At 36.8% G+C, this 72,089-nt stretch overlaps 1 protein-coding gene and 4 long non-coding RNA genes across 7 annotated transcripts; 3 read left to right on the forward strand and 2 right to left on the reverse strand.

Annotated features, from left to right (window-relative positions):
• Positions 1-896: 896 nt before the first annotated feature.
• On the forward strand, positions 897-3,450 carry LOC127966319 (uncharacterized). Its single transcript, XR_008155585.1, has 4 exons — positions 897-1,143; positions 1,880-1,979; positions 2,145-2,305; positions 2,693-3,450. It is a non-coding gene; the product is annotated as an uncharacterized LOC127966319 (long non-coding RNA).
• Positions 3,451-5,041: 1,591 nt separating this feature from the next.
• LOC127966316 (uncharacterized) lies at positions 5,042-8,963 on the reverse strand. Of its 3 annotated transcripts, none has more exons than XR_008155581.1 (6): positions 8,716-8,963; positions 7,875-7,974; positions 6,760-7,709; positions 6,557-6,641; positions 5,945-6,071; positions 5,042-5,824 (listed from the first exon to the last, which is right to left on the reverse strand). It is a non-coding gene; the product is annotated as an uncharacterized LOC127966316 (long non-coding RNA). The 3 variants fall into 3 exon arrangements; XR_008155583.1 differs by having other exon boundaries at positions 5,050-5,824; positions 6,760-6,910; positions 8,716-8,954; XR_008155582.1 differs by having other exon boundaries at positions 5,429-5,824; positions 6,760-6,875; positions 8,716-8,952.
• A 41,349-nt stretch (positions 8,964-50,312) lies between these two features.
• On the forward strand, positions 50,313-52,732 carry LOC127966320 (uncharacterized). Its single transcript, XR_008155586.1, has 3 exons — positions 50,313-50,556; positions 51,282-51,381; positions 52,378-52,732. It is a non-coding gene; the product is annotated as an uncharacterized LOC127966320 (long non-coding RNA).
• Positions 52,733-54,800: 2,068 nt separating this feature from the next.
• Positions 54,801-57,486, reverse strand: LOC127966317 (uncharacterized). The gene is made up of 5 exons (XR_008155584.1): positions 57,307-57,486; positions 56,181-56,296; positions 55,953-56,037; positions 55,322-55,449; positions 54,801-55,201 (listed from the first exon to the last, which is right to left on the reverse strand). It is a non-coding gene; the product is annotated as an uncharacterized LOC127966317 (long non-coding RNA).
• Positions 57,487-60,873: 3,387 nt separating this feature from the next.
• On the forward strand, positions 60,874-70,328 carry LOC127966105 (SLAM family member 7-like). The gene is given in 5 exon segments (XM_052566945.1): positions 60,874-60,951; positions 62,631-62,939; positions 63,306-63,566; positions 68,611-68,724; positions 70,216-70,328. Coding segments are annotated over 5 exon segments (852 nt in total). The 5' UTR covers positions 60,874-60,896.
• Positions 70,329-72,089: the final 1,761 nt, after the last annotated feature.

Here is a 72,089-nt window from a genome sequence, read left to right on the forward strand (position 1 = left end):
TCTGACTCTGAAGAACATGCAGAAGACAGACAGTGGACTCTACACAGCAAGAACAATTGGATCAAAAACAAAGATTTGGTCTCATACAGAGTATCTGTAATAGGTGAGTGTGATTTTGCTTTGTGTGTTCAGCTCATAAAAAATAAAAAATTAACTTAATTATGTTGATGTTTTACACTGTGTGATATTATATAGCACAAGTGGTGAAATTAATCACATTTTCCAATCATGCTTTACACACAGATGATGTAAAGAAATTACATGTGGTAAAATAAAGTTTGGTATTAGTCTAGCCCCTATCAGATTAAAGGCAAAAGCACTGCTGTGATTAAACATACACCAAGACTACAGGCAACTTCTTAATGTACAATCAAATTAATACAAATAGAAACTCTGAATATGATTTAGTTTGATGATGTTTGAGGATTTTTTAAACACAGTTGATCAACTATTCTGATGTATGTTTGTGGAATATATAATCTGTCAGATGCTGTGAAGGCTCCTGTCCTGACTGTGAACTCAAACTGGTCCAGCAGTGACTCCTGTACTGTGAACTTCACATGCAGAGCTCATGAGCTCATGATTAACTCCAGCTATCAGAACAACAGATGCTCTCCACAGGAAGTGACATCACAGATCCACACTCTCACCCTGGACTGCAGCAAGAAATACATCATCTGTAAACATAGCAACCCTGTCAGCTGGAAACAAGACAGAATAAATATTACACAACTCAGGTAAAAGTGGAGGTAAAAGTACCCCCCCCCCCCCACACACACACAAACAGTGCACATTAATTCTCAAATCAAATATCTCATTTTGGTTTAACAAATCCAATCTAACTGCTGTAAAGTGAACTCAGAAAAACTGAACTGTCAACTGTAGTTTTTAACAACCCATTCTCACTCCAAAGGCGTCAAAAACCGAAGCATGGTCAAGCGCCCCTAGCGTCACTTTTATGACGCCAAATGTGCCTCTCGGCGTCGACTATCGAAGCACTACGACCTTCATTGCTTTCAGTGGGAAACTTTTGGCGTCAGAATTCGACACGAGGACATGAGATGTTTATCGCTATGAAATCACGTTCAAGAAGTCTCATTCAGCACACATCGCGCGATACTTGCTATCAGTTCCACAGTTTGGGTGAGTAGTCGTATATACGCTCTTTTAATGCCTTTTATCAAATGTATTCTGTCTTCTTTATTAATCAGATTAGTGCCATATGTTTAATCGCTGTATTATATCGGTCATCCGCGGCTGTCTTTGAGTTTCATTGCGTTTAAATAAATGAACACAGCTGCTAATTAGTGTGATTAAACTCTATCTGTCACGTGACGTGCCATAGACCTTCGATCCGTTTTATATTATTATTAATTTCAGGATCAATGATGTAAGTTGTATTTGTAGTAAAATCATGGTAATCACGACACAATAGTAATAAATGAAATGTGAAGTTAAAACACAGTAAATGGGACATTAGTAACTGTAACTGTAGTTTTACTATGATATATTAATAATCAATACAACAATAAAATAATCACCAAACCAGCTATGTTTGTATCACTGTAATGTTAGTGTTTTTATGTGCTTTTATATGACAGATATCACAGTAATCATGTGTTCTGTACCATGCTTTTAATACCTTTTAATGTGAATCCAAAAAAAAAAAAAAATCAAATTAAAAATAAATAATAAAACATGTATTTTTCCATCTTGCAGTTCATTCATATCAGTTTATATATATATATATATATATATATATATATATATATATATATATATATATATATATAAATATTTTGCTCACAGATCATTATTAACATTCTGTATATAATTCAATTTTATTTTCTCTCCCCTTTTTTATTATTTATATTTTTAGCTGAAAAGACGTAAAGGCAGTCAGCCCAGTGGTGTTTCTGGAGAGGGATTCCTTCAGAAATGGAGAAGACAGAAAGCTGCGGAGGCAGATATTTGCAGCAGTAAGTCTGTGATAGTTTGTCTCTTTTATCAAAAATTCCTGCTGTTATAATTTGTACAGCATTTGTTGTTTCTTAAACTGTTGCACTGTCCAAATACCCACACTTGCCATCTTTTCACTTGACCACTTGATTACTTATTTGAAGTCTTTCCTGTATTTGGCCTAGTGTTCGAGTGAGCATGATGACCACGAGTGTGTGTCGAACTTTTCATGACCTGATGACTGTGTTTCCCAATCCTGATCCTGGAGAACCCCAGCACTGCACGGTTTTGGTGTCTCTCTTATCTGCCTTGGAGTCTTCACTGATGAGCTGATGAGTTGAATCAGGTGTGTTTGATCAGGGAGACATCTCAAATGTGCAGTGTTGGGGTTCTCCAGGACCAGGATTGGGAGCCACTGCCTTATGGGACACTTATGTGTTTAAAGAGATTTTTAATATCTAATTATCAATATTTCACATACTGTACTAAACACATCACAGTCTTAATAATCCAGTTTAACACTTGTATGATATTGTACAAGCCCCAGGACGGTCTCATCTGACACTATCAAAAGAATTCATATGACTATAGCTTGTTATTAATTACTTGCTTTCAATAATGGATTCATTTAACATTTAATTTTACAGCATCTTTACAGAGGCTGCTTTTATGGTCTAAACAAAACACAGTGTAATGTATAAGTTGAATGTAATGTAATATTTCTGTTTTACAGGATTGTTTGAGGATAACACTGCAGTTCTCCATCATGCACAAGGACTCACCTCGTTAACTCTTTATCCCCCACACACACAGATATGGTCCCTGGATCAGTGATTAGACTTTGCAGTGGTTTGATTTTTGCAGAAGATGTAACTTTGTTTTATTTATAAGCTCATAATGAATACATTACAGAACCAGTGATGAAAACAATAGTTAAAAATAGTATTTTTCGTATTGATAAAGCATTTTGTTCTCTTTTTCAAGCTTCATACAGTGAACTTTTTAGACTTTAATTAAGAGTTTTAGTAAAGGAGATATTCATACACAGTCATCCCCTAGCTCCAGTCATGAAGTGAATTCATGATGTTATTGTCAAAGCTAGCAGGTGTTTGTTTTCCTGAACACTTTCTCTGTCTTCCATTGTTCAGACAATCAGTGTTTATTTGATGCTGTGCTGATTGAGTTTTATAGATGATATTGCACACTTGACATGCATGTCTTCATGGTGTTTTTTTGTGAGTTTGAAACATTTACATTGTGTTGTATAACATTTTGGTCAATTTAATTTTTTTAATAAAATTGATCTTTTTCCAGTGTTCTCTGAAAGACATACTGTATTTACTGTTTTGTTTTTTAATAAAAGCATTTTCATTTGCATACTGAAAATAGTTAATGTTTACAACATAACTGCCTTTTTATTCTTTATGGTGGCAAAAACGAGCTTGGTGACAGAGGATGCAGTGTAGTAATTTGGGCATGTTGACTTTAAATGAGTTTGACATATCAATAAATAATGGAAGATCCTTACAAAAATATGCATGTTTATTATGCTTTATGTATTTATTTGTTCATTCATTCATTCATTAATTTATAATTTCTGTTTTTATTCCTAGGGTTCAAATGGTAGAGAATGGTAAATCACAGAAACACAAATGTGAACAATTTTAACTTTAAAACACAATGTAATATACAATGTAAATTTTAGAAGCACGTCATTTGATTAGTAAATATATTTGTCTTTGGTCAAAAAAAAAAAAATACAAATCTTAAAAATGTGTCTTATATTTAATGAGAGGAATCTATCTGTTGGATACAACTGCGACTGCTGGGCATGTGCACATCAATATTGCCCAATTTTTGTCAAGCTGAACAACGGAGGAAGGTGAAGACGTTAATAAAACAGAATCTAATAAGTAGCAAGCTTAATCTATTGTTAACCGAATCTATCCCTTCAGCCGAAAAACGAAAGACATCTGTCATACATGGATAAGGAAGTGTGACGCTGCTGCTCAGCTTAGATGCCATTGGCTATGACTTTTCAGGACAGTCTGTGGTTGGACTATCTTTTAACCCATATTAAACAGCGCATCATGTTAAAAAGTATGTTTTGCTCCTATCATCACATTAGTAATATATTAAGTCAACAATGAAGTGTTGCTATCTTGAGAAAAATGACATCTTTAGCGAGATCCTAATCCTAACCCTAAGCATAACTTCAATGAACTACAAAAACAGCCCCCTAGTGTTGCCTTTGCATAGATAGAACGACGGAGGCTTGTGGGTAATGTAGTTTAAAACTTTTTATTAACAAAACTAAATAAATTATTTATTTTAAGGTAAACTGGATATCTAAATATGTTTATTGTGCAAACCTCTATGATATATTTGAGAGGCAGGCTGAAATGTGGTATTTTACAGTGAGCAATATTTAAAATGCTTTTATGCCAGCTTTCCACTTATTTCTGAAAACTGAGCTCAACATTATTTTATCAGCATAGCATAAGTAATAATCCTGCCCATTTTCTCTTTGATATGTTAATTGGACTCTGATTTACAGCCATTTGAAATGTACAGTTTTGGGCTCTTCCGGGGGGTGCTACTGGGCCCCTGGGGGTAGCAGGGCAGTAAAACCTACATATATGTATTCTCCTCATCATGAACAACAAACTGAGCTGAGCCACATTTATATCTGACAGTTTTCACAGTCCTCTGTTTTCTATTCTATTCATCATGGCTATTATACCTTTTGACAGGACATTGTGAGGCCATCTGATGAAACATGGAAAAATTATAAAGAAATGATTTAATAATGAAAATAATAGATTATTTCTTTGATTTTTGAAGTAAATGGCAAGAAATATAATGGATGAACCTGCAACAACTTGCCATTATCTATTCCCCACTGTAAAGCAGTAATCAAGGACAATGTATACACATTGTGATACTTCACTATTACACAAGGACAAATTCATGCAGTGCTAAGAATATTAATTTATATATATATATATATATATATATATATATATATATATATTAGCATTATATATAACTAATTAGCCGAAATCAGTGTAAAAATGTCCTCCTCACCCCCGTATCTTGCTCCTCATGTGCTGGACATCAGTAATGTGCGTGCTCTTGGTTTTAATGCAGTACAAGATCCACGTTGATCATTCCTGCTACATTCTCAGTTATCCCTCAAGTGTTTGTAACAATAAAGCCCATGGCACCATCTTGTAATGCAGAATAATTAATCTTGTAACTCCCTGTATTTCACAAAAAATGTGCATATTTGTTACTAAAATATAAAAAAATTACTTTCTGGTGTACTGATGTCCCAGATGTTATTAATCCGATCAAAAATGTTCATGTCTTAAATAAAAAAATAATCCCAATAATTAATATGTCGTTTTTCCAAGTCTAAAATAAACACATATGAGCCTACCTAGTAAAATTATGTATTTACCAAGAATCTTCAGAACACAATATTCACCATTTTCATTTTATTGAAGCATAGACTATAAACTTGATAAAGTAGCATCAAGACAAATAAGATTCAATGAAAATAATTATCATCAAAGATACATTAACCTCATATATAAATCAGTTCACACAGATGAGTGATGAAATGTCCTTAAAAGTCACACAGTCCCATCCAGTCAACTGTGATACAGATCATGTGATACATATTAGACATGTGATACTGTTTCAGAAAATAATGATTCCCATCATCACATCTAAACTGGTTTCATCTCCCCATCGTGATCTTCTTCTCTCGTGTCTGGAAACAGTTTGTGGTTGATGTCCAGCACTGATGAGGTGTAGCTTGTTCTCAGCCAGATGATCTCTCAGTCCTAAGATCCCAGACCTGGTCAAAGTGAAACAAACAATGCAGAAGAAGTTGTTTAATGGACAGAGAGCGCAGCTTATGTTCTGTGTGGTTTTAGCAGGGTGAGTAACTATGACCCTTGTAGTACTGTACACTTACCATTCTTCAAGCTGTTTTAAGATCTTTTGAGAAGCTTTTCTCTGAAGACAATTTACCACATCCTCTTCTTTCACTCCTTTCAAGAGCATCACTTGGTCAAAACCCCTCATTTGGCTGATGAGATCATCTGTACAAATAAAAATACTGCAATAAATATGTCATTCTGCAAGAATTAAGAAAAAGCTACAGAAGCAAAGGTCTTGCTCATGAGACATTAGCATGTGTAGTTCTCAGAGACTCTAGAATTCATCTGTTGTTGCAGTAAATGTGTTTTTTTCCTCTAGAATCTTTCTCCAAAGTTCCTGACTTCTCTCACAAATGTGTTTTAGTCTGTGCAGTGTAATGCCTGGCTTCAAACCAATCAACTATCAATTCACAATTAATAACATAACATTTACAAAACAATGAAATAATGTCAATTGGTGTTTATATCAACTAAACCAATTTCATGACACTTGTCTGCTAATAAAACAGGTGGTGTGTTTTTAAAAACATAATATTAAAAATGTCCAGTCACACTTTGCTAACATGCTGTAATTGTAATAGTATAAAACGAAATCAAGGCTGACATGACATAAAATGTTGTATAACATTGCTTCAACACACACATACCAGAGGACTTCTGTTTGTTTGAGCTCAAGATGGCCATCTTCATTCCTCATCCTGAGCAAATCATATCCTTGGTCTTCCTTCTCTTCTGTGAAACAAGATAATCTCTACTTACTCTCTGTGCAATTAATATTGCTCATTAAACATAATTAAGTTAATTTAAAGTAAGATTCAGACCAGAGCATTTTTGGAGTAAACAAATGTACCTGGGAAGAGCTGATCATGGCAAGATTCGCTGAGACTCAGTAATAGCTCTTTTAGGTTTTAGGAAGGTTTGTGAGGGTTGGCTCTTAAAATAGCTGTTGAGCTCGATATTTTAGACCTGAAAAAGAAGAACAGCATTATCTGGAAAAAATCCTGTAAGACAGAAGGAAGGACATATTATTAATTACGTGCAGCTTGTACATTACACCTCTGTAAAGATGCTGTATAATTAAATGTTAAATGAATCCATTATTGAAAGCAAGTAATTAATAACAAGCTATAGTCATATGAATTCTTTGATAGTGTCAGATGAGACAGTCCTGGGGCTTGTACAATATCATACAAGTGTTAAACTGGATTATTAAGACTGTGATGTGTTTAGGGATCATTTTTAAGACTTTGACCCTGTCCAGATACCCACACTTGCAGTCTTGGCCACTTGAGAGTGTGTGTACGTGACAGTGTGTGCACAAGACTGTCCCCGGTCTTAATAATGCCAAAGCACAGCGTCCTTAACACACACTAAACCTCTCCAATACTGCTCTGGAGCACTATACAAAGCTTAGTGTATCCCATCATGCATCATGTTTTGGAATAAATCGTCAGACTTTTTGCCGAGATCTCACAAGAGGTCATGGAAAGCTGTCCAATGTACAGTATGTGAAATATTGATAATTAGATATTAAAAATCTCTTTAAACACATAAGTGTCCCATAAGGCAGTGGCTCCCAATCCTGGTCCTGGAGAACCCCAACACTGCACATTTGAGATGTCTCCCTGATCAAACACACCTGATTCAACTCATCAGCTCATCAGTGAAGACTCCAAGGCAGATAAGAGAGACACCAAAACCGTGCAGTGCTGGGGTTCTCCAGGATCAGGATTGGGAAACACAGTCATCAGGTCATGAAAAGTTCGACACACACTCGTGGTCATCATGCTCACTCGAACACTAGGCCAAATACAGGAAAGACTTCAAATAAGTAATCAAGTGGTCAAGTGAAAAGATGGCAAGTGTGGGTATTTGGACAGTGCAACAGTTTAAGAAACAACAAATGCTGTACAAATTATAACAGCAGGAATTTTTGATAAAAGAGACAAACTATCACAGACTTACTGCTGCAAATATCTGCCTCCGCAGCTTTCTGTCTTCTCCATTTCTGAAGGAATCCCTCTCCAGAAACACCACTGGGCTGACTGCCTTTACGTCTTTTCAGCTAAAAATATAAATAATAAAAAAGGGGAGAGAAAATAAAATTGAATTATATACAGAATGTTAATAATGATCTGTGAGCAAAATATATATATATATATATATATATATATATATATATATATATATATATATATATATATATATATATATAAACTGATATGAATGAACTGCAAGATGGAAAAATACATGTTTTATTATTTATTTTTAATTTGATTTTTTTTTTTTTTGGATTCACATTAAAAGGTATTAAAAGCATGGTACAGAACACATGATTACTGTGATATCTGTCATATAAAAGCACATAAAAACACTAACATTACAGTGATACAAACATAGCTGGTTTGGTGATTATTGTATTGTTGTATTGATTATTAATATATCATAGTAAAACTACAGTTACAGTTACTAATGTCCCATTTACTGTGTTTTAACTTCACATTTCATTTATTACTATTGTGTCGTGATTACCATGATTTTACTACAAATACAACTTACATCATTGATCCTGAAATTAATAATAATATAAAACGGATCGAAGGTCTATGGCACGTCACGTGACAGATAGAGTTTAATCACACTAATTAGCAGCTGTGTTCATTTATTTAAACGCAATGAAACTCAAAGACAGCCGCGGATGACCGATATAATACAGCGATTAAACATATGGCACTAATCTGATTAATAAAGAAAACAGAATACATTTGATAAAAGGCATTAAAAGAGCGTATATACGACTACTCACCCAAACTGTGGAACTGATAGCAAGTATCGCGCGATGTGTGCTGAATGAGACTTCTTGAACGTGATTTCATAGCGATAAACATCTCATGTCCTCGTGTCGAATTCTGACGCCAAAAGTTTCCCACTGAAAGCAATGAAGGTCGTAGTGCTTCCATAGTCGACGCCGAGAGGCACATTTGGCGTCATAAAAGTGACGCTAGGGGCGCTTGACCATGCTTCGGTTTTTGACGCCTTTGGAGTGAGAATGGGTTGTTTTTAATTATAAACTTCTCATTTTCCAGATGAAATCTCAAAGAGTGATTCATCTCGCCTGGGTTTAGGAGTTGGTTCGGTGGCAGTGTGCATTTTGCTTTTATGTGTTTCAGCCGTTGTGTGCTTCAAGTATAAAAAAGGTATGTCCATATTGGCTCACATACATTCTCTATAAAAATGATCATTGTGTTCATCAAGTTGATCAATTAAGTACTTTACTTCATTTGTAAAATAATAAAAAAGAATGATGGTGATATTTCTTCAGTTTTAGTTAACTGTAATAATTTAGAATGGGGTGTTCTTCCAATTTTTATAATTCTTGTCTCTACAAAATATCCTCTGATGAGATCATTTAAACATCCTTAGTACCAACCAGTTATTAACCAACAATAAAAGATCTTTAAGAACACTGTTCATCCTAAAATACAGTACATTACATTTTTTTTTAGATTAGACCTTATTTTTGATCTATATTCACCTCGACACAACTCAACCTGTTCAGGTTTAAATCTCACAATGTTTGTAACAACGATGAGGACAGAAACATATTTGTTCTTTGCTGGTGCCAAAAAATGAAGAATGAACAATCATTTTCTACTTAATCCTGAGAATAAGTATTAAAAGCAAATCAAATAAAACACAAATTTCCAAAAATGTAATAATTATCTTCATTTCTAACAGAAATGGTTTACAACTACTTCTGTTTTCAACTGAGTACATGAGGAAAGCCTCAGATGCCGAAGTACATAATACAAAAGAAACTCAGTTTAGAGCAGTTCGGCATTAACAGTCAGCCAGTATAAAAAAAAATGATATATAATCTGTTCTTACTAAAGCGCATGGGTCAGTATCACCATAGAGTGCCTTTCAACGCTCTGAATACTCACACATTTTTGTCTTAATTTCCCATTCGCTTTATGTCATGTCATAAATAGTAGACACTTAAGTACTATATATTAGTTGAGCTCCCACACATTTTGTTTTAGATAATTATTCAAATTATTTTCTGAAAGTTGCAGGTCCCTTTCCTTAACAGGGTTATTTGTTTGCTTTCAAATTATAAATATGTAAAAGATTTTATGTAAACCCTGTGTTTTTAGAGAAACACATACAACTTGCACATGTATTTTTTTCTTATTGGAGAAAACTGTGATATTTGGATGCATTTTTTGTTTGTTTGCTTGTTATTGCTCCGACACCTAGCTATTGAACACACTGGATTATATAGATATGACTGAATTGTTATATTAAATATTAATTTAAATTATCAAAATGATGGGGTGGACACATGATGCAGAACATACAAAGCATAACAAAATATGACAATGAAACATATATTCAACTTGGAATTGTTGAATTGATTGGAAAAAATAAATCTAATTATAATAAATAATTTAATTACTGTCTCAATCATATAAAGTAGTACAATAGCATTTCATTCAATTATAAAAACAAATTAGCAAACAGTAATTTTGATAAATACAGCAGATTTTATCAATGCAGCATACACAGCTTGTTCATGAGGCCTAAAAAATAGTGTACTGTATGCACATACTAACTTTTACTCCTTGACAGAACAGTATTCAGTAAACTCAATCATATTTACAATTATTTTATAGCAATATTAACTACAAATCAATGCTATATCCACCCTGTCATGTATATGTCCAATCTAAGTGGCAGACAGGGGGGAATTTTGAGCTTCAATTAACATATTAGCTTACAACAAACTGTGACTAGCTAAATAGTTAGTTTAGTTGTTGAAGAGAATTTGGTTTACTCAAATTTACATATTTTGAAAATACTGTATTCTGATCACTTCCGGCATATTTTATGCTGACAGGGTGAACATGCTGAGCTTTGGCAAAGTAAGAAAGCAAATTTATACAAAGAAAATGTTTCCCTTTGAAAAGTCACCAACTTACTCACCTCAGCCACTCGCCACTAAAGAGACAAAAAATCCTGTCCTGATGTTTCTAAAGTGGACAAACTCTTCTTTTTTATTAAATAAAAATATTGTTTTATTACCAAATTATTAATTCACTCAAATTGAGTAATCTCTTATTCAATAAAATATTAATAGGAGAACAACATTTTTAAATTGTACGATTTAACTACTCTAATTCAAATTGATGAGAGGTGTATGGGACTTGGCAAAATAACATGCGTCCTCTTACACAAAACAAAACACAAATCTAGAAAAATGTATCGAAAGAGCCAAGCAATGCTTTAGTATTAACAGAAAAACTTAGCCTAATATAACACACACTATCATAGTCATTTTTAAGTTATCATAGCAAATGAGTAGATGCATATATTAATATATTCTTTATAATTTGAAAAGTTCTGATGTTGATATACTGCTGTACATTGTAAACCTCACAGGTGCTCCGGAGGAGGTAGTAGAAGGTAATACAGTCTATGCTCAAGTTGAGGTAAGCTTCAAACTACTGTTCATCATTAGCTTGCAGACATTATTGATATGTTGTCATGTGGTATAGTTCTATGATAGACATCAAAAACTTTCCTCTACACAAATCAGTGGCTCCCGAAAATGTCAAAACATATATCTGCTGACATGTGGTGATTATTATCACAGCAGAAAACATTTAGACACATTATTATAGACGCTGTAAGCAGCCAAGTCTAATACTTTAAGCTGCTGTGGGATGCTGGATGGTGCTTGTGATGGACGCGCATGCTTGGGTTACTATTAAATGGAATGTCCACACAAGATGTTAATATTGCTCATTGTTGTAGATTTATTTTACCATTACTGGTCTTCATTTCCATATAGGCAAGAATCCAAATGAACAGTCAGTAAATCCACCAGTCCGTCACCTTTACAATGACTTGCATAGCATGGTACAAACAACCTAGCGTAGCGGTCAAAAACGGTGTGCACCTTCCCTCCAGCAACACCTGCTACCTGAAGGAAGGTTCCCACCTATATATTGTGAACAAAGAGTGACCCCTACTGGACGTACCTGTACATAAGACCAAAATGGCTCTTACATACCGGCCCCTAATTGGGATAAATCAACATACCAATTCCCAACACATAACAGAGAGCCATAAACAAATAGAAATATCAAGCATCATACACACACGATGCTTGTAACAAACCCCTTAACCCATAGACTCATGCAAAAAGCAAAGTTTTGCTACAGGCCTATCAATAACACTTGACTTAGTTTGTAAGCGAACCGAGCGCACCAGCCCTTTCTTGTCAGGGAATGTTTCCAAAACTCTTCCAAGTGGCCAGGATCCTCGAGGTGCCGTTGGATCCATAATGGCCACAATGTCTCCAGATTTGAGGCTATTTTTAATCTTGTTCCATTTCTGCCTTTCCTGCAACAACGGTAGGTATTCCCTAACCCATCTCTTCCAAAAGAGGTCTGATATATACTGAACCTGTTTCCACCTTCTTTTTATGTATAAGTCATGAACATCGAACAATCCAGGAGATAAGGATGGTTTTCCCTTTAACAACAGAATATGATTGGGAGTGAGAGCTTCAAGATCCATTGGATCGTCAGACAATTTGGTGATTGGTCGATCATTCAAGATTGCCTCCGCTTCACACAAGACTGTATGGAAACTGTCATCATCAAGCGTCTGCTGTTGAAATACTGCAGTGAGGATCTTCCTCAACATGCGGATGACCCGCTCCCAAACCCCACCATAATGAGATCCAGCTGGAGGGTTGAAACTCCACTTAATGCCCTTCTGACATAACACTCGTTCAGTGTTGCCAACTTAGCGACTTTGTCGCTAGATTTAGCGACTTTTCAGACCCCGTAGCGACTAGCGACAAATCTAACAACTTTTTTTTTGACAGACCTTACTTAGTCTCTGAGACTCTCCGACACTGCCGCACGAGCTCTCTCTCTCTCGCTCTCTCCCAGCGTGCACACACGCCTCTCTCTCTGTGCATCTGTTTTGTTCGGCGAGCAGAGAGGAGCAGCACTTTCAGTTAAAAAATATATTCTGTTGCTTCTAACTCTATTTTACATACAAGTATAGCCGAAATCACAGTACAATCATTATCTTAATCTTATGTGTTTGTGATTTCATTAGACATTGTCATGAATAGGATTTTAGTGCAGAGATTAACATCTTTGAGAGCTGGTTATGTAGTCTTAATGGACCGCGTTTCATTCATTATAATATTAATTCCGTTGTCGGACAACAGAAACATTAAAATATAATAATTAAAAACTTTTATTGAAAATTTTAGCTGCCTTAAAATGCATTACATGAGCACAGAAAGGGCAAGATAATATGACGCACTTATGTCATGAATATGCTAATTAGCGTGTGACGTCATCTAGCGACATTTAGCGACTTTACAGGCAGGGTTTAGCTACTTTCCATTGAAAGAAGTTGGCAACACTGCACTCGTTGAATCTTAGCCTGATTCAATGATAAAAGTGCCTCCCGAAAGTTCCCTCTCTGCTCCTATAAAATTTGTGCCATTATCTGAAAGAAGATGCTCCACTTGCCCTCTTCTACTGATAAATCGGCGCAGAGCATTAATGCAGGCATCTGTGTCAAGAGAATTGGCAAGTTCAAGATGAACGGCTCTACTGGCCAAGCAGGTGAAGATGACACCATAGCGTTTCACTGTACCTCTTCCCTTCTTCACCTCTATTGGTCCAAAATAGTCAACGCCTGTGTTGGTAAACGGCGGATAGTCTGGCATAATCCTCTCCTTAGGCAGATCAGCCATCTTCTGCCCCATCATCCTCCCATTATATTTTTTACAGAAGCAGCATTCTGCTACGACCTTCCTCACAGCTGAGGTTGCACCTGTAATCCAATACCTTCTTCTTAAAGCAGACAACATGTGATTACGCCCACTATGGCCAAGCTGTTGATGTAAATCTTTCAGTATAAGGGTAGCCACATGCTGATCTTTACAGAGGAGTAGCGGATGTTTTGTGTCTTCTGGCAACGAACCCCGTGTCAGCCGCCCTCCAACTCTCAGAAGCCCATTATCCAACCATGGATCCAACTTATAAATGGCACTCTGTTTGCTTACTGTATCCTTTCCAGAAGACAAAGCAGCGATTTCCTCAGAGAATCTTTGCTGTTGGCAATACCAAATTATAGCCATCTCGGCTTCCATAAGATCCTCTGCCGACAAGGTTTGTCCTCCTGTTGTACCTTTAGCTATCCGATTCCCTTGCTCTAGGACATTCTGTTTGTTGGCTTCAGCAGTATCGGACTCTCTCCTCTTGCAAATCCTTCTCAACAACATCCTCTTCAACTTAAGCAACCACGCAACTGATACTCGAAGTCTTCTCCAATCTGAAAAGTAAGCAATCAACCTATTTGTACCCTTCAGTGAGCCTTGAGTATTTACCACATTGACAAAGGCTTCCTTCTTGACCTCTAGGTCCTCAACCCCTACTACAGTGTCCACCATATTTACAGGCCAATCCTCTTCTGGTTTGTACAGAAACTTGGGTCCTTCTATCCATCTGTTGTTCTTGATAAAATCTCCAGCCCTCCTTCCTCTGGATGCATCGTCAGCTGGATTCTCCTTTGTGCCAACATATCGCCACTGTGATGTCTTTGTGGCTTCCCTGATGATGGAAACTCTGTTGGCAACAAAAGTATGAAACCGCTTGTCCTCATTCATGACATACTTGAGTACAGATGTGCTGTCTGTCCAGAAGACTGATTCTTGCAACTGGAGCCTCAGCTCTTTCTTTAGCATCAGATCAACACGGACAGCAAGAACAGCTGCAGTTAGCTCCAAGCGGGGAACAGTGATAGCCTTTAAAGGTGTTACTCGAGCCTTGCCCATGAGGAAGGACACATGAATGTCACTGTTGCTATTCTGGATTCTAAGGTAAGTGACTGTGCCATATCCCTGTTCGCTTGCATCTGAAAAATGATGAAGCTGCGCATGTGTGTAGGAACCCCAACTCATGGGCTTAATGCATCTCTCAAACTTGAATTCAGAGAGTGCATTAAGTTCCTTCAACCACCGTGTCCAACCACACAATATCTCATAGGGCACAGTCTCATCCCATCCAAAGTTCCTCCGGCATAGCTCCTGTAGCATGATCTTAGCAGGTAACACTACTGGTCCCAAGATCCCAAATGGATCGTATACTGAACTGGACACTGACAACATTCCACGTCTTGTGCAAGACTTCTCCTGAATCTCCAGTTTGAACTTAAATGAGTCAGTTTCCGCACACCACAACAAACCAAGAGCTCTCTCAACAGGCAAGCTGTCTTTGTCCAGATCCAGCTCTTTCCACTCCTTGGCTCGACACTCCTCAGGAAGGGTTTGCAGGACAGTGCGCTTGTTGCTTATCCATTTTGTCAGAGTAAAACCTCCTTGCTGACAGAGATTGGAAAGATCTTGAACCAAAGAAACTGCTTCCTCTTCAGATGCCACACTCTTAAGGCAATCATCTACGTAAAAGTTATCTTTGAGAGTCTGAACAACCTCCTCATGGAATTCACATTGATGATCATCTGCTGTTTTTCGCAACGCAAAGGCAGCGCAACTTGGAGAGGAGACAGCCCCAAAAAGATGGACAGTCATACGAAACACTGACACTTCTTTTGTAAAATCTCCGTTCTGCCACCATAAGAAACGGAGGAAATCCCGGTCCTCTTCTGCCACTCTAACCTGATGAAACATTGCCTGTATGTCTCCCATGACAGCTACCGACTCCTGCCTAAACCTTAGGAGAACACCAATCAATGTACTTGTAAAATTGGGACCTTGCAGAAGGACCTGATTTAATGATGTTCCTTTGAATGCCGCACCACAATCAAAAACCACCCGCAGGTTCCTCTTCCTGGGATGACGTACACCATGGTGAGGAATATACCACACCTTGCCGCTGTCTCCTTTCAGCTGCTCAGTGGGCAATTGCTCTGCATATCCTTTGTTAATCATTTCTTTGAGGAATGCTACGTACTCCTCATAAAACTGCTCATCTCTCTGAAATCTCCTCTTCAATCCAAGTATCCGCTGTTTTGCCAAAGAGAAGTTGTTAGGAAGATACACATTTTCCCTTTTAAATGGTAACTTCAAGGTATAATGATTGTCCTCAAGCTTGACAGAACTCTCAGCAATGTCCAAGAATCTAATATCCTCTCTTGACAATCCTTGCTCTTCTACAGCTCGCTCATTGAAGTCATGGTTGTATTGTTTAAGCAACATCTCCTCCAGTCTACACACAGAAATCCTGTTAACCACTGCAGGACAGTCTTCATCCTCAAGGCTGCCTGCATTCAAAGGACCATTGATGACCCAACCTAATGCCGTTCTTATAGCATAAGGGCCATCCCCATGGCTATTTATGACTTCCCAAGGCTCCATCATCTTGGGAGCATTGTTTCCAATCAACAACTCAACGTTAGCCATTATACGGGGAACTTTAACCTTTGCCAAGTAAGGCCATTTGGACAAATCTCCTTTAGATACAATGTTATCAGAACTTACGGGCATTTGTTTCTGTGTAAGTGTTTGTGGAAGCTGATAGAAGATGCTACCATTAATAGCAGATACTTCCAAACCTGAAAGTATGTATGCAGGTACAACTCTTTCCTGTCCCATAGTTTGTAACAGAAACTGAGTTTTTCTACCAGAAAGATTGAGCCGCTGCATAAGGCTTTCTGTACAAAAGGTCGCCGAACTGCCAGGATCCAGGAATGCATACGTCTGGATTATATGATCTCCTTTACTGGCCTTGACTTGAACTGGTAAGATAGAAAGAAGACAGCGATCCTTTCCGGCCCCTGTATGACCACATGTTTCAGTTGATCCCAAGAACTTGTGTGCCTCTGACTCCTTGGAAGCTCGGTTGTAGTTGGCTGTATTTCTGTCTACATGAAGCACAGTGGGATGGTGCTGACTACATATCCTACAAGTCAACCGCTTGCCACAGTTACGACTCATGTGCCCAGCACTTAAGCAACCAAAGCAAAGCTCTTTCTCCTTTAGAAATTCCATCTTTTCCCTATGCTTCCTCTTTTCAAATTGTGGACAGAACTCCAATAAATGATGCTTAGCACAACACAAACATAATGGAATTACTTTAGATTTATTTGATGGCAATTCTCTTCTCATGTTCTTAGTAGTTTCCCCAGATTCCACAGGTGCAACGGTAGTGGCAAAGATGTTTCCTTTAACTCTACCTTCTGGACGTAGCTTTGACCGATTAACAGGCCTCACGCTAGTTGGCAAGTCTCTAATATCACCAAACAAAGGATCCATTAGGATACTAACCTGTCTTTCAACAAATTGAACAAGATCTTTGAACAAAGCTCTGCATTCAGTAATTTCCAGAATGTTATCAATCAATCAATCACCTTTATTTATATAGTGCTTTAAACAAAATACATTGCGCCAAAGCACTGAACAACATTCATTTGGAAAACAGTGTCTCAATAATGCAAAATGATAGTTAAAGGCAGTTCATCACTGAATTCATTGATGTCATCTCTGTTCAGTTGAAATAGTGTCTGTTTTAATTTGCAATCAAGTCAATGATATCGCTGTAGATGAAGTGACCCCAACTAAGCAAGCCAGAGGCGACAGCGGCAAGGAACCGAAACTCCATCGGTGACAGAATGGAGAAAAAAACCTTGGGAGAAACCAGGCTCAGTTGGGGGGCCAGTTCTCCTCTGACCAGACGAAACCAGTAGTTCAATTCCAGGCTGCAGCAAAGTCAGATTGTGCAGAAGAATCATCTGTTTCCTGTGGTCTTGTCCTGGTGCTCCTCTGAGACAAGGTCTTTACAGGGGATCTGTATCTGGGGCTCTAGTTGTCCTGGTCTCCGCTGTCTTTCAGGGCAGTAGAGGTCCTTTCTAGGTGCTGATCCACCATCTGGTCTGGATACGTACTGGATCCGGGTGACTGCAGTGACCCTCTGATCTGGACACAGACTGGATCTGGTGGCCACGGTGACCTCGGAACAAGAGAGAAACAGACAAATATTAGCGTAGATGCCATTCTTCTAATGATGTAGAAAGTACGGTGTTATGTGAAGTGTTCCGGTTCCAGTTTACCTAATTAATGCAGCCTAAAAATCCTTTAACGGATTTGGATATTAAAAGCATATTAGTATGTTATGTGTATGCCAGGTTAAAGAGATGGGTCTTTAATCTAGATTTAAACTGCAAGAGTGTGTCTGCCTCCCGAACAATGTTAGGTAGGTTATTCCAGAGTTTAGGCGCCAAATAGGAAAAGGATCTGCCGCCCGCAGTTAATTTTGATATTCTAGGTATTATCAAATTGCCTGAGTTTTGAGAACGTAGCGGACGTAGAGGAGTATAATGTAAAAGGAGCTCATTCAAATACTGAGGTGCTAAACCATTCAGGGCTTTATAAGTAATAAGCAATATTTTAAAATCTATACGATGTTTGATAGGGAGCCAGTGCAGTGTGGACAGGACCGGGCTAATATGGTCATACTTCCTGGTTCTAGTAAGAACTCTTGCTGCTGCATTTTGGACTAGCTGTAGTTTGTTTACCAAGCGTGCAGAACAACCACCCAATAAAGCATTACAGTAGTCTAACCTTGAAGTCATAAATGCATGGATTAACATTTCTGCATTTGACATTGAGAGCATAGGCCGTAATTTAGATATATTTTTGAGATGGAAAAATGCAGTTTTACAAATGCTAGAAACGTGGCTTTCTAAGGAAAGATTGCGATCAAGTAGCACACCTAGGTTCCTAACTGATGACGAAGAATTGACAGAGCAACCATCAAGTCTTAGACAGTGTTCTAGGTTATTACAAGTAGAGTTTTTAGGCCCTATGATTAACACCTCTGTTTTTTCTGAATTTAGCAGTAAGAAATTACTCGTCATCCAATTTTTTTATATCGACTATGCATTCCATTAGTTTTTCAAATTGGTGTGTTTCACCGGGCTGCGAGGAAATATAGAGCTGCGTATCATCAGCATAACAGTGAAAGCTAACACCATGTTTCCTGATGATATCTCCCAAGGGTAACATACAAAGCGTGAAGAGTAGCGGCCCTAGAACTGAGCCTTGAGGTACTCCATACTGCACTTGTGATCGATATGATACATCTTCATTCACTGCTACGAACTGATGGCGGTCATTTAAGTACGATTTAAACCATGCTAATGCTCTTCCACTGATGCCAACAAAGTGTTCAAGTCTATGCAAAAGAATGTTGTGGTCAATTGTGTCAAACGCAGCACTAAGATCCAATAAAACTAATAGAGAGATACACCCACGATCAGATGATAAGAGCAGATCATTTGTAACTCTAAGGAGAGCAGTTTCAGTACTATGATACGGTCTAAATCCTGACTGGAAATCCTCACATATACCATTTTTCTCTAAGAAGGAATATAATTGTGAGGATACCACCTTTTCTAGTATCTTGGACAGAAAAGGGAGATTCGAGATTGGTCTATAATTAACTAGTTCTCTGGGGTCAAGTTGTGGCTTTTTTATGAGAGGCTTAATAACAGCCAGTTTGAAGGTTTTGGGGACATATCCTAATAACAATGAGGAATTAATAATAGTCAGAAGAGGACCTATGACTTCTGGAAGCACCTCTTTTAAGAGCTTAGATGGTATAGGGTCTAACATACATGTTGTAAGTTTAGATGATTTAACAAGTTTATACAATTCTTCCTCTCCTATAGTAGAGAATGAGTGGAACTGTTCCTCAGGGGGTCTATAGTGCACTGTCTGATGCGAAACTGTAGCTGACGGCTGAATGGTTGCAATTTTATCTCTAATAGTATCGATTTTAGAAGTAAAGTAGTTCATAAAGTCATTACTGCTGTGGTGTTGGGAAATGTCAACACTTGTTGAGGCTTTATTTTTCGTTAATTTAGCCACTGTATTGAATAAATACCTAGGGTTATGTTTGTTTTCTTCTAAAAGAGAAGAAAAGTAATCAGATCTAGCAGTTTTTAATGCTTTTCGGTAGGATATGCTACTTTCCCGCCAAGCAATACGAAATACCTCTAGTTTTGTTTTCCTCCAGCTGCGCTCCATTTTTCGGGCTGCTCTCTTTAGGGTGCGAGTATGCTCATTAAAGAGAGCAGCCCGAAAAATGGAGCGCAGCTGGAGGAAAACAAAACTAGAGGTATTTCGTTGAGAGCATATGCAACAATGCATATGCAGTGCAGTTATGTGCAACAACTCTCCACCGTTCTCTGAGCTTGAAAGGCAATATAGATATAATGACTCTCATATTGCTTGGCATATCTAACTCCTGAAGGTACTGCAGCTCCTCAGTGACATTGCAACAACCACGCAGAAAGAGAGCATAAGACTGCAAAGCATTAACATCCTCCCCCTTTATTGAGGGCCAAGACAAGGCTCTTTCTAAATAAGCAGTGGCGATCTTATACTTATTGCCAAAATGTTCCTCCAATAACTGTTTTGCCTTGGTATAGCCCGAGTTAGGGGTCATGTGAAGACAACTGCGAACCAGCTCCCTAGGCTGCCCCCTAGTAAACTGTTCCAAATAATACAAGCAATCACTATGACTTGCCTTCTCCTCTACTCCCTTTTCAAATGCTCTAATAAATGAAACATACTGAAGAGGATCTCCATCAAACAAGGGAATGTCTCTGGCTGGTAAAGATGTGCAGTGTTGCTGATGGACAAGAGCTGCGGTTATTTCATTTTGTCTTTGCATTATGGTGACAATGTCACCACCCTGACACTCGATTTGTGGCTGAGAAATCACATTAGATGCAAGATGTCCATGAGACTGAACTAATGTCGGTTGAGAAATCCTATCAGGTGCAAGACGTCCATGAAGTTGCACTGATGCATGCTGAGAAATTCTATCCGATGCAAGAGGTCCATGAGGTTGAACTGATTCATGCTGAGAAATCCTATCCGATGCAAGAGGTCCATGAGGTTGAACTGATGCATGCTGAGAAATCCTATCAGGTGCAAGAGGTCCATGAGGTTGAACTGATGCATGCTGAGAAATCTTATCCAATGCAAGAGGTCCATGAGACTGAACTGATGTTTTTCCTAGTATATGCTGGGAACTCCATCTTTCTAAGTCCGTACATTCCTGCCACGTCTGCTGACGAATGTCCTGATACGGCACAGAAGATGGCAAAGGAGGATCCACTACTGATACTTGGGTTTCCATTTTACTACATACAGCAGATTGAAACTCCTCTGCCATTGGATTCAATATAATTGAGGAAGCTTTCTCCCTTTCCTTTTCCAATTGAGAATGCATATTAGAAGAGGCTTTAGAAACACTGTGACATTCAGAGGCCTGTAAAACTGCAAGTTTAGCAGTAGATTCTGCTAGCATTGCATTCAACTCCAGTTGCTCCTTTTTCCTCTTTATCTTCTGCTCTTGCTCCTCCAAAGCGTGTTTTTCCTTTAACATTGCCATACGAGCAAGCAGTGCAGCCTTATTTGCCTCAGCTATAACTCTTGCAGAAGAAACACTACTGCATGTACTCGCTTTACTTGAACGTTTACTACCAACATTTGAAATACTATCATGTGGATCAACATCATCAACCTTGTCATGCATGACCTCATTGCATGTACTCGCTTTACTTGAACGTTTACTACCAACATTTGAAATACTATCATGTGGATCAACATCATCAACCTTGTCATGCATGACCTCATTTAAAGTAGGCCTAACTTCATTCTCAGCACATGATACCCACATTTTGACTTCAGCAATAAAATCATTATTCACAATCATTTTTGCTTTAAACCATATGTCATGTTTTTCCTTCTCACTTTCAGGTAACATACCCATCAAAGAACCATGAATACCTTTTGCTTCATCACAGAAATTTAAAAGATCATCAAAAGCACTTTGTACATCTTTTACATTTCTTTGTTGCATCAGACCTTGCATATTTTTTCTTAAATTAGTAGCTTTAATTAACACAGACTTTCTATCACTCTGTAATGTTTCAACCTTTGCAACAAATGCTTTAGGAGTTAATTTCACAACACGTTTTTCTTTGTCCATTTGAACATCAAGGTCATTTAAAGCACTCAACTGTGGCGCTTCCATAGGCCTGTGTTCACTTTCAGATGTCTCCATAATACACAGAAAGTCAAAAGCACAATCGAAACAATTTGAAACTAGTTCGCAAAGTTAATTATTTTCTTTGACGACCAATGCATTGGATTTATGTCCCATGATGTGTGCACACAAAATGAAATGACCATTCAACAATAAGTAGCGCTACTAAACATACCTCTTCACGTTGGGTGCCATTGTTAACACAGCTCCTCTGCTGACGTTTATAGAACACCTCCGATATCTTTCGTTGCGCTGACGGATAGTCCGTAATTCAGAAGGAGAGACGTGCGTGTATAATCCACAGATGCGAACGCTGCGACGTCCTCTCGTCGCGATTTCAGCTGACCTTGGTCGTTGGTAAAGTCGATGCAAAGCTCTTCCAATTTACTTGATTCCCTTCAGCAAATTATGAAGCTCCAAAGTCACGTATAGGCTAAACACAGTTCCTTTTAGGTTGATAAACCGTTTTTGACTAAATGTAAGCAGCCAAGTCTAATACTTTAAGCTGCTGAGGGATGCTGGATGGTGCTTGTGATGGACGCGCATGCTTGGGTTACTATTAAATGGAATGTCCACACAAGATGTTAATATTGCTCATTGTTGTAGATTTATTTTACCATTACTGGTCTTCATTTCCATATAGGCAAGAATCCAAATGAACAGTCAGTAAATCCACCAGTCCTTCACCTTTACAATGACTTGCATAGCATGGTACAAACAACCTAGCGTAGCGGTCAAAAACGGTGTGCACCTTCCCTCCAGCAACACCTGCTACCTGAAGGAAGGTTCCCACCTATATATTGTGAACAATTAAGCAAGAGTGACCCCTACTGGACGTACTTGTACATAAGACCAAAATGGCTCTTACAGACGCTTATTTAATAATTAAACCTTCTCAAGAAAACATTGATATGACCAATCCTAAATAAACCTTTCAGCATCTAAAACCAATTATTTTAACTGATTAAAGTTTACTTTTTGTCACCAGCAAAGATAATCAATTTGTTTGTCATTAATGTGATAAGAGTCATGCAGGCTCACAGTGAAAATAGCCTAAAAAATAAATAGTATTTGATAAAGTAGTACAATAGTATTTAATTCAATTATAAAAACAGTAGTAAACAGTAATTTTGATAAATACAGCAGATGTTTAACAATGCAGCATACACAACTTGTTCATGAGGCCTTTTTTTTTTTTGTAAGTGTATGCACATACTAACTAGTACTCCTTGACAGAACGTTATACACTAAACTAGTATTTTTTTTATTTTTATTTTTTTAACTTTTTTTTACATTTTAGGCTGGAGAAATGCAGAAACTCAACAGTGACTGCAATCCTTATGACATTCCAGACCGGGTGAGAATAATCTAGTTAATCGTTAACAGGTCATGATTTTATAAAATGCTTGTTGTATATACTGTAGGTTTGTGAATGTTTTATTAAACTCTTTAGTTAAGTACTTTTTCAGCTAAACATAAGCGTTTCAGGAATGCATTTTAAAAATACTTCTTCTATATGTATTTCATTAGGTTCAAGCCGAGACACAAGAAGAAACGGGAGATAAACAACCCAGCACAACCTACTGCACAGTAGGACAACACCAAAAAACACCAACCCAATCTGAAACAGACCACACAATATATTCAGCAGTGTTCAAACAACAAAACAAGAAACCACCTGTCATATCCACCAATGACACTTAAAATAAAACTGGTGACCATTTCTCACATGAAAAAGGTATCACAAGATCTGATCCCAAAATGTCATTTCTACTCTCACACTATCTTTGTCATATCTTTATGTGGAAGAAATAATGAGAACAATATACAAGTGTGTTATTTTGAAAATGCAATTTAGGTGTGCTTTCTCAAGCACTGGTTTAGTATATTAGATTCAAACAACCAGATCCTAAAGATCTTACTTTTTTGTGTATGACTGTGAATTATATCTTAGATTGGTTTTACTACACAAAACTTCATAACTTTTAAATATAATCCCACAGTGAGGATATTTAAATATGGGTATTTTTACCCTTACTTAGCTAAGTACTCTTACTTGAGCCAGAGACACGTTTTTACAGCACTACACGTTATAACCAATCACATAAGATTCTGCTGAGCTTATGAATGTAATGGCCGATCAAATAAATAATGCTTAATAATAATTTGCCAATATGCTGTTGTGGCTTCTGTGTGTCACATGACGAAGAATATTCATCAGTGCATTTGGTTCGTTAATGATTTATTTATGTATCTTTCTAGTGTTTTTAGTGCCCTTTCATTAACTACCACCAGAGAGCATTGTATCTTATTTCTGGCCATTGTTTTCTCATGAAGTGAACAATTTTATTTTATGTTTTTTTTTTTACTTAAATCTTACTTAAATTGTTCTTGGATTAGTCTTGGAAATACTGTTTCCAGAGATAGCCTTTTAAACAAACTCTGGCACTCAACACTGGATATCATTCGCATTCTCAGGTGAAGATTATTGAGATGGGACCAAATTGAACAAGTTTTCTGACTGTAGATCCATCAAAATGCATGTGCGCAACTATTAAATTAGAATATAAATATGATAACAAATAATGAACAAATTAGGTTTAATACATTGAGACAAAATAACTATTCTAAAGTATTTTCATCATATTGAACAGAATAAATATAGCCATTATCGAGTCAACAGCACACAGACTCTTTGAAACATTCCTGATTTGTAGCTGATAAACCAAGTGAAATGATAGCGAAACGAGTTTGGTTGATAAGTCACTTTAATAGCCAAACAGCAGAAAAATTACAAATACAATGCACTGTAAATGTATTTATAATTTGATTCTTTGACAGTTATCACTATAAATGTAATATGGTTGATTTTTAAATAGATTTTTATTGAGAAAATGTTCATATATTAAGTCATTCGCATAGTTTTTTGTTAACAACATACAGTATTTACTTAAGTAGGGTTTTTATGAATTTTCTGAAGCATGTAATCCACTTTATTTTGTAAGTAAACTCTTTTCTTTGAATGTGCGAGACTTGCGGTTCAAGTGCATTAAACTGTAAACTATTTGCGAGACAAACCGATGTGTTTGTGACAGTACATTAAAATAATGAGGAAAACAACCAGCTTGAAATGTCAAATATTAAGCATCTTCATGAGCTGTAGAGAAAAAAAGAAAGGAAAAATATATAAAAATTAAAGCTGCAAGCAGCGATGAACGGGCCCTCGCACCCGGGCTCCCCGCCATCGTGTTGCTTTAGTAAAAAGGTGAACGTTGAGAAATATGCATTTAATGTCCTAAATATAAGTGGAATATATCAAAGTATATCCCATATATGTGCCAATCTTACCGTTGCCAGCAGGTGGCGCTATCATTATAATGGAATATTGGGCTTCAGATGTGTTCAGGCCAGGACTCTTATCGAACATGTGAAGTTTGGGGAAGATTGAACATTTTATGCTTGAGTTACAACAACTTCTCTTGCTGTGGCAAGACATTAAATTTTGTCATGGCGCCATGGAAACGCCCTTTAACAAAAACTCAAGATCTCCAAAAGTTAACATTGCACAGGCCTTTAGATTAGACTGACCACAAAATATATGTTAATCTCAAAAAAATTATAGGAGTAGTTTGTCGCAGCGTAAAACATGTCACGTCCTGTTGCCAATAGGTGGCGCTATGACTATAACTGAATGTGGGCATGTAGATCTGTTAAGGGCATAAGTTTTATCTAACATGTGAAGTTTGGGGCAGATTGGACATTGTATGACTGAGTTACAGCAACTTCCTTTTTCATGGCGAAACATCGAAATTTGTCAGGCCACCATGGACACGCCCTTTAACGAAATCTAAAGATCTTCGCAATTTAACATCGCAAAGGGCTTAAGATTACACTGACCAGGTTTGGTGTTGATCTGAATAAATCTCTAGGAGGAGTTCGTTAAAGTACAACCCCTGAAAATGGCAAAAACAACGCCAATATTGCAGAGAAAATTCTAAATAACCGACTTCCTGTTGGGATTCGGATTTCGTACCAAGAGACTTTTTTGTAGGTATTGGTGTGTTACATGTGTATACCGATTTTTGTACATGTACGTGAAACATAGCTCGAGGCGCACTCTGTTGAAAGTGTATAGGTGGCGCTATCGAGCCATTTTGCCACACCTGATGGAATTTTGGCCTTCAGATGTGTTCAGGCCAGGACTCTTATCACACATGTGAAGTTTGGGGAAGATCGGACATTTTATGCCTGAGTTATAACATCTTTTATTCCCATGGCGAGACATCGAACTTCGTGACGGCGCCATGGACACGCCTTTTAACGAAAACTCAAGATCTTCACAACTTAACATCGCACAGGGCTTTAGATTAGACTGACCACAAAAAATACATTGATGTCATAAAATTTCTAGGAGTAGTTCATCGCAGTGTAAAATATGTCACTTCCTGTTGCCAATAGGTGGCGCTATGACTATAACTGAATATGGGCATGTCAATCTGTTCAGGTCAGGAGTCTCATCAAACAAGTGAAGTTTGGGGCAGATTGGTCATTGTATGTCTGAGTTATAGCAACTTCCTGTTTCATGGCGAATCATCGAAATTCGCCAGGCCACCACGGACACGCCCATTAACGAAAACTCAAAAGCTTCGCAATTTAACATCGCAAAGGCCTTCAGATTAGGCATACCAAATTTGGTGTTGATCTGAATTAATCTCTAGGAGGAGTTCGTTAAAATACAACGCATGGAAATGACAAAAATGACACAAAATTTGCTCATAATATTAGTAATAACCGACTTCCTGTTGGGTTTCGGATTTTGCTCCAAGAGACTTTTTTGTAGGTATTGGAGAGTTACATGTGTATACCGATTTTCATACATGTACATGAAACGTAGCTCGAGGCGCACACCGTTGAACGTGTATAGGTGGCGCTGTTGAGCCATTTTGCCACACCCACTTCTGAAACCCATATCAGACGTAAATTTTCGCCAGTTCTGAGGTGTGTGCAAAGTTTCATGACTTTTCGAGCATGTTTAGGCCCTCAAAAATGCGATTCATTTTGGAGAAGAAGAATAATAATAATAATAATAATAATTAAAGCTGCAAGCAGCGATGAACGGGCCCTCGCACCCGGGCTCACCGCCATCGTGTGGCTTTAGTAAAAAGGTGAACGTTGAGAAATATGCATTTAAACTCATAAATATAAGTGCAATATATCAAAGTTTATTCCATATGTGTGCCAATCTTCCTGTTGCCAGCAGGTGGCGCTATCGTTATAATGGAATATTGGCCTTCAGATGTGTTCAAGCCAGGACCCTTATCACACATGTGAAGTTTGGGCAAGATCGAACATTTTATGCCTGAGTTATAACATCTTTTATTCCCATGGCGAGACATCGAACTTCGTCATGGCAAGACATGGACATGCCTTTTAACAAAAACTCAAGATCTTCACAACTAAACATCACACAGGTCTTTAGATTAGACTGACCACAAAAAAGACATTGATGTCATAAAATTTCTAGGAGTAGTTTGTCACAGTGTAAAATATGTCACTTCCAGTTGGCAATAGGTGGCGCTATGACTATTACTGAATATTGGCATGTAGATCTGTTCAGGTGAAGAGTCTTATCAAAAATGTGAAGTTTGGGGCGGATTGGACATTGTATGTGTGAGTTATAGCACCATCATTTTTCATGGCGAATCATCGAAATTTGTCAGGCCGCCATGGACACGCCCTTTAACGAAACCTCAATTCCTTCGCAATTTAACATGGCAAAGGGCTTTAGATTACACTGACCAAGTTTGGTGTTGATCTGAATAAATCTCTAGGAGGAGTTCGTTAAAATACAACCCCTGAAAATGACAAAAACAACACCAATTTTGCAGGGAAAATTAAAAATAACCGACTTCCTGTTGGGATTCGGATTTCGTACCAAGAGACTTTTTTGTAGCTATTGGTGTGTTACATATGTTTACCGATTTTCGTACATGTATATGACATGTAGCTCGAGGCGCACTCCATTGAAAATGTATAGGTGGCGCTATCGAGCCATTTTGCCACACCCAATGGAATATTAGCCTCCTGATGTGTTCAGGTCTGTACTCTTATCAAACATTTGAAGTTTGGGCAAGATCTGATATTTTATGACTGAGTTACAACAACTTCTACTCCCATGGCGAGACATCGAACTTTGACATGGCGCCATGGACACGCCCTTTAACGAAAACTCAAGATCTTCTCAATTTAACATCGTACAGGCCTTTAGATTAGACTGACGACAAAAAAGACATTGATGTCAAAAATTTCTAGGAGTAGTTTGTCGCAGCTTAAAATATGTCACTTCCTGTTGCCAATAGGTGGCGCTATGACTATAACTGAATATGGTCATGTCAAACTGTTCAGGACAGGAGTCTCATCAAACTTGTGAAGTTTGGGGCAGATTGGTCATTGTATGTCTGAGTTATAGCAACTTCCTGTTTCATGGCGAATCATCGAAATTCACCAGGCCGCCACACACAGGCCCTTCAACGAAAACTCAAAAGCTTCGCAATTTAACATCGCAAAGGCCTTTAGAATAGGCATACCAAATTTGGTGTTGATCTGAATTAATCTCTAGGAGGAGTTCGTTAAAATACAACGCATGGAAATGACAAAAATGACACAAAATTTGCTCATAATATTAGAAATAACCGACTTCCTGTTGGGTTTCGGATTTTGCTCCAAGAGACTTTTTTGTAGGTATTGGAGAGTTACATGTGTATACCGATTTTCATACATGTACATGAAACGTAGCTCGAGGCGCACACCGTTGAACGTGTATAGGTGGCGCTGTTGAGCCATTTTGCCACACCCACTTCTGAAACCCATATCAGACGTAAATTTTCGCCAGTTCTGAGGTGTGTGCAAAGTTTCATGACTTTTCGAGCATGTTTAGGCCCTCAAAAATGCAATTCATCTTAGAGAAGAAGAATAATAATAATAATAATAATAATAATAAACGGAGCAATTCCAAGAGGGTCCTCACACCATCGGTGCTCGGGCCCTAATTAAAGCTGCAAGCAGCGATGAACGGGCCCTCGCACCCGGGCTCACCACCAGTGAGTTGCTTTAGTAAAAACGTGAACGGTGAGAAATATGCATTTAATGTCATAAATATAAGTGGAATATATCAAAGTATATCCCATATATGTGCCAATCTTACCGTTGCCAGCAGGTGGCGCTATCATTATAATGGAATATTGGCCTTCAGATGTGTTCAGGCCAGGACTCTTATCAAACATGTGAAGTTTGGGGAAGATTGAACATTTTATGCTTGAGTTACAACAACTTCTCTTGCTGTGGCAAGACATCAAATTTTGTCATGGCGCCATGGAAACGCCCTTTAACAAAAACTCAAGATCTCCAAAAGTTAACATTGCACAGGCCTTTAGATTAGACTGACCACAAAATATATGTTAATCTCAAAAAAAATTATAGGAGTAGTTTGTCGCAGCGTAAAACATGTCACTTCCTGTTGCCAATAGGTGGCGCTATGACTATAACTGAATGTGGGCATATAGATCTGTTAAGGGCAGAAGTTTTATCTAACATGTGAAGTTTGGGGCAGATTGGACATTGTATGTCTGAGTTACAGCAACTTCCTTTTTCATGGAGAAACATCGAAATTTGTCAGGCCGCCATGGACACGCCCTTTAACGAAATCTAAAGATCTTCGCAATTTAACATCGCAAAGGGCTTAAGATTACACTGACCAAGTTTGTTGTTGATCTGAATAAATCTCTAGGAGGAGTTCGTTAAAGTACAACCCCTGAAAATGGCAAAAACAACGCCAATTTTGCAGAGAAAATTCAAAATAACCGACTTCCTGTTGGGATCCGGATTTCGTACCAAGATACTTTTTTGTAGGTATTGCTGTGTTACATGTGTATACCGATTTTTTTACATGTACGTGAAACATAGCTCGAGGCGCACTCTGTTGAAAGTGTATAGGTGGCGCTATCGAGCCATTTTGCCACACCTGATGGAATTTTGGCCTTCAGATGTGTTCAGGCCAGGACTCTTATCACACATGTGCAGTTTGGGGAAGATCGGACATTTTATGCCTGAGTTATAACATCTTTTAATCCCATGGCGAGACATCGAACTTCGTGATGGCGCCATGGACACGCCTTTTAACGAAAACTCAAGATCTTCACAACTTAACATCGCACAGGCCTTTAGATTAGACTGACCACAAAAAAGACATTGATGTCATAAAATTTCTAGGAGTAGTTCTTCGCAGCATAAAATATGACACTTCCTGTTGCCAATAGGTGGCGCTATGACTATAACTGCATATGGGCATGTCAATCTATTCTGTGTCAGAGTCTCATCAAACATGTGAAGTTTGGGGCAGATTGGACATTGTATGTCTGAGTTATAGCAACTTCATTTTTCATGGCGAGTCATCGAAATTCGCCAGGCCGCCACGGACACGCCCTTCAACGAAAACTCAAAATCTTCGCAATTTAACATCGCAAAGGCCTTTAGATTAGGCATACCAAATTTGGTGTTGATTTGAAGAAATCTCTAGGAGGAGTTCGTTAAAATACAACGCATGGAAATGGCAAAAATGACACAAAATTTGCTCATAATATTAAAAATAACCGACTTCCTGTTGGGTTTAGAATTTTGCTCCAAGAGTCTTTTTTGTAGGTATTGATGTGTTACATGTGTGTACCGATTTTCATACATGTACGTGAAATGTAGCTCGAGGCGCACACCGCTGAACGTGCATAGGTGGCGCTGTCGAGCCATTTTACCACGCCCACTTCTGAAACCCATATCAGACGTAAATTTTCGCCAGTTCGGAGGCGTGTGCAAAATTTGGTGACTTTTTGAGCATGTTTAGGCCCTCAAAAATGCGATTCATTTTGGAGAAGCGGAATAATAATAATAATAAACGGAGCAATTCCAATAGGGTCCTCACACCATCGGTGCTCGGGCCCTAATAATAATTAAAGCTGCAAGCAGCGATGAACGGGCCCTCGCACCCGGGCTCACCGCCATCGTGTGGCTTTAGTAAAAAGGCGAACGTTGAGAAATATGCATTTAATGTCCTAAATATAAGTGGAATATATCAAAGTATATCCCATATATGTGCCAATCTTACCGTTGCCAGCAGGTGGCGCTATCATTATAATGGAATATTGGCCTTCAGATGTGTTCAGGCCAGGACTCTTATCAAACATGTGAAGTTTGGGGAAGATTGAACATTTTATGCTTGAGTTACAACAACTTCTCTTGCTGTGGCAAGACATCAAATTTTGTCATGGCGCCATGGAAACGCCCTTTAACAAAAACTCAAGATCTCCAAAAGTTGACATTGCACAGGCCTTTAGATTACACTGACCACAAAATATATGTTAATCTCAAAAAAATTATAGGAGTAGTTTGTCGCAGCGTAAAACATGTCACTTCCTGTTGCCAATAGGTGGCGCTATGACTATAACTGAATGTGGGCATGGAGATCTGTTAAGGGCAGAAGTTTTATCTAACATGTGAAGTTTGGGGCAGATTGGACATTGTATGTCTGAGTTACAGCAACTTCCTTTTTCATGGCGAAACATCGAAATTTGTCAGGCCGCCATGGACACGCCCTTTAACGAAATCTAAAGATCTTCGCAATTTAACATCGCAAATGGCTTAAGATTACACTGACCAGGTTTGGTGTTGATCTGAATAAATCTCTAGGAGGAGTTCGTTAAAGTACAACCCCTGAAAATGGCAAAAACAACGCCAGTTTTGCAGAGAAAATTCTAAATAACCGACTTCCTGTTGGGATTTGGATTTCGTACCAAGAGACTTTTTTGTAGGTATTGGTGTGTTACATGTGTATACCGATTTTTGTACATGTACGTGAAACATAGCTCGAGGCGCACTCTTTTGAAAGTGTATAGGTGGCGCTATCGAGCCATTTTGCCACACCTGTTGGAATTTTGGCCTTCAGATGTGTTCAGGCCAGGACTCTTATCACACATGTGCAGTTTGGGGAAGATCGGACATTTTATGCCTGAGTTATAACATATTTTATTCCCATGGCGAGACATCAAACTTCGTGACGGCGCCATGGACACGCCTTTTAACGAAAACTCAAGATCTTCACAACTTAACATCGCACAGGCCTTTAGATTAGACTGACCACAAAAAATACATTGATTTCATAAAATTTCTAGGAGTAGTTCATCGCAGTGTAAAATATGTCACTTCCTGTTGCCAATAGGTGGCGCTATGACTATAACTGAATATGGGCATGTCAATCTGTTCAGGTCAGGAGTCTCATCAAACATGTGAAGTTTGGGGCAGATTGGTCATTGTATGTCTGAGTTATAGCAACTTCCTGTTTCATGGCGAATCATCGAAATTTGCCTGGCCACCACGGACACGCCCATTAACGAAAACTCAAAAGCTTCGCAATTTAACATCGCAAAGGCCTTCAGATTAGGCATACCAAATTTGGTGTTGATCTGAATGAATCTCTAGGAGGAGTTCGTTAAAATACAACGCATGGAAATGACAAAAATGACACAAAATTTGCTCATAATATTAGTAATAACCGACTTTCTTTTGGGTTTCGGATTTTGCTCCAAGAGACTTTTTTGTAGGTATTGGAGAGTTACATGTGTATACCGATTTTCATACATGTACATGAAAAGTAGCTCGAGGCGCACACCGTTGAACGTGTATAGGTGGCGCTGTTGAGCCATTTTGCCACACCCACTTCTGAAACCCATATCAGACGTAAATTTTCGCCAGTTCTGAGGTGTGTGCAAAGTTTCATGACTTTTCGAGCATGTTTAGGCCCTCAAAAATGCGATTCATTTTGGAGAAGAAGAATAATAATAATAAATATAGCTGCAAGCAGCGATGGCGGGCTCAAGCCACCAATGCCATCACCACCCCGGTGGCATCAGGTAAACTGTGCCCAGCGGGCACATGCATTCACAATATCCCTCTGGCAGTGAGGTTTTAAAGGATAGAGGGGAGCGTAGAGGGGAGCGTGCATTTGCAGTGGCTGGGCCACGACTCTGGAATACCCTGCCTTTAGAGATCAGACTGGCCCCTTCCTTGTCTATTTTTAAATCTTTGCTAAAAACTTTTTTATTTTCCTTAGTGTACTGACTACTGTGTTATGCTACATTTTGAAATGGGTGGTTTTAAATTTTTTGTCTGGTCTATTTTTATGTATGTGTAATATTCTTGCTCTTATGTTAAAGCACTTTGGTCAGCCAGGAGGCTGTTGTAAATGCGCTATACAAATAAATTGAACCTGAACTTGAACTTGATATGGCAGTTAAAGGGTTAATCCGAATCATCTAGACTTTAAAATCACATTCACAGAACAATATATATATATATATATATAACTTTAGTAACACTTTACAATAAGATTTCATTTATAAACATTATGTTAACATGAACAATATTTATATACAGCATTCATTCATGTCAGTTAATATTCCAAACTTAAACATTAAAACATTGTTTTATTGTGATTTTTTTCCAAGCACATTTTACCAATTCCAAACCATATCAATCTTAATAACTACCATTATTTTTTATTTAATCATTTATGAGTGCTATACAATAGTCCAGGAAAGCTGGAAGAGAAAAACAGGTCAAGAAGAACTGACAAAAGAATTGCAAAAGAATTAGGAATTAATGTGAAGATTAATTTTTAGTCAATTCTGCAAGACAGACTTTCAGGAAAGGAGGTGGAATAAAAATGAGCTCCTAAATCTTAATCCCGGATTCTGGAAGATATATTCCTCAAACCATCAAACAAGAGGAGGTGGTGCTGGTCCTTCACGAGTCAGTCTAATCTGTTCATTAAGCCTATATATAAAGTCTTAATATATAGTATTTCACAATACTTCATGATATTCTAATTAAATATTTTTTTGGAATCTTAGATCTCTCAGAACCTGACACATTGTAATTCTGAGACTCCAGGAAAGTGGCAGTTCTGTAAAATGTTGGCGCTGGAGATTAAATGCTCACTGATAGTTTCACACCTAATTCACTTAAAACACACACAAACACACACACACAGTGACAGAGGGACAGAGTGACATCAGATGTATGTTTTTTAATTTTCTGTCATCCATATAATGTTGTATAGTCATGAAACTATGCATATTTCCTCAGAATGACTTGTCTTCTATGTGTACATTTTTTTGAAGTGTTTAGAAGCTGCACTTTTTTTTACTGGTTCCTTTTTTACTATTATTTCAAAAATCACCACGACAAAACCATTCAAGCTATCCAAAATTCATTCACACCTGTTCTGTAAGATTAATTCTTTAAACAGTGGTAAAAGAGGATGTGGTGCTGAACCTTCAAGAGTCACTTAAAACGTATCTGTCCATAAAGCCTATTAAGAATTATTCTTAATATACAGTTCACAATACTTCAGCTTGTTATTCTAATTAAGTGAGGGTCATTTTATCAGTAAAATTCCTAAAATACATATTATTTTATTTGAAAGATTTCTATAAATTATTTAAATCATACTCGTTTCTCCAATAATTATTTAAAAGTAATCCTATAGCTCCCTCTGGTGGCCATTATAGGTACTAAGAATTGCAAGCTTGATTTATAAGTTATGATAGTTTTAATTTTATGCTGGCTCTTGAAAATGATAAAGCTATGAAACTTACTGTGCTTCCTTCAAATGAGGACTTCTACTTATATAAAAAATTATGAAGAGTTAGAATGAAAAATTTTAAAGATATAGTAAAATAACTATTGTATTTTTTATGTTACTTTAATAAATCTCTATGGCAACACCATTTAAGCTATCCTAAACCCATTCACAATTTAACATCTCAGTATATTGGCATCATGTTGAAAAAGGAGTATGGAGTAGTATGAGGAGGAGTATGAATTCATTTACAGGCTGATTTTATCATAAATCCACAATAAAATTTCTGAGTTCTGTATCAATCTGTGTTGTTGTTGTTTGTTTATTTTTATCTTTTATTTTTCATAGGAAGATAACTGACCCTTTACTCTCCTTTTTAATAAATGTGCTTATAAACCAAGGACAAGCTATTTATAGCTGTATTTATAAACTGCTTACTACTGACTATTAATATTGGGACAAGGCTTTATAAAGCATGAACTGACTATTTACTAATGAGTGCAGTTATTATAAAGTGTTATCAATGAATTTGCTAATGTTAACAAATTAGACATTATTTTACAGTGTTATCAAATCCTTAAATGACTCATAAGCATTTGTGAAAGTTCTGCTTGCATTACAGCTTAGTATTGATCTGTGAGCTGAACAGATTTACTGTTACATCTATGAGATTATGTCAATTCAAATAAATATAATGTCACAGGATGTCATAGGTCAGTATCAAATGAGTTTGAAATTATTATTTGCAGCACAAATAAGTTTTTTTTTAGGATTTTTAAAAATCCCTAAAACTGTCAGAAAAAGGTTAAGGCCTAAGCTATTTCTATGTGAGTGGCTAAATTTATTTTTGTTTTTATAATTGTAATACACAAACTATGAAATTATACAAAATGTATAAAAAGGTAAATAAATAAATACGCACACATTAAAAAAGCAGCCAAGTCGAATGAGTTTCCTTTTTTATATAGATTAAAATTGAAGACAGAAGCAAGTGGTAAATGTGGTCACTTTAATATTCAAATCCAGTAGATCCAGTTTATGTTCACGTGGCTGTTTTCGTTTATATTCGCCAAGCTATTATGTATTTTGAAATAATCTTGTCCGTGATGTGTTCGTTCGTACGACGAAAGACAGAAACCTGCAGCTCGAGAGATATGTTATTCTGCCAGTCGCGCTTTCAAATAGTCTTGCACACTTAAACGGGTCACAAACACCTGCATTTAGCTCTTGTAGTGTTACAATGGGTTTATTGTGTGCATTTGTGGTAATATTTTATTTAAAAAAGCTCTTAAACAAGAATAAATTCGTTTGTTTTGAGCTGGACACTGTACGCGCTGATCGGAGCGGTGATTTCAGATAGGCAGCCACAAATATTTCATTTTCACACAAACAGTTCAAAAACATCTGAATTTAGCTCTTGGTGTGTTCTAATTGGTTGATTGTGTGATATCGCTGTAATAATTTATTTTTAAAAGCTTTAAAACAGGAATAAATTCGTTTTCTCTGAGCTCTTTACTCCAGACGCTCGTGATCACAGCGGTGATTCATCTCTCCTATTTCTCACGTATCTCTGGCCAGAAATAATTTATCCATGAGCCCTGAACCGGTAATAATCAGATATGTTGGTTTAGCTTGTCAGTGTGAATTAAATCTAAGTATTTATTTGTATTTTTAACCGATTTAAAAGTGAAAGTAAAAGTTCGGGAATTGAACCTGTAGGGGCGCAATTTCTCTCAGACAATGGAAGTCTGAAGCACATACACTCAAACAGAGGGACAGAGTGAGATGAGATGTCTGACAGTTTTTTAATTTTCTGTTATCCATACAGTGTTGTAAAGTCGTGAAACTATGCATATTTCCTCAGAATGACTTTTTCATCTGTATGAAAAAATTATTTGACGTGTTTGGAAGCTGCAATTTAAAAATACAATAATGATTCCCTTTGTAAGGTCATTTAAAAAAATCACCACGGCAAAACCATTCAAGCTATCCAAAATCCATTCACAATTTAAGTTCCTATCAGAAATACTGATGTGTGTTCAGAGTTTTGTGAAATTCTAAGTATGTTATTTGCCTCAAAATCACCTGAGAAGTATTCCAGTTTGACATGTTGCCACGCCAACAATTTTTTAGATATCAATATCCCCCTTGCAGATTTATATCGGCTGTGTTTTAACATTATTCTGATGAAGTTTGAAGCGAATCGAGTAATAATAAGATGCTGAATTCAAATCATTTTGAAAATGACACACTTCCTTCTGCCAGTTGGTGGCGCTATAACTTTGACTCCTAATAGTCACATATATGCGATCGACATCATACAACGAATAATCTGATGAAGTTTGATTAAAATCAGGAAATGTATGTGGACGGTATTAGACACTTCCTGTTTCTCATTTCTCGCCATAATTTCAACGCCTCGCCACGAGCAAACCGTTCGAGATATCAAAAATCCCCTGGCAATTTTTCATCCCCAGTGTCTTGAGATCATGTTGACCGAGTTTGGCGGCAATCGAGAAAAAAACCTATGACAAGTATTTCAAATTCCAGAGCATGCGCTTTTTACATAACTCTAAATAGCTGACTTCCTGTTGGGTGGAGCCTATGACATGCAATATGAAAGTTGTTCGGCACGATGAGATCTATATGTGTACTGAGTTTCATATGAATATGTGCAAGTATGTGTGAGCTATACATCAACATTTCTGACTGTGTTCCAGGGGGCGCCGTAGAGCCCCTGTGCCACGCCCGGGTCCCAGCCTCTGCAGGCTCCTAAAGGCCACAGATTCCAAAGTGTGCGCAAATTTTCAAGAGTTTTTGAGTATGTTAAGGACCCCAAAAGCCCCCACAACTTTGACGAAAAATTTGAATACTAAACCCTAAATAGCCAACTTCCTGTTGGGCGGAGCCTATGATATGCAATACAAAAGTTGTTTGGATTGATGAGATTTATATGTGTACCGAGTTTCATACGTCTACGAGCAAGAATGTATGATATATGGCCCTCCATATTCCAGGGGGCGCTGTAGAGCCCCTGTGCCACGCCCGTGTATCAGTCTCTGCCCGGCCCTAATGGCCGCAGGTTCCAATCTGTGTGCCAATTTTCAAGACTTTTTAAGCACGTTAAGGGCCCCAAAAGCCCCCGAGACGTTGGAAAAAAATAATAATAATAATAATAATAATAATAAAAAATAATCCTAAGGAAAACAATAGGCCTCTCGCCCTTTGGGCTTGAGCCCTAAATATAGCTGCAAGCAGCGATGTCGGGCTCAAGCCATCAGTGCAACGCCACCCCGGTGGCATCAGGATAACTGTGCCCAGCGGGCATAAGCATTTACAGTAACCCTCTGACAATCAAGTTTTAAGGAATGCGACAGTTAAAGGGTTAATCCGACCAATCTAGACTTTGAAATCACATACACAGAACAATATATATAACTTTAGTAACACTTTATTTTAATATCTATAAAAAATGTATAAGGTGTGCATTGTAGCTGACACCTATATGAACACATTACAATTGTTTTATGACTGCAAGTCTTTCTTCTCAAATGCTATTGAGCTTCAAATTTGCATTTGAGCCCATGTGAAAAAGTAGCATAATTTACATATGACTTACAGTTTGTTGTAATAAATATCAAACATTCAATTTAATTGTGCATTATAGCTGTCACCTAGATGAACAATTACAGTTGTTTTTATGACTGTAAGTCATTCTCTTCAAATGCTACTGACGTTAGAAAAGTGTATATCAATATCACATGTAACTTTAGAGACGGTCCCTAAATTTGAGACTCTAGAAAGTCCAATGTCAAGACAACTTTATGCCTGTTTTATTTTCTTTAGTTTTCTTTTCTCTGTGCCGGATTGCTGATGTCCTATACCCAGGCATAGATGTCCATCCATCAATTACGAACATTCATCCGCAAACATGAGGTGTGAGCGGTCGTGAGCGCGGATGGGAGAATGGCGCATGTTTTTTTGTTTTTGTTTTTTTGAGCAACTGGGATGGTGCCCCCTCTGGGAGTTGGTGCCCTACGAAGACTGCATACTATGCATATAGGGAGCGGCGGTACAATCTCGAAGATATATTCCTCAAACCATCTTACAAGAGGAGGTGATGCTAATCCTTCAAGAATCGCATAAAAGCTATTCAAGTGTACAGTTTCCTTTTATTGCATCTTGAAATAAATATTTCTGAATTCTGAATCAAACTGGGTTGTGTTTATTTATTTATTTTATAAGACAACTGAGACTTTAATCTCCTTTGTAATATATGTGCTTTTAAACCAAGAACAATTTATTTATAGATGTATTACTGCTTAATAATGACTATTATTAAGGGAAAAGGCTTTATAATCATGAACTATTTACTAATGCTTAGCTAATGAGTGCAATTATTATAAAGTGTTACCATTGCATATACTAATGTTAACAAATTAGACATTATTTTACAGTGTTACCAAATCCTTAAATAATGTATTAGTGTTTTGTAATGATTTTAATGACCTATAAGCATTTGTGAAATAGTTTTGCTTGCATTGCAGCTTAATCTGTCAGTTGAAGAGTTTTACTGTTACATCAATGAGATTAATAAATGTCATGTCACGTCACAGGTTGTCATAGGTCAGTATCAAATGAGTTTGAAATTATTATTTGCAGCACAAATTAGGGTTCTTAGGATGTTTTTAAATCCCTAAAACTGTCAGAAAAGGATAAGGCCTAAGAGATTTCTTAACCTGTAATGAAAGGAAAAAACACCACCATTAGCAACAACAAAAACAATAACAATTTAAAATACAGATTTTTTTTTTCCTGATTATTAAAGGGATGATTAGGTCTCTCTCTCTCTCTCTCTGCCAGACAGCCCCTCCCTACAGTCCACACACACTGTCACAGTCACCAACCCCCTCACACTCCCCCTCCCTCTCCCCCTCCCTTTCCTCACACAGACAGAGTGGCCAGAGTGAGATCATGTCAGTTGAGAAGTCTGACAGTTTTTTAATTTTCTGTTATCCATACAGTGTTGTAAAGTCGTGAAACTATGCATATTTCCTCAGAATGATTTGATCTTTGTATGAAAAAATGCTTTGAAGAGTTTGGAAGCTGCAATTTAAACATACAAGACAATTAATGTTTCCCTTTTTACTGTCATTTCAAAAATTCACCACGACAAAACCGTTCAAGCTAACCAAAATCCGTTCGCAATTTAAGTTCCTCAATGGTTTTTCTTAATGTAGACAAAGTTTGGTGTGTATAGTGTACTTCCCCTGGGAGGAGTATGCATTAATTCACAAAAGAAAATTCCCAAAAATCCATATTCAAGTCAAAATAGCCAACTTCCTGTTGGTCGTAGCTTATGACTGCGAATTAGAAAGTTGTCCGTCTTGATAAGAACAATTTATGTACCAAGTTTGGTGTCTGTAGCTAAAACTAATCCCCCCACTTTTGACAAAAGGTGGCGCTATAGAGTGCCTCTTCCACGCCCTTTTAAAAGCTTTTGCCATGGTCTAGCTATCTTTAATACTGATATCTGTTTCGAGTTTCATGTAAATCTGAGCTAGTTATCTGCCTAAAAATCACCAGAACAGAACATTCAAGTTTGACACGTTGCCATGGCAACACTATATTAGATATAAATATCCCCACGACAGATTGTCTTCGGCCGTGTTTTGTCATTATTCTGATGAAGTTTGAAGCAAATCAAGTAAAAATAAGATGCTGAATTCAAAGCGTTCTGAAAATGATTCACTTCCTGCTGCCAGTTGGTGGCGCTATAACTTTGACTCCTAAAAGTCACATATATACGATCGGTATCATACAACGAACAAACCAATTAAGTTTGATCAAATTCAGCAAATGTATGTGGATGTTATTATACATTTCCTGTTTCTCATTTCTCGCCATAATTTCAACGCCTCGCCACGGGCAAACCGTTTGAGATATCAAAAATCTCTTCGCAATTTAGCATCCCCAATGTCTTGAGATCGTGTTCACCGAGTTTTTAGGTGAACGGGTGGAGTTCCTCAGAGGAGTATATCAAATTCCAGAGCATGTGTTTTTCATAAAACCCTAAATAGCCAACTTCCTGTTGGGCGGAGCTTATGACATGCAGTGTGAAAGTTGTTTGGTTTGATGAGTTATATATATGTACCAAGTTTCATATGTATACGTGCAAGTATGCATGATATATGGCCCTTGGTACTACAGGGGGCGCTGTAGAGCCCCTGTGCCACGCCCGTGTATCAGACTCTGCCCGGCCCTAATGGCCGCAGGTTCCAAGGTGTGTGCCAATTTTCAAGAGTTTTTGAGCATGTTAAGGACCCCAAAAGCCCCCGAAACCTTAGAAAAAAATTAGAAGAATAAAAAAAAAAAAAAAAAAAAATAATCCTAAGGAAAACAATAGGGCTCTCGCCCTCCAGGCTTGAGCCCTAATAATAATAATAATAATAATAATAATAAACGGAGCAATTCCAAGAGGGTCCTCACACCATCGGTGCTCGGGCCCTAATAATAATAATAAACGGAGCAATTCCAAGAGGGTCCTCACACCATCGGTGCTCGGGCCCTAATAATTGAAAGCTAATAACCCAGAAGCCTCACACATTTAACTTACAATGGTCACTCTCTCTTTTTTCCTGTATTAAAAAAAAACGTTTTCTTTATTAGCCATTCTGTATTAATCTACTGCATATTCAAAGCATAGTTTTTTTTTACATTATTTTTATTCATTTTCAGTGTGTATCTAATATGTTTTTGTCTTTTTCATGAATAAAAAAGACTAGATGTGTTATATGTGAGTTTCATCTGCTGTCTTTAAAAATAAAATTGTTAGATTAAATTTAAATCTTCTCAGATGAATTTGAAATGTGTTTTTTTTGTCGTTTGGAAACCATGATTTAATGTGCATTCCAGATTTAACAAAAGAAAACATTTCTGTAAGTTTGAACCAGTCATGGGTCACAGGATTTACACAGGAAGTCGGGTTTATCCTTTTGTTGTCTATGTTTTAGGCAGTAGGGCAATCTGGTGCTATAATAGTAGACTATCATACAACTGCTCTGATGTGTTTGCCGTTTCACAACAACTGTTAGTTAGTCACCAGAAGGATTCCTGGACTTGAACTGTTAGCAGAATAAAACTATATAGAGTCCACACTTAAATTAATGATAGATCTATAATGTATACATATAGCTATAAATAGAACTGCTTATACGTGAAAAAATGTAGGTCTGATATCATTGTCATGAATGAACGCTGAAACTGCTCACTGTTATAGCGTTTTATTTTATAAGCATATTCACAAAATGAGCTGGTTAGGTTATGATTCTGAAGCTGTGTACACCTTTGTACATTACTTGCATTTGGGGTCCTTAAAGTATAGATGTTTTGTGATGTGACTGACTACAAACAGGATATATATAAGTATTAAAGAAGTGAGATGAAGGGTGAATAATGAAGTGGAACACTACGCATAGACCCTCTGGAACAAAAACATTTTCATTTACCTAGTACAATGTTAAAGTTATTTAATTTTGTTTGACTTTGTTATGCAGCTCTTCTCCATTTTGACTTTGTGACTCTTTAGGGTGGAATTTCACGTGAGCTCAAAAGTCAGCTATATTCAGTGGCGGCTCTAGACAAATGTAACTAGGGGGGCCAAGGAGGGGCCAGTGTTTAACCAGAGGGGCACATTAAAAATGGCAACATATTTTATTTAAATGTAATTAGATTAGATTAGATTAGATTCAACTTTATTGTCACTGCACATGTAGGTACAAGGCAACGAAATGCAGTTAGCATCTAACCAGAAGTGCAATAAGCAGTAAGTACAGAATAAAGGTCTATAATATGTACAATAACTATACAGGTAAGTATTATGGACATAATTTACAGATATTAAATACTATAAGCACAATATACAGATAGGTGTACTATGAACATACTATACAGATGGGCTATGTAAAAGTGTATGTACACTATAGGCAGAACTATGAACATAATTTACAGTATTGCAATGGACAGTAAAGTGCATAGAAAATATTTCAATGTGCAAATGGATTATACAGTGTTCCTGGATGAACAGACAGTAGTGCAAGTAATAACAAGTTACTGTTTTTTGCTTGTTGTGAATAAATAAATAAATCAGAGTGTTGAAGAGGGGGAGGAGTCTATGTGTGTGGTGTGGGGGGTATTGAGGGGTGTCAGAGGGCAGAGTTCAGCAAGGAGACAGCTTTAGGGAAAAAGCTGTTCCTGAATCTTGTGGTCCTTGTTCGGAGGCTCCTGAAACGCCTCCCGGAGGGGAGGAGGTTAAGCAGTCCGTGGTCAGGGTGAGAGGAGTCCTTGAGAATGCCGCGAGCTCGACGTAGACAGCGTTTCCTCTGGATGTCCTCAAGAGCAGGAAGTGGTGTCCCTGTGATGCGCTGGGCAGTTTTCACCACCCTCTGCAGTGCCTTGCGGTCAGCCACTGAGCAGTTCCCATACCAGACTGTGATGCAACTGGTCAGGATGCTCTCGATCGCACACCGGTAGAAGTTCACCAGGATGGATGAAGACAACTGGTTCTTCTTCAGCGTCCTGAGGAAGAAAAGGCGCTGGTGAGCCTTCTTGACCAGGCTGGAGGTGTTTGTGGCCCAGGACAGTTCCTCCGAGATGGTGGTTCCCAGGAACTTGAAGCTGGAAACACGTTCTACAGCCAGCCCGTTAATGTGGATGGGGTCATGCGTGCTTCCATTCTTCTTCCTGAAGTCCACAATGAGCTCCTTGGTCTTATTGGTGTTAAGGAGCAGATTATTGTCAGCGCACCATGTGGCCAGGTGCTGTACCTCTTCCCTGTAGGCAGTCTCATCGTTGTCACTGATGAGGCCAATCACCGTGGTGTCATCTGCAAACTTAATGATGGAGTTGGATCCATGCACAGGCTTGCAGTCGTGGGTGTAAAGGGAGTAGAGGAATGGGCTCAGCACACAACCCTGTGGTACGCCAGTGTTAAGTGTGATGGTGGTGGAGTGGGTGTGGCCTGACCGAACATGCTGAGGCCTGTTGGTCAGAAAGTCCATAATCCAGTTGCAGAGTGAGGTGTTAAGTTTTGTGGTCAGCTTGGAGGGAATGACGGTGTTAAATGCTGAACTGAAGTCAACAAACAACATCCTAACATACGTGTTGTTATTGTCCAGGTGTGTGAGTGCAGCACTGTGCATACTGCATCCTCTGTGCTCCTATTTCTGCGATAGGCAAATTGGTGTGGGTCCAGTGTGGGTGGGAGGCAGTCTTTGAGGTGTGCTAGGACCAGTCGCTCGAAGCACTTCATAATGACGGGTGTGAGTGCTACGGGGCGATAGTCATTCAGGCACGTTGGGGAGGAGTGTTTCGGTACTGGCACAATGGATGTGGACTTAAAACATGTTGGCACAGTTGCTTGGGTGAGGGACAGGTTGAAAATGTCTGTGAAGACCCCTGCAAGCTGCTCTGCACATGCCCTAAGCACACGTCCAGGAATGCCATCCGGGCCAGCAGCCTTGCGTGCGTTGATCCGGCTCAGTGCAGTGTGGACATCTGAGGGGGTGAGTTTTGGTGGCCGGTTGGTGGTCTGCTGAGGGTGAGATTTTGGTGGCCGTCTCCTTGCTGTCGCTGTTGAAGCGAGCATAAAAGTAATTTAGCTCGTTAAGGAAGGAGACGTCCGTGACTGTTGGTGTGGAGTTGCTTGACTTGTAGTCACTGATGATCTGGATGCCCTGCCACATGCATCGGGGGTCAGAGTTGGAAAAGTGTTCCTCTACCTTCAGCTTGTAGCAGTACTTGGCCTTTTTGATGCCCCTTTTCAGGTTAGCCCTGGATTTACTGTAGGCCTGAGCGTCATCTGACCTGAAGGCAGCGTTGCGGTCTTTCAGCAGAATAAATAAAATAAATAAATATTTAAAAATGCAAATAAATACAAAAAAAGTAATTCTTGAAAAACAGTAATTGAAAATCTACACAGTAATTGTACACAATCTAAACATGTTAATAAAAACAAATTACTATTAGTACTCTTATAAAATTAAATCAGGCAATCATACATTTCACAATTTAATATTTATATATGAACGTCAAGAATTCAGAAGTGTATATCTTTATAATGCTTTCACTACACTACACAGAAATAATATAGAATTAAATTATGCTTATTTTAAATGTATTGTGCAGGCTAAAAATATAATAAGCTTTTAATAATCTTTCAGTGCGCAAAACAAAGATAATATGAAACGCTTCAAAACTGAGCTCACAAAGTGATTTTAAAAGTTTACGGCTTTTAAAACGTGTGTGATCTAACAGGCACAAGCGAGTCTTTTAAAAACAGCAACAAACATAAAATACAAATACACAAAATAAAGTCATTTTATGCAAATCCTCAGCCTTTTTATCTACAGATCAAGCATTATAATGTGACTATATAATATTGGAGAGAGTTTTACCATGAATGGATACAGACGGTTGGTCTGGGAACGCCCCGTCACATGATGTGAATTTAGCCCGTGGGGGAAACCATTGCATTGGCGCCAATTGAAATCAGGGGGCAAGGTACTCGACCGGAAGTTGAAGTCGGGTGGGGGCTGCCATCTTTTAGCAGAACTTCACTTGCGTTAGCATTCCCATTGACTCCCATTCATTTTGGCGTCACTTTGACAGCGAATAACTTTATATCTGAGGTGTTTAAAGACTCCGTTTGTCCATTATTTATTTCTAAAGATAGACGACAATGTATAAAGGGCTCCATTACCTTCTATGTTACATTATGGCCCCGTATAAACAGTTTTTGTAAAAAAAATAGGCTAACGATTGCGTCATAACCACTCGTCTCTCTGTCGCATTACCGTACAGACAGGAGGAGAAGCTCGCAGGCAATTAACTTAATATGGCGTACTGGCGTTACATTTTAAAATAATATACAAAATAATTAATCAGAATACTTACTCCTGCTCACTCACACCAAAGAACTCCCCGCTCAAGCTCGCCGTCTCTGCAAGATTAACGATGGCAGTTTGCACGCACAGCCACTTAGAAGATTTATTTTGTTATCCAAAGGGACAGAACTATTTGCACTGTATTTATCAGTGGGACAATATTCATACAATACTACAACCTAGAAATAATTTGCAGGTCTCAGTAGCATGAATTATGTGCCCAGCTACATCTGATTCAAATATTATGCTAATTAACAGTGAGCGTAGTTTCAGACATTTCAGTGCTTCACTCGCACTGACTCTTATTCTGCCTGAAAGAATGTCAAGACCGAGCTGAAGGCTGTCAGATGAAAACCGATCCGATTCGACCAATCAGATGAAAGCAGCGTTTCAGCTCCACCCACAAGTGCGAATGAAATATTGAAGCCATAAACCGAAATGATCAAAACATACACGGACCAACTGTCTTGTCCATGTTGTCTCACTTGATTGAATCCTCTTCTTGAGATTTGAGTCTCTGACCTTCTGCAAGCCACATTGTTCACACAATGATTGACATGGCGCGAGGGCGGGGACACGTGATCGGCTCGGAATGCATTTTCAATGTGCACATTGAATTTTGCTACATTCATTGCGGGACACCGAATGAAAATGCAATCGTAAGTGTCTTGACTGTGAGTGTTAATGCAATTAAGAAAAATAGCATTTAAATGATCATTTTGCCACAGTTTTTGCTTTAACATGTTAGACATATCTAATCATTTCTGTAATACAAATATCGATATGGACTAGTGTCTATGAAAATTAAAGTTAAAAGAGACTAAATTGTTCTACGTGTCTGGATACTGCTGTAAATGGACGAGGTGCGCGCTATTTGAATACTGAATGGAGAATGATTAACAGCCGCAGAGGAGGGAAAACAAGGTTTCCGTAAACTTTTATTTAATGATGTAAATAGTTTTCTGTCCATAACATTAAGCTATGGAATTGCTTCAGATGACTTTGAGAAATTATAATCGGACCTAAGTCACCCAAACTGATGTGGAAAAAAACGGGAGGTGCCGAAAAGCACGATGTTTGCATCCCTGAATATGATTAAGTTCCTAAGTGTTTGGGTGCGCTGCACTAATTTACCCGTGTAGAACGTTGCATCACATTAGTTCTGCTTTTGGCGCTCGCGTGTAAAATCATATTTCTTCTTTTTTTTTCAGCATGGGGGTGGCCAGCAGGCGGCAAGGAAGTCGACCGGACAGCTACTAGAAGATTTACATCTGTCAGACAGGTTGCTGACCTCTTCAAGTTTAGTTTGAGTCTGCGCGTCAGAAACGGAAGTGCTAAATAACGCTAAAAAATGGGCTTCACTTGTCTCAATTGAGTTCCAATGGGTTCGCTGTGTCCATTTCTTTTACTGTCTATCTTCTGTGAATTTTCTGTGCTTTTTCAATTTTGTGTGTGCATTTGTGAATTTTGTGCGCATTTGTGTTTCCTGTGTGTGTATTTATGAATTATGTGTGTGCATGTGTGAATGTAGTGTGTGCATTTATCTTTATTGAGACTCTTTTGGCTCCATATTTGTGAGCTTCAATGGAGTTGACCTTAGTTCTTTCTATGCACATCACAGGTACGAAATCTAATCGTTTTACTAATGTGAATATGTCTTGGATTAATGATTTCTTATGGTGACAAATCACTAAATTGACGGGCAGTTTTAAAATTCTCTCTTAAAGTTTTTATTCCTAATGTTTGGTTACCAGGCTTTTTTTTTTTTACATTTATAGGTAAGCCCAGAGGCTGCATGCCCACCTGTATTCTACTCAACTTTTAGATAGATTTTTCAGATAATAAGAGTTTTTTTAAATAGGAAAACCTGATTACCAGATAATGAGAGACCAGACAAAGATCCCATGCCATTTCTCTGGCATGATAATTTTAATAGCAAAATATCCCACCGATAACTGGTCCATGTGGCACTAAAAGTCAACACTCCATATATGATCTAAAATGCAATTTTCAACATGTTTTGCCACAGGACTTCAATTGCAAGAAAATAATAAGTATATTATACAAGTAAATACATCCTCTGACCCCCTCCCATACCATAAACCGAGCTTTCCTCACGCTTGGGCCATGAGGTTCAGTTCTCTCCTCTTATCAGTGCCCCCGATGACAAGTAATTTCACAGCACTGGACAATCTTTTTATTTTCAAAAGCATGTCAGTGCTTCATTTTCAAATTAGACCAATGCTAAAACACACAGGAACAAAGTGCATCACAATATTGTGTATTCATATATCTATTGCTGAACTGGGACCATATTAAAGTGCCCCTATTATGGATTTTTGAAAATATAGCTCCCATGCAGTGTGTAATAGCTTTAAGTGAATGAAAACATCATGCATAGTTTTAGAAAGAGCACCTTGTATAAAGTTATACTACGGGGCCATTTAACACTTGAATCTGATTGGCTGACGAACGTTCTAAAAGGTGTGCAATTATTTTCAGGGAAACGCACAGAGATGTTTCTGTGGATGAAACTGTTGATGTACCTGGGTAACTGTGCAGTGTTTTTGTACTTTTGTTTTCTTGCTCGATTCACGTGTTCTTTCTCAATTTCACAAGCAATTAAAAATGAATGGCAAGTAACACACTGAATTATGCATAATTTTTTTTTTTTTTTTTTAATTAATTTTTTCTCAGTGAGGGATTAAAAAATGATGCATTTCATTAGGCTGAAGACCAGACACGAGAGAAAACAGGAAATGATCGACCCATCACAGTCTACTGGACATTAGGACAACACAAAAAACCTACAATCCCCCCTGAAACAGACCAAACAGTTTATTCAGAGGTGTACAAACAACCAAATGAGAAACTATCCGCCATTTCAGCCGATGACACTTAAAATGAAACTGGCTATGTGTCATGGGGAAGTTGTCACAAGACTTGATCTCAAAATGGCTTCCTTTGTTACATGCCGCATGTTTTGTATTTCTTGTGGTTTACTTTACCGCTGTACTTTACAGTGAATTTAAATTGCAGTTTTATTTTCAGTAGTTTTGATCATGTTACAGACTCTTACTATTCTCTGTCATATCTTTAAATGGTTAAAAAAAAGGGTATGCAGTTCTACTTTTGAGCCAAAGTTGGTGTCTTCTTCTCTAGCATTGGTTTAATATATTCATTTCAGACTTCCACAACCAAGCTGTCTTAATATTTTTGTGTGTATTTTGAACTTTTTTGTGTGTATTCTGAATTTGATATTGTTACACAGAACACATAACCATCTAAAAAAATAAAAGTGATAAATATTAATGGAAGTGAAAAAGCCTTTGACAACTAACCCCAATCTGCTCCACATGAAAATGAGCAAATACTGTAGGTATAATACTGACCTCACGTCTCGTATTATATTTAGCAAGCAGAGATTTGAATTCAAACATATCCAGTACAAACATGACATATAACTCAAGTATTACTTGTAGAGATTTTTTGTAGAAGTCCTTTCAGTGCATTTTAACTGAAAACCACTAGATGGCGACATTTAATCTTATTTCCGACCATATGTTTCTCGTCCAGTCGTCCATTTATTTATTTATTTATTTATTTATTTATTTATTTATTTAAAATCGTATTTCAATTGTGCTTCTGTTGATTCTTGGCTTAGACTTGGAGATATCTTTACCTGAGAAAACACTGATGAAGCTTACAGAGACCCACACATCATGCAGACAATAATACATTTATACACAAATTAAGAATCTATTCCCACAAATTAAGAATTTGTTCCCTTGTTTTCTAAACTAAATTCCTTCATTTTAGATAATCATGGGCACAGATTAAGAATTTGTACACACTAATTTGTTCCCTTGCTTTTATAATGTTAATTTGTTCCCTTGTTTTAATTAAATCAAAACAAGGGGAAAAAATGAACATTATAAAAGCAAATAAAAGAAATATGACCAGTCATAAATCATGACTTAATGTACAAACTGAAAGATGTTTAACAACTTTTGTTGGACCAGCCATGAGTCAGGAACTGAAATCAGGAAGTCAGATATCTGTAAGCAGCAATGTTTTAGACAACAGTGCAAACCAATGCCCAAAATAGCATCATAGCGCCTCACTGATATATCTGTCATTTCACAGCAGCTGTCAGACTGTCATCTAATGGGGACCTGATCATCAACTCCCAGAGCAGGGGTCAAACTGATTTGTGAAATGTGAAAATATTTAGGCTTGAATGAACACTAAAGCTGCCTCTCACACACTGTAAAGAATCTAATAAGCTAACAATATAGGTAACAATATTACACATAATATTTTGAGTAGTTTTTCAAGATGGATTTTTTAATGTAATCTGCCTAAATAAATCATGTGAAATCTCCTAAATTAATTAATCTATGACACAATGAATTTAATATAATAAGGGGAATGTGCCAATGGCCTTCCTGATATTGATGATCTTCTCAGAAAAGAAGGATACAAACTCATTGCATATGCAGTCTGAGAGCATTTCACTGGGAATCTGACTTGGGGGGGTTTGTCAGTCTCTCAACAGTGGCAAAAAGAGTATGAGTGTTTTTTAAGTTACTGTTTATAAGGTTTGAGAAGAAGTTCTGTCTAGTTTCACATTAAAAGCATGAAGGATGTTTTATAGACAACCCATTCTCACTCCAAAGGCGTCAAAAACTGAAGCATGGTCAAGCGCCCCTAGCGTCACTTTTATGACGCCAAATGTGCCTCTCGGCGTCGAATATCGAAGCACTACGACCTTCATTGCTTTCAATGGGAAACTTTTGGCGTCAGAATTCGACACGAGGACATGAGATGTTTATCGCTATGAAATCACGTTCAAGAAGTCTCATTCAGCACACATCGCGATACTTGCTATCAGTTCCACAGTTTGGGTGAGTAGTCGTATATACGCTCTTTTAATGCCTTTTATAAAATGTATTCTGTCTTATTTATTAATCAGATTAGTGCCATATGTTTAATCGTTGTATTATATCGGTCATCCGCGGCTGTCTTTGAGTTTCATTGCGTTTAAATAAATGAACACAGCTGCTAATTAGTCTGATTAAACTCTATCTGTCACCTGACGTGCCATAGACCTTCAATCCGTTTTATATCATTATTAATTTCAGGATTAATGATGTAAGTTGTATTTGTAGTAAAATCATGGTAATCACGACACTTACAATAGTAATAAATGAAATGTGAAGTTAAAACACAGTAAACAGGACATTAGTAACTGTAGTTTTACTATGGTATATTAATAATCAATACAACAATACAATAATCACCAAACCAGCTATGTTTGTATCACTGTAATGTTAGTGTTTTTATGTGCTTTTATATGACAGATATCACAGTAATCATATGTTCTGTACCATGCTTTTAATACCTTTTAATGTAAATCCCCCCCCCCAAAAAAAAATCAAATTAAAAATAAATAATAAAACATGCATTTTTCCATTTTGCAGTTCATTCATATCAGTTTATATTTATATATATATATTTATATATATTTATTATATCTAAATATTTTGCTCACAGATCATTATTAACATTCTTTATATAATTCAATTTTATTTACTCTCCCCTTTTTATTATTTTTATTTTTATTTTTTAGCTGAAAAGACGTAAAGGCAGTCAGCCCAGTGGTGTTTCTGGAGAGGGATTCCTTCAGAAATGGAGAAGACAGAAAGCTGCGGAGGCAGATATTTGCAGCAGTATGTGATAGTTTGTCCCTTTTATCAAACATTCCTGCTGTTATAATTTGTACAGCATTTGTTGTTTCTTAAACTGTTGCACTGTCCAAATACCCACACTTGCCATCTTTGCACTTGACCACTTGATTACTTATTTGAAGTCTTTCCTGTATTTGGCCTAGTGTTCGAGTGAGCATGATGACCACAAGTGTGTGTCGAACTTTTCATGACCTGATGACTGTGTTTCCCAATCCTGATCCTGGAGAACCCCAGCACTGCACGGTTTTGGCGTCTCTCTTATCTGCCTTGGAGTCTTCACTGATGAGCTGATGAGTTGAATCAGGTGTGTTTGATCAGGGAGACATCTCAAATGTGCAGTGTTTGGGTTCTCCAGGACCAGGATTGGGAGCCACTGCCTTATGGGACACTTATGTGTTTACAGAGATTTTTAATATCTAATTATCAATATTTCACATACTGTACATTGGACAGCTTCCCATGACCTCTTGTGAGATCTCGGCAAAAAGTCTGACGATTTATTCCAAAACATGATGCATGATGGGATACACTAAGCTTTGTATAGCTCTCCGGAGCATTATTGGAGAGGTTTAGTGTGTGTTAAGGACACTGTGCTTTGGCATTATTAAGACCGGGGACAGTCTCGTTCACACACTGTCACGTACACACACTCTCAAGTGGCCAAGACTGCAAGTGTGGGTATCTGGACAGGGTCAAAGTCTTAAAAATGATCCCTAAACACAGTCGCACATCACAGTCTTAATAATCCAGTTTAACACTTGTATGATATTGTACAAGCCCCAGGACGGTCTCATCTGACACTATCAAAAGAATTCATATGACTATAGCTTGCTATTAATTACTTGTATTCAATAATGCATGCATTTAACATTTAATTATACAGCATCTTTACAGAGGCTGCTTTTATGGTCTAAACAAAACACAGTGTAATGTATAAGTTGAATGTAATTTAATATTTCCTTCCTTTCTGTCTTACAGGATTGTTTGAGGATAACGCTGTAATTCTCCATCATGCACAAGGACTCACCTCGTTAACTCTTTGTCACCCACACACACAGATATGGTCCCTGGATCAGTGATTAGACTTTGCAGTGGTTTGATTTTTGCAGAAGATGTAACTTTGTTTTAATTATAAGCTCATAATGAATACATTACAGAACCAGTGATGAAAACAATAGTTAAAAATAGCGCTCCATTTTAAAAATATATTGCACACTTGACATGCATGTCTTCATGGTGTTTTTTTGTGAGTTTGAAACATTTACATTGTGTTGTATAACATTTTGGTCACAACACTTTTTCCAGTGTTCTCTGAAAGACATACTGTATTTACTGTTTTGTTTTTTAATAAAAGCATTTTCATTTGCATACTGAAAATAGTTAATGTTTACAACATAACTGGCTTTTTATTCTTTATGGTGGCAAAAACGAGCTTGGTGACAGAGGATGCAGTGTAGTAATTTGGGCATGTTGTCTTTAAATGAGTTTGACATATAAATAAATAATGGAAGATCCTTACAAAAATATGCATGTTTATTATGCTTTATGTATTTATTTGTTCATTCATTCATTTATAATTTCAGTTTTTATTCTTAGAGTTCAAATGGTAGAGAATGGTAAATCACAGAAACACAAATGTGAACAATTTTAACTTTAAAACACAATGTAATATACAATGTAAATTTTAGAAGCACGTCATTTGATTAGTAAATATATTTGTCTTTGGTCAAAAAAAAAATACAAATCTTAAAAATGTGTCTTATATTTATAATAGAGGAATCTGTCTGTTGGATACAACTGCGACTGCTGGGCATGTGCACATCAATATTGCCCAATGTTTGTCAAGCTGAACAACGGAGGAAGGTGAAGACGTTAATAAAACAGAATCGAATAAGTAGCAAGCTTAATCTATTGTTAACCGAATCTATCCCTTCAGCCGAAAAACGAAAGACGTCGGTCATACATGGATAAGGAAGTGTGACGCTACTGCTCAGCTTTGATCTCATTGGCTATGAATTTTCAGGACAGTCTGTGGTTGGACTATCTTTTAACCCATATTAAACAGCGCATCATGTTAAAAAGTATGTTTTGCTGCTATCATCACATTAGTAATATATTAAGTCAACAATGAAGTGTTGCTATCTTGAGAAAAATGACATCTTTAGCGAGATCCTAATCCTAACCTAAGCATAACTTCAATGAACTACAAAAAACAGCCCCCTAGTGTTGCCTTTCCATAGATAGAACGACGGAGGCTTGGGGGTAATGTAGTTTAAAACTTTTTATTAACGAAACGAAATAAATTATTTATTTTAAGGAAAACTGGATATCTAAATATGTTTATTGTGCAAACCTCTATGATATATTTGAGAGGCAGGCTGAAATGTGGTATTTTACAGTGAGCAATATTTAAAATGCCTTTATGTCAGCTTTCCATTTATTTCTGAAAACTGAGCTCAACATTATTTTATCAGCATAGCATAAGTAATAATCCTGCCCATTTTCTCTTTGATATGTTAATAGGACTCAGATTTACAGCCATTTGAATTGTACAGTTTTGGGCTCTTCCGGGGGGTGCTACTGGGCCCCTGGGGGTAGAAGGGCAGTAAAACCTACATATATGTATTCTCCTCATCATGGACAACAAACTGAGCTGAGTCACATTTATATCTGACAGTTTTCACAGTCCTCTGTTTTCTATTCTATTCATCATGACTATTAAACCTTTTGACAGGACATTGTGAGGCCATCTGATGAAACATTGAAAAATTAGGAAGAAATGATTTAATAATGAAAATAATAGATTATTTCTTTGATTTTTGAAGTAAATGGCAAGAAATATAATGGATGAACCTGCAACAACTTGCCTTTATCTATTCCCCACCTGTAAAGCAGTAATCAAGGACAATGTATACACATTGTGATACTTCACTATTACACAAGGACAAATTCATGCAGTGCTAAGAATATTAATTTATATATATATAACTATTTAGCAAAAATCAGTGTAAAAATGTCCTCCTCACCCCAGTATCTTGCTCCTCAGGTGCTGGACATCAGTAATGTGTGTGCTCTTGGTTTGAATACAGTACAAGATCCACGTTGATCATTCCTGCTACATTCTCAGTTATCCCTCAAGTGTTTGTAACAATAAAGCCCATGGCACCATCTTGTAATGCAGAATAATTAATCTCGTAACTCCCTTTATTTCACTAAAAAATGTGCTAAATGTTACTAAAATATAAAAAAATTACTTTCTGGTGTACTGATGTCCCAGATGTTATTAATCCGATCGAAAATGTTTATGTCTTAAATAAAAAATAATCCCAATGATTAATATGTTGTTTTTCCAAGTCTAAAATAAACACATATGAGCCTACCTAGTAAAATTATGTATTTACCAAGAATCTTCAGAACACAATATTCACCATTTTCATTTTATTGAAGCATAGACTATAAAGTTGATAAAGTAGCATCAAGACAAATAAGATTCAATGAAAATAATTATCATCAAAAATACATTAACCTCATATATAAATCAGTTCACACAGATGAGTGATGAAATGTCCTTAAAAGTCACACAGTCCCATTCAGTCAACTGTGATACAGATCATGTGATACATATAAGACATGTGATACTGTTCCACAAAATAATGATTCCCATCATCACATCTAAACTGGTTTCATCTCCCCATCGTGTTCTTCTTCTCTCGTGTCTGGAAACAGTTTGTGGTTGATATCCAGCACTGATGTGGTGTAGCTTATCTCAGTCAGAGGATTTCTCAGTCCTAAGATCCCAGACCTGGTCAAAGTGAAACAAGCAATCCAGATGAAGTTGTTTAATGGACAGAGAGCTCAGCTTATGTTCTGTGTGATTTTAGCAGTGTGAGCAACTATGACCCTTGTAGTACTGTACACTTACCATTCTTCAAGCTGTTTTGAGACCTTTTGAGAAGCTTTTTCTCTGAAGAGAATTTACCACATCCTCTTCTTTCACTCCTTTCAAGAGCATCACTTGGTCAAAACCCCTCATTTGGCTGATGAGATCATCTGTACAAATTAAAATACTGCAATAAATATGTCATTCTGCAAGAATTAAGAAAAAGTTACAGAGGCAAAGGTCTTGCTCATGAGACATTAGCATGTGTAGTTCTCAGAGACTCTAGAATTCATCTGTTGTTGCAGTAAATGTGTTTTCTTCCTCTAGAATCTTTCTCCAAAGTTCCTGACTTCTCTCACAAATGTGTTTTAGTCTGTGCAGTGTAAGACCTGGCTTCAAACCAATCAACTATCAATTCAAAATTTATAACATAACATTTACAAAACAATTAAATAATGTCAATTGGTGTTTATATCAGCTAAACCAATTTCATGATACTTGTCTACTCTTAAAACAGGTGGTGTGTTTTTAAAAACATAAAATGTCCAGTCACACTTTGCTAACATACTGTAATGGTAATAGTAAAAAAAGAAATCAAGGCTGACATGACCAGTTCTGTGAGAGATCATCATAAAATGTTGTATAACACAGCATTGCTTCAACACACACATACCAGAGGACTTCTGTTTGTTTGAGCACAAGATGGCCATCTTCATTTCTCATCCAGAGCAAATCATTTCCTTGGTCTTCCTTCTCTTCTGTGAAACAAGATAATCTCTACTTACTCTGTGTGCAATTAATATTGCTCATTAAACATAATTAAGTTAATTTAAAGTAAGATTCAGACCAGAGCATTTGATTAGTAAATGTTGATTAAAAAAAATATTCTAAACAAATGTACCTGGGAAGAGCTGATCATGGCAAGATTCCCTGAGACTCAGTAATAGCTCTTTTAGTTTTTAGGAAGGTTTGTGAGGGTTGGCTCTTGAGTGAGCTGTTGAGCTTGATATTTTAGACCTGAAAAAGAAGAACAGCATTAGGATTATCTGCAAAAAATCCTGTAAGACAGAAAGAAGAAAATATTATTAAGTACGTGCAACTTGTACATTACACCTCTGTAAAGATGCTGTATAATTAAATGTTAAATGCATCCATTATTGAATACAAGTAATTAATAGCAAGCTATAGTCATATGAATTCTTTTGATAGTGTCAGATGAGACCGTCCTGGGGCTTGTACAATATCATACAAGTGTTAAACTGGATTATTAAGACTGTGATGTGCGACTGTGTTTAGGGATCATTTTTAAGACTTTGACCCTGTCCAGATACCCACACTTGCAGTCTTGGCCACTTGAGAGTGTGTGTACGTGACAGTGTGTGAACGAGACTGTCCCCGGTCTTAATAATGCCCAAGCACAGCGTCCTTAACACACACTAAACCTCTCCAATAATGCTCCGGAGAGCTATACAAAGCTTAGTGTATCCCATCATGCATCATGTTTTGGAATAAATCGTCAGACTTTTTGCCGAGATCTCACAAGAGGTCATGGAAAGCTGTCCAATGTACAGTATGTGAAATATTGATAATTAGATATTAAAAATCTCTGTAAACACATAAGTGTCCCATAAGGCAGTGGCTCCCAATCCTGGTCCTGGAGAACCCAAACACTGCACATTTGAGATGTCTCCCTGATCAAACACACCTGATTCAACTCATCAGCTCATCAGTGAAGACTCCAAGGCAGATAAGAGAGACGCCAAAACCGTGCAGTGCTGGGGTTCTCCAGGATCAGGATTGGGAAACACAGTCATCAGGTCATGAAAAGTTCGACACACACTTGTGGTCATCATGCTCACTCGAACACTAGGCCAAATACAGGAAAGACTTCAAATAAGTAATCAAGTGGTCAAGTGCAAAGATGGCAAGTGTGGGTATTTGGACAGTGCAACAGTTTAAGAAACAACAAATGCTGTACAAATTATAACAGCAGGAATGTTTGATAAAAGGGACAAACTATCACATACTGCTGCAAATATCTGCCTCCGCAGCTTTCTGTCTTCTCCATTTCTGAAGGAATCCCTCTCCAGAAACACCACTGGGCTGACTGCCTTTACGTCTTTTCAGCTAAAAATAAAAATAAAAATAATAAAAAGGGGAGAGTAAATAAAATTGAATTATATACAGAATGTTAATAATGATCTGTTAGCAAAATATTTAGATATAATAAATATATATAAATATATATATAAATATAAACTGATATGAATGAACTGCAAAATGGAAAAATACATGTTTTATTATTTATTTTTAATTTGATTTTTTTGGGGGGGGGGGATTTACATTAAAAGGTATTAAAAGCATGGTACAGAACATATGATTACTGTGATATCTGTCATATAAAAGCACATAAAAACACTAACATTACAGTGATACAAACATAGCTGGTTTGGTGATTATTGTATTGTTGTATTGATTATTAATATACCATAGTAAAACTACAGTTACTAATGTCCTGTTTACTGTGTTTTAACTTCACATTTCATTTATTACTATTGTAAGTGTCGTGATTACCATGATTTTACTACAAATACAACTTACATCATTAATCCTGAAATTAATAATGATATAAAACGGATTGAAGGTCTATGGCACGTCAGGTGACAGATAGAGTTTAATCAGACTAATTAGCAGCTGTGTTCATTTATTTAAACGCAATGAAACTCAAAGACAGCCGCTGCATTGTCTTTTCATAGTCTGAACTGCTGTTGATCTTCTCCAAACTGATTTACGTCTGTTTGTTTTCTTATTGACTATTATTGGAGCAATATCATCAATAACATTCTTCACTTTTGAGTTAAATGAATCAAGGAGAGTATCAACAGAGTCTGCAGAAATGCTTGGTGTTAAAGATATAGCCTCACTTGTGTTCTCGTTAATGCATCTCCTTCTGAGAGAGACCGATCTAGATTCAGTTGTAGCAGACATCAAAATATAAAAGAAAATACAGAAGTGATCAGATAGTGCTATGTCCTTAGTAACAATGGATGAAATGTTAAGACCCCTACTGATGATTAAGTCTAGAGTGTGTCCACCTTTGTGTGTGGGTCCATGCACATGCTGAGTCAAGTCAAAAGTGTTAAGAACCGTTATCATTTCTTTTGTAGTTTTGTTTTCTGCATTATCTATGTGAATATTAAAATCCACTGCAATAGCAAAACAGTCAAACTCTGAGGAAATCATTGATAACATTTCTGTGACCTCTTCAACAAAGGCTGGAGAGTATTTTGGAGGCCTGTAAATAATAATAAACAGAATGCGTGGAGCACCTTTCAGCACAATCCCTATAGGTATTCAAAAGACAAGTACTGACCAAATGACACTTGCTTGCATTGATATACATCTTTAAATAGAGCAGCTACACCCCCACCTCTCCTAACAGTCCTGCAAACACTCACGGAAGTGAAGTTAGGAGGGGCTGCTTCATTAAGGACTGTTGCATTGCAGCTGTCTTCAAGCCATGTTCCGTTTAGAAACATAAAATCCAGATTGTTTGTGGTTATAAAGTCATTGATTAGAAATTATTTATTTTTTAGTGAGCGAATGTTTAAAGATGCTAACTTGATGCTAACACAAACAGCATTACCAGCTTCACTTGTAATACTAACCAGAATGATTTTTATTTCTGCCATTCATCTACAGAAGTTCTTATTGAGAATTCACAGAGGTTAAGATGTTGATGTCTTAATTAAAAAATATTTTTGAGATCACGATCATAGAGATCAGGGTTTGCTTCAGTTGTGCTCTAGACCCTCAACTTTTGCTGCGATACTTTTTTTTCTGCAGCAGTTCTAGTTGTTTTCAGAAAACATTTCTGCATATATAAAGCAAATCAACAAGTCTGTTTTAATAACGACCAACTGACTGCACTTAAATGGTTTAAGTGACCCAACTAACATAAAAATAAATAATTTGAAACCCTGTTGTGGTTTGTACACTGATGTTTAACAGTGAATAAATATTGTCTTTGCTAACTTTTTGTTAGAAACATGTTTTAAGTTATTTATACACTCACAGACATCAACATTTGGCGTATTAAACACAACAATGGTGACATATTTCATGCTAGCATACAAAACATGTTCATGGCTCCCAGCATGCATTGCTGTAATTCATTTTTCGAGATTGTCACCACTGTTGAGGATTGTACGACAACAATACAAAATACAACATTTTATTGTACTAATGCTACTGTAATCACAGCAATACAGCTGTATAAACACAGAATTTTATTGTATTAAATCAACAGTATATTTCTTGTATGTTTCTTGCTGTAAATTCTCGGCAATTAGTTGCCAGGAGTTTCCTGTAAAAATACAATACATTTTTAACAGTGTGCCTTTGGTGTGATAACATACCACTTGTTTAGAGAGTAGTTTCTGTTTTCATCTAAATAAGGTTATGAGGATATTCCCATTCCTCATCCTTCAGTCGTTCTGATCAACGTTTGTTTCTTTAGTGAAGTGGTAAACTCACACACACTGCTGAGGGGGAGTAGGAAGTGTCTCAACTGACTGAGCACCGGAAAGTTTGGTTCAGTTTTTTCAATGCTTATGTTTCCGCCACAGTCAGAGCTAGCTAAATGTGATTCTTGTGACATCTCACCGTTTCCAAGGAACAGAGGTGCCTCTTTGTAGCCCTTTGTCATTTGTGGTTCTGTATGCAATTTAATATCTGTGCCAAAATGTGCAGTGTGTAAAAAGTGTCAAAGTGTATTTTGCTGAATTCAGAAGTGGATTCAGATTTTCAGATTATTCCTGTGCTTTTGCTGTGAGAAAGGAAGGAAGTTGAAGTGTGAAGTTGTTGTATGCAACACTCTTTTTCTTTAAAAGTTGTGTAAAAGTTAATTAAACACTTTTAGTTTGGTGTGGTACAATACATGCAAACACCTGCACATTAATAATGACATAGAGAGATGTTACTGCAATGTGTTTCTACACTTGAGTTCCCATTGTTTTGTGTCTGATTAAAAGCTAGAACCTCTGAAGGTTCAGCAGGAACTTGTTTTTTTTTTTTTCTATCAGAGCAGTTCCGTCAGTCTACTAGGAAGTCAATGTGGCGGCAGTCATTTTGAGTTTTGTTTCTTTTTAACCTGTTAACTGTTATAACTGTTACCCAGCCCCTCGGTGGTCCATCTACGTTTACTTCACTATATTACAATTAAATCCTAATCTAATCATAACAAACTATATTTCGTTAAAAAGATCTAAGACTCTTAAATAGATATATTTGTTGTTAAAAATTATTTAGGGAAAGTAATAGATTAATTTATGACAATAGAGCACTGAACTTTGTCCAAAAAAAGTCTTCTTTGTTGCCTTTTTCTCTATCACACTTTAGAAATCATCAGAGATTATATATCACTTGAAAATTAAAAATCTCAAAATTCATCCTTTAAAACATTGCATTAGAATGAAAATGGTACATCAAAATCATGTTACTAAATGTTTTCAGTCATGAATTATAAAAAAATTGGTTTGGGTGCACTTTCAAGTCTATGTTCAAAAATGTGAGTAACAGTTAAGAGGTTATTAAGTTTTGTTTCTATTTTAGGAGGATGTCAGTGAATCAACTACTCTTATTACTTCTTTTTCTTCGGACCTCCAAAACAGGTAAAAAAAAAAAAAAAAAGTTTTTGATGATTATCAGTTTTTAATTTGTAAAAATGTTCTGAAAGAAACATACTCCTATACACTCCTTTAAGTTATTTTGATGTTTTTCTTTTTTAAGTTACTAAACAAGCTGTTTAAAACCTTGATTTTTACTTTCTATTTTTAAAAGCACTAGTGCTATTATCTGTTAGTAATTTTGTTAGAGTATGGAGATGAACCTTTCCAAATGTGACAGTTGTTTCTCATACCTTTTATTTTCACAATAATAAATGTCATCATTTATAGGTGTGGTGAGGTTTGTTCAAGTGTGTGACGGTCATAATCAAACTTTTTGGCAGTTCTGATCACCAAACTCACAATTGACATAATATCATAAAGCATGTATTTACAGCATAGCTGCTTACTGAGACATATCTCGTGTGTGTATCTTGTAAATAGGAAATGTGAAAAGAGTCTGATCATATAACTAATACAACATTAACTTATATTACCTGAATTAATGATAGCTGTCATTTGTGTTTGTGCTCCTTATTGGATTTTTACAATACTTTTATTAAAAAATGTACTCTCCATATCCAGCCATATGCAAAACATGCTGGGAAGTAACAATCACCTCTAAAATAAAACTGAAAAATTGTACAACAAAGGTACAAAAACCTATAATACATATTTAATTAATAATTTATTTTGGTGACAATCACTTAAGTGAAGGACAGTTTTATTCTCATATTTGGAGACAGTGATTCATGCCTTTATTTCAGCCAGGCTGGATTATTGTAACTCGCTGTACCTTGGGCTAGCTAAGTCTTCCTTATCCCACCTACAAATGGTACAAAAGCTCCCGCCAGGCTTCTTCCTGGGACTCGAAAGAGGGAACATATTTCACCTATTCTTGCTCGCTTCACTGGTTGCCAGTTGAACACCGTGTCAAGTTCAATGTATTGTTGTATGTGTTTAAGGGGTTCTATAAATAAAAATGTCTTGCCTTGAAATGTAATTTTTTATTCTTAATGTTTAGTTTACTCAATCTGTGTATTTGACCTTAAACGTTTTAATACATGTGTGTTTCAGATGAAGTAGAAGCCCCTGTCCTGACTGTAAACTCAAACTGGTCCATCATGAACCCTGTATCTTTACATGTAATGGAAGTAACATTACCATAAGCTTCATAGAAGCAGCTGTTCTCAAGAAGACCACATCATCATCTGATCAATACACTCTAAGACTGAGCTGCAGTGCTGACTCCATTGTGTACTACTTTTTTAGGAGGATGTCAGTGAATCAACTAGTCTTATTACTTATTTTTCTTCAGACCTCCCAAACAGGTGTGTTTATTATACAAATGATTGATTATTAATGGTTACTGTGACAGTGAGGACCACCAAAGGCATGGTTCAGATTTCACTGAGCATTTACTGAAATACTCTATGCTACTTTATGCAATAATTTAGTCTACTCTCAGTTTGATGATTATCAGTTTTTAATTTGTAAAAATGTTCTGAAAGAAACATACTCATACACACTCCTTTAAATTATTTTGATTTTTTTCTTTTTTTAAGTTACTAAACAGCTGTTTAAAACCTTTTTTATTTAATAAATAAATAAATAAAAGTACAATGGTCTTGTGTGTTCAGTTCACCAGCTGCATTCAGAAAACAAGTATCTTTCTCTCTCCTCAGGGTTCAGTGCTGAGATCTCTGTGTTTGTGCAGACAGGAGATTCTGTTCAACTGGATATACAGACACAAGAAAAACCAGAGTTTGATCTTTTAGCCTGGACGAATAATAAATCAGAGAGTATAGTTAGATATAACAGTGATTCCAAAAGAGTAAAACCTTATGATTCCTACAAGGACAGAGTGGTTTTCAATGATGTAACCTTCTCTCTGACTCTGAAGAACATGCAGAAGAACGACAGTGGACTCTACACAGCAAGAACAATTGGATCAATAAACAAAGATTTGGTCTCATACAGAGTATCTGTTATAGGTGAGTGTGAATTTGCTTCGTGTGTTCAGCTCATTAAAAAAAAAAAAACTTAATTATGTTGATGTTTTACTCTGTGTGGTATTATATAGCACAAGTGGTGAAATTAATCACATTTTCCAATCATGATTTAAAGATATTATATGTGGTAAAATACAAGTTTGGTATTAGTCTAGCCCTATCAGATTAAAGACAAAAGCACTGTTGTGATTCATCAGAAACCAAAACTACAGGCAACTTCTTAATACACAATCAAATTAATACAAACAGAAACTCTGAATATGATTAAGTTTGATGATGTTTGAGGATTTTTTAAACACAGTTGATCAACTATTCTGATGTATGTTTGTGGAATATATAATCTGTCAGATGCTGTGAAGGCTCCTGTCCTGACTGTGAACTCAAACTGGTCCAGCAGTGACTCCTGTACTGTGAACTTCACATGCAGAGCTCATGAGCTCATGATTAACTCCAGCTATCAGAACAACAGATGCTCTCCACAGGAAGTGACATCACAGATCAACACTCTCATCCTGGACTGCAGTGAGGAATCCATCATCTGTAACCATAGCAACCCTGTCAGCTGGAAACAAGACAGAACAAACATCACACAACTCTGTGGAGGTAAAAGTACCCCCCCCCCCCCCCCCACACACACATATTAAAATTAACTGTCAAATCAAATATCTCATTTTGGTTTAATGAATCCAGTCTAACTGCTGTAAAGTGAACTCAGAAAAACTGAACTGTCAACTGTAGTTTTTAATTATAAACTTCTCATTTTCCAGATGAAATCTCAAAGAGTGATTCATCTCGTCTGGGTATAGCAGTTGGTTTGGTGGCAGGGTGCATTTTGCTTTTATGTGTTTCAGCCGCTGTGTGCTTCAAGTATAAAAAAGGTATGTCCATATTGGCTCACATACATTCTCTATAAAAACTGATCTATGTGTTCATCAAGTTGATCAATTAAGTACTTTACTGCTTTTGTAAAATAATAAAAAAGAATGATGTTGATATTTCTTCAGTTTTAGTTAACTATAATACTTAAGAATACTGTGTTCTTCCACTTTTAATAATTCTTGTCTCTACAAAATATCCTCTGATGAGATCATTTAAACATCCTTAGTACCAACCAGTTATTAACCAACAATAAAATATATTTAAGAACACTGTTCATATTAAAATACAGTACTTTTTTTTTTAGATTAGACCTTATTTTTGATCTATATTCAACTCGACACAACTCAACCTGTTCAGGTTTAAATCTCACAATGTTTTGTAACAACGAGGACAGAAAAATATTTGTTCTTTGCTGGTGCCAAAAAATGAAGAATGAACAATCATTCTATAATCCTGAGAATAAGTATTAAAAGCAAAACAAATAAAACACAGGATTACCAAAAATGTAATCATTATCTTCATTTCTAACATAAATGGTTTACACTACTTCTGTTTTCAACTGAGTACATGAGGAAAGCCTCAGATGCCGAAGAACATAATACAAAAGAAACTCAGTTTAGAGAAGTTTGGCATTAACAGTCAGCCAATAAATAAAAAAAATTAGATATAATCTGTTCTTACTAAACCACATGGGTATATATGACCATAGAGTGCCTTTCAACCCTCTGAATACTCACACATTTTGTTCTTAATTTCTCATTGGCTTTATGTCATGTCATAAATACAGTAGTAGACAGTTCTATATATTAGTTGAGCTCCCACAATTTTTGTTTTAGATAATTATGCAAATTATTTTCTGAAAGTTGCAATGTCCCTTTCCTTAACAGGGTTATTTGTTTGCTTTCAAATTATAAACATGTAAAAGATTTTATGTAAACCCTGTGTTTTTAGAGAAACTTGCACATGTATTTTTTCTCATTGGAGAAAACTGTGATATGTGGATGCAGTTTTTTTGTTTGCATGTTTTTGATCCCACACCTAGCTATTGAACACAATGTATTTATATAGATATGATTTAATTGTTATTTTAAATATTAATTTGAAATATCAAGATGATGGGCTGGACACATGATGCAGAACACACAAAGCATAACAAAATATGACAATGAAACATATATTCAACTTAAGGACAAAAATCTAATAATAATAAATAATTTAATCATTGTCTCAATCATATAAAGTAGTACAATAGCATTTCACTCAATTATAAAAACAAAGTAGCAAACAGCCATTTTTTATATAAATACAGCAGATTTTATCAATGCAGCATACACAGCTTGTTCATGAGGCCTAAAAAATAGTGTATGCACATACTAGAATTTAGTATCAGAGGTGGGTAGTAACGAATTACATTTACTTGAGTAAATTGTCTGGGTAACTCATATTTTTGGAGGATATTTAAATATGGTTTTTTTTATTTTAGCTAAGTACTTCAAATTCAGATAGGTACTTGTCACGTGTGTTCTGGGGACCTTACTTTCTAAAGCAAAGTCATTCTTTTGAGTGGGATCTTCTCTATGATAGTAATTAAATACTCAATTAAATACTTAAAGTATTTTCCTCATATTGAACAGAATCGATACAAGACAGTATCGAGTCAACAGCACACAGACTCTTTGAAACATTCCTGATTTGTAGCTGATAAACCAAGTGAAATGATAGTGAAACAAGAGTTTGGTTCATAAGTCACTTTAATAGCCAAACAGCAGAAAAATTACAAATACAATGCACTGTAAATGTTTATGTTTATTTTTTAAATAGAATTTTATTGATAAAATATTCATATATTAAGTTATTCATATCGTGTTTTTTTTGTTAACAACATACAGTATTTGCTTAAGTGGGGTTTTATGAATTCTCTGAAGCATGTAATCCAATTTCTTTTGTAAGTAAACTCTTTTCTTTGAATGTGCGAGACTTACGGCTCAAGTGCATTAAACTGTAAACTATTTGCGAGACAAACCGATGTGTTTGTGACAGTACATTAAAATAATGAGGAAAACAACCAGCTTGAAATGTCAAATATTAAGCATCTTCATGAGCTGTAGAGAAAAAAAGAAAGGAAAAATATATAAAAATAACTGGAAGATAAGGACCCAGAAGCCTCACACATTCAACTTACACTCACTCTTTCTTTTATGTTTACTTTTTTTTCTGTATTAATTTTTTTTCTGTATTAGCCAATCTACTGCATATTCAAAACATAATTTTTTTTACATAATTTGTATTCATTTTCAGTGTTTCTGTATATATGTTTTTGTCTTTTTGATGAATACAAAAGACTAGATGTGTTATATGTGAGTTTCATCTGCTGTCTTTGTTAGATTAAATTTAAATCTTCTCAGATGAATTTGAAATGTGTTTTTTGTCGTTGGAAACCATGACTTAATGTGCATACCAGGTTTAACTAAAGAAAACAATTCTGTAAGTTTGAACCAGTCATGGGTCACAGGATTTACACAGGAAGTCGGGTTTATCCTTTTGTTGTCTATGTTTTAGGCAGTAGGGCGATCCGGTGCTATAATAGTAGACTATCATACAACTGCACTGATGTGTCTGCCATTTCACAACAACTGTTAGTTAGTCACCAGAAGGATTCCTGGACTTGAACTGTTAGCAGAATAAAACTAGATAGAGTTCACACTTAAAATAATGATAGATCTATTATGTATACATATAGCTATAAATAGAACTGCTTAAATATGTAAAAATGTAGGTCTGATATAATTGTCGTGAATGAATGCTGAAGCTGCTCACTGTTATAGCGTTTTATTTTATAAGCATATTCATGATTTTGAAGCTGTGTACAAATACTTGAATACAAGTACAGTACTTGAATTTGGGGTCCTTAACATGGAGATGTTTTGTGAAGTGACTTGACTACAAACAGGATGTAGATAGGTGTTAAAAAGAAATGAGACGAGGGGTGAATAATTGTAATGATGAGACAGAGAGATTCGGATCCATGTGCAGAACTTTTAATGAGAATGGTCAGACAGGCAATGATCAGTAACGGCGTCAGGTATGTGGGGATAATCAGAATCGATAACAGGAACAAGCAGATGTCGGGGGCAGGCAGCAGAGAATCAGAGTTGGTATAAACAATCCAAGGTCAGGTACAGAAGAGAAACGCTCAGAAATGTCAGACTGGCTAAACAAGACTTCGCAGTGAGTGAGAGTGAGTGTGCTGCTTATATGTGTGTGTAAATGAGGTTCAGGTGTGGCAAGGAGATTGATTGAGGAATGATGTGCAGGTGTGGCAGGGTGATTGTGATGCAGAGACTAATAGAAAATGTAGTTAGGGTGTGGTGCAACAGATAAGAGGTGCTAGAGTCCAAGTGACATCTGGTGGTGAGTGTGGAATAGTCCTGATTGGAGTGCCCTCTACAAAAGTTCATGGGCACTCCATGTAATGATCGTGACAATAATGAAGTGGAACACTACGCATAGACCCTCTGGAACAAAAACATTTTCATTTACCTAGTACAATGTTAAAGTTATTTCATTTTGTTTGATTTTGTTATGCAGCTCTTCTCCATTTTGACTTTGTGACTCTTTAGGGTGGAATTTCACATGAGCTCAAAAGTCAGCTATATTTACTTAAACATTGCCTATACTTTTACACTCATGATTAGTCATTGTCAGGTGAAGCAGTAGTGTCTGACTAGCTGTAGTAATAAATCACATTGGTTCATGTTTACTTCCTTCAGTGAAAGACCCGTATCAGGCTTTTTTGTGAGCTTCAACAACCCGATCTCACGGCAATTCGTACATTTTTCACAAGGTGGCTTATTCGTACGAATTCGTACGACCACACTCGTACAAATTCATACGATTGTTGCCAAATCGTACGTATTTTACGATTTGCACAATTCGTATGAATTTGTACGAATGACCTACACCTAACCCCGCCCCTAAACCTAACCGTCACTGGGGTCGTATAAAATCGTACGAGTGAGGTCGTACAAATTCGTACAAATAAGCCACCTCGTAAAATACATACGAATTGGTCGTGAGATAGCGTTGGCTTCAATGGAGCTTAGGCTGCTGCTGACCTTAGTTCTTTCTACGCACATCACAGGTACGAAATCTAATCATTTTACTATGTGAATGTGAATATGTCTTGGATTACTGATTTCTTACGGTGACAAATCACTAAATTTATGGCCAGTTGTAAAATTCTCCTGAAATTAAAGTTTTAATTCCTAATGTTTGGTTACCAGGCTTTTTTTTACATTTATCCAAAAATTTATTTTGGTTTCACTTCAAAACTGTTCAATGAAATATTTCAAGTATTTTATGAGACTTGACTGATTTGTTACAATAAAATATAGTATTCAGAAAATTGACAAGCTGTGTTTGGAGGGCAATCAGAGAGCCACGTCTCACGGACAGCAACACCAAACCCGAGCTCTCCTCGCATCCTCCTGCACCTGAACAAATGAATACAAATCACAGATTAAACATGCAAACAGAAAAAGATGTGATGGAGCCCAATTCAGCACCAGCGGGCAGTGTTCTGTGTCAGCTGGAATGAAGACAAAATAAACAAATAACTCTGCATTTATGAAGGTATCTGACCAAACACAGAGACACTCAATCATTGAGAGTACAAATCAACATCTCTCAAAATAGCTCACTTTGGTTTAATAAATCTAGTCTAACAAGCTCAACTAAACTGACAACTGTAATTTTATTGTGTCTTATTTTCCAGAGAATGAATTAAACAATGTCCAGAGTGTGTCATCTCTCCTGTGGCCAGTCGTTTGTTTGGTGGCATTGTGAATTTTGAGTCTTTTAGTCTTTCTGCACTTCAAGTATAAAAAAGGTATGTCCATGTTGCCTCATTCTCTATGAAAAACTGATCTCTGTGTTCATCAGTTTAATCAATTAAGTACTTTACTGCTTTTGTAAAGAAATAAAAAAAGAAAGATGAAAACAAATTCATGGTATTTTTTTTCTCTTTTAGTAAACTAAAAGAGACCACTGAAACCAAAACATTACATACAAATAACCAATCATTACAGAAATAGTTGTACATATATCCTCCCGTATTATTATGACTTTGTCACTTTCACTGTCACTTTCACTTTAAATTGTAATACTGTACAATATTGTCTTCATTTTTGAAATGGTTTACACCAGTGGTTCCCAACCTTTTTCAACTCGTGGCCCACACAACCACACACATTGCGATTGTGACACACACCGATATGATTTTACAGTCATAAATGCATTCAGGATTAATTTGAAACATATTTCCAAAAGAAAACCAATAAGAGCTTTATCAAAAAGTTGTAACGTCTCAAGAACAGAAATAAGTCAAAATTATCACTATAGTAAAGATGTAACAAAATGTATAGACTTATGGCAAAAAAAAATAAAAAAATAAATAATTCCCATGTATAGGGACGTTTTTTTTTTCTTTTTTGCCATGCATTGTTCATAGAGCTCATTAATTGTAGTGGTGCCTCAGGTGTTTGCAGTGTGTATACAGTATGTGTATGCGGTCAGCAGCGAAAGCGCATACAGTAAATATAACGCGAAAGCACATTAAAATAATGCACGAGCGTGGATCTCTCTGTTTGCAAGCAGATTTCCTTTGCTCTGTCACAAAACCAGACGTGCTTGCTCAGATACACTCTGCTCTGCGCAGAGAGTGTGCGCACTTAAAACGTGTCTCCTCTCACTAAACTGTGTCCTGTGCGCTCACAGCTCTCTCTATGCTCATGTGTTAGATATTTATTATTTTCACACGTTTTTATTTCTAGCCTTTTACCGCGTACAGTGTGAACGCTCTGATCCGTTAACATGGGCTCAGAAAAAAGGCGCATCACAAACAGTGTGTGAACCTGGAGTTAGGTATATGTCCAGTCTGTTCTGTTCTCGCGCTAGGCGCAATGCATTCTGATTGAATCGGATAGCATAGGCTACTGCGGGAGGTCAGGGCTGCGGAAAATCGTGCTATAAAGCGATTTAGAAATAGCACAGGCTCAAATCGTGTTTTTATGACAATTTCTATTAATCTCACAGCCCTAGAATGGACTGGAAATGAACGGAAAATAATTGGCCGCCCACCTGCAATACCACCGCGACCAAAGGTTGAAAACCACTGGTTTACACTACACCTGCTGTACTGTGCATGAGGAAAGCCCCAGATGCAGAAGTTTCATAATACTAAAATAACTCAGTTTAGAGCAGTTTGTAATTAACAGCCATATATATATATATATATATATATATATATATATATATATATATATATATTATTTGATAAGTGTTGATGCTGATATGTTGCTGTACATTCTAAACCTCACAGGTGCTCAGGAGGAGGTAGTAGAAGGTAATAGAATCTATGCTCAAGTCGAGGTAAGCTTCAAACTACTGTTCATCACTAAGCTTGCAGACACCATGTGTTCTCATGCAGTGTAGTTCTTTTTAATCATGTTCAATATAATTCATAATAATATGGGAGGATATATCATGAACATCTATTTCTGTAATGATTGGATATTTGTATGTATTAATGTTTTGGTTTCAGTAACACAAAGCTTCCATCTATAAATCAGTGGTTCCCAAACTATTCAAACATATATCTTCATGTTATCTTTAACAGTATATCAAACATAAACATATCATCTAAATAAAAGGACATTATTGAAAAAAAAGAACTTTTCTAAGTATGATGAACTACTTGTTAATCTAAAGAACGATTTTTTTCTACTTCAAAAAACCTTTAGCACAATGCACAGGTTGTGTCAAACAGTTTATTCAGAGGTGTACAAACAACCAAATGAGAAACTATCCACCATTTGAGCCGATGACACTTAAAATGAAACTGGCTATGTGTCATGGGGAAGTTGTTATGAGACTTGATCTCAAAATGGCTTCCTTTGTTACATGCCGCATGTTTTGTATTTCTTGTGGTTTACTTTACCGCTGTACTTCACAGGGACTTTTAAATTGTATTTTGTCCCATTCTGTTCTTGTTTCCTGTCATGTTTGTAGTTTCTTTGCAGTAGTTTTGATCATGTTACAGACTCTTACTATTCTCTGTCATATCTTTAAATGGTTAAAAAAAGGGGTATGCAGTTCTACTTTTGAGCCAAAGTTGTTGTCTTCTCTAGCATTGGTTTAATATATTCATTGAAAACTTCCGCAACCAAGCTGTCTTAATATTTTTGTGTGTATTTTGAACTTTTTTGTGTGAATTCTGAATTTGATATTGTTCAACAGAACATATACCGTCTAAAAAAATTAAAGTGAGCAATATTAATGGAAATAAAAAAGACTGTGGCTCCACATGAAAATGAGCAGACACTGAAGTTATAATACTGACCTCACCTCTCGTATTATATTTAGCAAGCAGACATTTGAATTCAAACATATCCAGTACAAACATAACTTATAACTCAAGTATTACTTGCAGAGTTACCAAATTACAAGTCTTGTCAGTCCATTTTGACTGAAAACCACTAGATGGCGACATTTAATCTTATTTCCGACCTTATGTTTCTCGTACAGTGAAATATTTAATTTATTTAAAATCGTATTTTAATTATGCTTTTGTTGATTCTTGGCTTAGTCTTGGAGATATCTTTACCTGAGAAAACACTGATGAAGCTTATAGAGACCCACACATCACGCAGACAATAATACATTTATACACAAATTAAGAATCAATTCCCACAAAGTAAGAATCTGTTCCCTTGTTTTTGAAACTCATTTCCTTCATTTTAGATAATGATGGCCACAGATTAAGAATTTGTATGCACTAATTTGTTCCCTTGCTTTTATAATGTTAAAATTGTTTCCTTGTTTTTGATGTAATTAAGGGAATAAATAAATGTAATATGACCAGTCATAGATAATGACTTAATGTACAAACTGAAAGAGGTTTAACATCTTTTGTTGGACCAGAGTCATGAACAGAAATCAGGAAGTCAGATATCTGTAAGCAGCCATGTTTTAGACAACAGTGCAAACCAATGCCCAAAATAGCATCATAGCGCCTCACTGATATGTTTGCCATTTCACAGCAGCTGTCAGACTGTCATCTAATGGGTCCAACTGTTTTGTGAAATGCGAAAATATTTAGGTTTGAATGAACACTAAAGCTGCCTCCCACAGTTATGATTTTTCATTTGAACTGGCACTTAAGCTAAGGGGAAGTGATATAGAGATGCATCCGTG

Source organism: Carassius gibelio, chromosome B10 (genome assembly GCF_023724105.1).
Source record: "Carassius gibelio isolate Cgi1373 ecotype wild population from Czech Republic chromosome B10, carGib1.2-hapl.c, whole genome shotgun sequence".
NCBI classification, from domain to species: domain Eukaryota; kingdom Metazoa; phylum Chordata; class Actinopteri; order Cypriniformes; family Cyprinidae; genus Carassius; species Carassius gibelio.